This window comes from Chanos chanos, chromosome 8, assembly GCF_902362185.1.
Source record: "Chanos chanos chromosome 8, fChaCha1.1, whole genome shotgun sequence".
Lineage (NCBI taxonomy): Eukaryota > Metazoa > Chordata > Actinopteri > Gonorynchiformes > Chanidae > Chanos > Chanos chanos.
Window position 1 is genome coordinate 22,602,125 of NC_044502.1, and position 72,089 is coordinate 22,674,213.

At 42.8% G+C, this 72,089-nt stretch overlaps 2 protein-coding genes and 1 pseudogene across 2 annotated transcripts; 1 reads left to right on the plus strand and 2 right to left on the minus strand.

Moving 5' to 3' along the window:
- The first annotated feature begins 5,982 nt into the window (after positions 1-5,982).
- Positions 5,983-9,394, plus strand: mylpfa (myosin light chain, phosphorylatable, fast skeletal muscle a). The gene is made up of 6 exons (XM_030781046.1): positions 5,983-6,063; positions 8,274-8,349; positions 8,447-8,551; positions 8,748-8,826; positions 9,035-9,083; positions 9,224-9,394. The coding sequence occupies exons 1-6, from the start codon at positions 6,028-6,030 to the stop codon at positions 9,323-9,325; spliced, it is 447 nt and encodes a 148-aa protein (XP_030636906.1). The 5' UTR covers positions 5,983-6,027; the 3' UTR covers positions 9,326-9,394.
- Positions 9,395-13,018: 3,624 nt separating this feature from the next.
- On the minus strand, positions 13,019-34,005 carry tbc1d10b (TBC1 domain family, member 10b). Its single transcript, XM_030781047.1, has 10 exons — positions 33,633-34,005; positions 33,029-33,473; positions 32,600-32,699; positions 23,165-23,272; positions 22,823-22,929; positions 21,451-21,565; positions 18,857-18,922; positions 18,231-18,420; positions 17,677-17,831; positions 13,019-15,176 (listed from the first exon to the last, which is right to left on the minus strand). The coding sequence occupies exons 1-10, from the start codon at positions 34,003-34,005 to the stop codon at positions 14,289-14,291; spliced, it is 2,547 nt and encodes an 848-aa protein (XP_030636907.1). The 3' UTR covers positions 13,019-14,288.
- Positions 34,006-34,834: 829 nt separating this feature from the next.
- LOC115819472 (uncharacterized) lies at positions 34,835-35,676 on the minus strand (annotated as a pseudogene).
- Positions 35,677-72,089: the final 36,413 nt, after the last annotated feature.

Below are 72,089 nucleotides of genomic sequence, written 5' to 3' on the forward strand. Positions count from 1 at the left end.
GTTAAGAGTTTCTTGACCTGGTATGTTCCTTTACTGTATGTTTTTCCTTTTGGTTTCCCATTTCCCCTCTCAACAGTCAGTGGGTATATTTTTACACTGGTTCCTTTTTTGTGGTCTGTATGAAACTGATCCCTGCCTATCTGTGTACAGAGGCACAGATTGTAAGGCCTGAGTCTTTAACCTAGATCTGTTTCAGTACAGCTGAATTTCTCTGACCCTTTGTGAAATTGTGTAATGCCCTTAGATTAACTAGTTTTGACTGTGTCTCTTTCATGTCCCGGAATCATTATTACTGATGATCCTTTTATATACACGGACTGGGAATGGATTGGTTAAATTTTTTAAATTAAACATGTGTCCTTTGCCCTTAGTCTGCAGCTCCCACACAGAATGTCCTACTGGGTTCAGTTGTCTTTAGCCTGTGGCTGTGGACTCTGGATTAAATACAGGTGTATTCATGAGATGCAGTGCACTGTGTCCCTGAGCTCAATGTTATGTAAACTCAATAGCTTGTCAGATAAACCACAACACACTTTCATGTTCATTATGGATGTTAGTAGAAATGGTTGAAATACCTTAAAAACTTCATCATTTATATATGTAAAATTATTTGCAGCTATACACAATTCAAAGCAGCATCTAGAGAGATGAAATATGGACAGTCCAGTTAGATACAACTGAATCTAAACTCTGAAGTAAACTGAGTAATGTTGCACTTTTATGCTTGTTGAGAGTACAGAATGTAGAGAAGCACTTACCACTTAAAACATGTAAAGCATTTAAAAACATGTGAAGTATCTTAAACTGAAGAGTCCCCCTAGCATTTGTAATCACATTAGCAAAACAATGTTAAAAAAGTAACTTGAGGGAACATCCAGTTGTTCCTTCATATGTTATACCTCTGAATCACTCATAGTTCCTTCAAGTTTATTTAGAGCCCAATATCACTGTTTAAAGTCTCAAAGGGCTTTACATGCCACAACAATCAAAATCAAAATAGGACGGCAGCCCCTGACTTAATCCTCATGGCGGGCAAGAAAAAAACTCCCCAAAAACCCAAAAGGGAAATGGGAAAATGGGAGAAATCTTGAGAAGGACCACAGAGAGAGGAGGCCCCTTCTTGGCCAGGCAGGTGTGCAATAGGTGCCGACCCAGCGAGTAATCAAGTAAATTCAGAGCATAAACAAAGGGGATGGTGATGCTGACAGGAGGCTGATAGGGGGATGAAAGATGATAACAGCAGGATGGATCGGTCCAGAGGGCAGGAGGAGTGAGGATCACTGGTATCTCAGGAGTAGTAGTTCCTTCATATGTTATATCTCTGAATCACACATAGTTCCGTCATATGTTATATTTCTGAATCACGCATAGTTCCATCATATGTTACATTTCTGAATCACGCATAGTTCCGTCATATGTTATATTTCTGAATCACGCATAGTTCTGTCATATGTTATATTTCTGAATCACGCATAGTTCTGTCATATGTTATATTTCTGAATCACACATAGTTCCTTCATATGTTATATTTCTGAAGCACACATAGTTCCTTCACATTTTATATTTCTGAATCACGCATAGTTCAAGGAATGTAAGAGTTTGGTTTTCGTTCACAGAGCAGAAATTGGACACCAGATGGCGCCAGATGGGATCTATGCTATGCCTTTAAATATTTGATTCTGTTTTTACCCTGCGTGGACACCATTCCCAGACAATGCCCCAACTGTTTCAGAAAGGGCAAGAACAATGATAAGAGACAGCAGTCATGTAAACCTGCAGTGCTGCAATGATTTGTAAACCAATTTCATCACACTTTCAGTTAAGACCACATTAATTCAGTAAAAAATAAAAAATCTGAACGCAGTTCTCTGAGACTGATATGGGCTGAGAAAAGGTAGATTTAGATTTATTGATATTCACTACAAACAAATAATAAAAATGTTGGGATATTAGGATGCCAATAATTATATATTGTTTGGGGGAATTGTGTGAATGTTGGATGTTGTAGGGAAAAAAAGGAAATCACAGTTTAAGTGATAACCAGGCTTTGTCACCAGGTTATTGAGATTTATGGCTTTGCTGAAACAAGATAGCAAGGCTCTGACAAGGCCAGCAGCAACTTAAAAATGCCTCAAATATCAAACGCAACACTAAGCCACTCATCTCCAGCTTAACCTTTTCACTGCACTGCGCTGAGGTGCATGGCTGCCATGAAGATGGATTCTCCTCTTCCTCATCCGCATTCCAGTCATCTCTGCTGTGATAAATGGGTGCTACAGGCCCATGCACACCCGGTCAGTTTACAGACTGCATGCCCTGTATGTACACGTGTCCTGCCCTGAACATACATCCTCACTGCCCCTGACATCAACATCAACAAAACAAAGAGCAGCATTAGTGCACTGTCACTGCATTCTAATGCGCTCTACACATCTGTGTCACACACAGCCAACCCAGTCAGCACTCCACTGCCACTCTACACCCATTGAAATCCATATATGGCCTAAGCAAGACTCTGCTCTTATCTGTGTTATCTGAGACTTAGCCTAATTTATTAGTCTAATTTTAGCAAGAAAATAACAGACTTTAATAACCTGAAAGAGGACATTTATGGGGTGGGGACAGTCTAGTATGGGGATCCATATATTCACATTGACATAAATCATTTAGGTGTGTTTTAGATTAAGAAATGACTCTCACAGATTTCATAATACAAAATCACATTCGATCAGCAAACATATTCCCAATATTCATAGTATTATCAATTATATATAAAATAATCATCTCTTGTTATATGCACATTTCTGAATGAAGTATTGGAATAGTTTGGAATGATTATGTGCGGTGTTGATAGTGTAAGAGGTAAGAACAGTGTGAGTAAGACCACATAAATAAACCTAAATAAACTTAAATAAAACCTCAGCATAGCAAGCCATAAGTCTGAAGGGAACAAACTTTAAAATGCAACTGCAGACATGCGTCTGTGTGCGAAACATACGGCTGCAGACATGAGCATTATGTGTCTGGTATGAGAATATAGCACTACATGATCTAAGATAATGAATCACACTGCTCAAACACAATAAGAAAAGACTATACAGATGCTTGAATTTATCAGTATGAATAACTGCACAGAAATCTGATTGATTTAAATATTTATCAGTATATGACAGTACTATACATCTGTCAAAATGAAGGAAGATTCAGAGGAGAGTGACAATTTGGTAATTTAAAATAAATATAAAATATATGACAAACTGATGATACTTCCCATGAGGACAGCATTGTGTAGATTACATACAGAGGAATTGTGTTTGCACATGTTGATAGAATGAAAACTCGCCTGACTGTTTGAGAATGAAATCCTTTTTTTCACAAGTGTCTCATTGATGTTTGATACTGATTTGAGGAAGGAGGAGACTGCTAGCCCAAACCTCGCCAATGTGTTCAGGAAATGGATTCAGCCTTTTTTTTGTGGTGCAGCAGGAAGCATAAACCACAGATTAAATTTTGCAGGAGTTCTTGTGCTGTAATAACCTTCTGAAGGCAGGTTTTTAAAGCATTGAGATGAATCTGTAGTTTTAAGATTTACTTTAAGACCAGAACACTCATTTCAGAAATGCAGCATTTTGGTACCACAGCCACTTCCGGTAGTTGACAGTTCAGAAATTCAGAATTCCAGACTGAATGAATATAACAAAGCCAGCGATCAACAGATGATATGAGCCTGAAAGAGAAGGAGAAACCTATGTAATTTAAACAGAGATCCTCCACCACATTGGCTGGAAATTATTGGCTGGGAAGCCATGAGTGACCTCTTACCTCTGTACATTCCAAAAACTTTCCCTATTTCAGAGAGGCTTCGCTATGGATAAGTAGGAGGAAAAAAAGAAAAGAAAAGAATATGAGGAGAGCAGAAACTATCAGGTGAACTCAGAGGACACAAAAAACACAAGGCGTCCTTGAAAGAGAGACTCAGACAACTGATAGATGAAGCAAATGATGATGAAGACAAGACAAAGAGAAGTGAAATGAGCAGACTTTTTTTTCTATTTTGGAGCACTCAGCTGTCCTGTGAATGTATTGTATGCTAACTACCATATCTCCCTTCATCTCGTTGACCTGTGTCCTGCAGATCTTAAGCCCTGTCTGGAGGAGGTCTTCAGCATGCAAGACAACTTGAGACAAGACAGGGAAGAAGGGAGGGAAAGAGAGAGAGAGAGAGAGAGAGAGAGAGAGAGAGAGAGAGCTGACACTGTTCATATCTAATATATCTAATATGGACATATGGTTGGTGAGGTAGTGGCGGGGGGTGGGGGTGGGTATGCATCTGTGGCCATCAGTATACTTGGCTTGGAAGGACATTAAAACCTATTTTTGATTAGGTCTGAGATGGAGGGACTTGTAACATCCTCTCTACAAGGGAACTACTAGGGGTGTGTTCACTTAGCGATAGTGCTGTTTGGGGGGAGGTGGGGGGGTGTCACCTGCACTGTCAAAATGTGTTGTAAAACTGGTTTCAGTGGGAGTGTTTGAAGGACAGGTAATCTGAAAAGTGGCCATCCTGAAGGGTACTAAAGGTGTCCTTCAGCATCACTGTGCTGAAATAGAGAGAAACCTAGCAGTAGAGTCCACACATCTATACATGCCTTCATCTTACATACCTTCACACATACCTATACATGCCTTCATTAGTGGCTGAGGAAACAGTGTAGAGTCACTAAATACACATGCCAAACATATGAGTGGAGGATAGCTCTGATGCACCAGTCTGCACACGGATGCAGATCTGTGAGGAGGGCAGGGCCATTTTGAGTGGCAGCCTAACAGTGTAGGCTACATGTCCATATTAGTCCGTGAGGGACAGGCTAGCCCACCACCACATCCCCGGGGTATCAGCTTCACTCCATTCCAAGATTCATGCAGCTATTTCTGATCCACTGTAAGGTGATAGTGCATCCATCTTTCCACCCCTTCGTCATTTTCCCCATGTCTCATCACTCTCGGTCCGTCTCTCATCCAACTCTCTCTCCCCCTGTTTTGTTTTGTTTTTGTTTTTTTGTTTTTCTCAGGCTGAACTTGAGACATGGTCTATAATTAGTAGGGTTGTAGAGAGGTATATAAGCCCCCAGAGCGTGAGTCAACATGCGGCTTCACACAGTCTTCTCTTCTTGAGCTTCCCCAGCCTCACACATACTGTCTCAATATGGTGAGTAGCCGTTAGCCTTACCTGAGTCTTACCTGCAATGTCTGCTCAGGTACGTCAGTGAGAGAACGCTGGCTTCCTGAAGGGAGTAAGATTACAGTGGGATTGATTTCTGAGGTCTGACACTGTGTAAAGGGCAAAAAAGATCGGATTCAAGTTTATTTTTGATAATCTCATCTTTTTTTTTTTTCTAAAGGGCACATCTGACAGTTAGATTGTTTTTTCAACCCTGGACATAGAATTCCCTTACTGTGTGACAGTGTCCTTTTTCTTTGATAAGAATAGTTGATGTGATCATAGCAATTTTTATTCCTATCCTCATTATAGCAGTTTTATAGCAGCATTATAGTTTTTTGGAAAATATTTTTGGAATTAACCGTTTCTTTAAATATTGCCCAACATTTTAAAACAGCATTGCAAGCTTATTTGTATTGGCTGATAAAGCAACCTGACAGAATGTAGCAAAATTTGAGTAAAATATTCTATATGTAAGTGGTGCTGTACATGTCTTATATTTTATCATGTTAATATCTTAGTCCAATCCTTGTCAAACATCAGTTCAAGTGGTCAGTAACCAGATGAATAATTTTTACATGTCCTTGCCATTTGAAAGCAAGGGCTGAGTTAATGATGTAGTGTGAAAGCCTATGTGTACATTTCATATGTGGTGTGAGTGTGGGGCAGGGGTGGGTACTATTAAGTGGGTTAAAATTAAAAACAAAAATTTGAAACATTTATTAAATGTTATCTGTGTACCCCAGGCACCCAAGAAGGCCAAGAGGAGGGCAGCAGGAGGTGAGGGCTCCTCCAATGTCTTCTCCATGTTTGAGCAGAGCCAGATTCAGGAGTACAAAGAGGTATGACACTATACCCACACCCAACCATGCTTAAACACAAATCTGGGCAAGGTTTTCTTTAGGGATTTGAATCTTTTGAATCTATTCATCTAAAAGACCTGTTCATTGAGATTCGTTCATCAGCTTCTTCAGTGACAACCTCCACTTTGTCCCCAAAAAACATGCAACCAAATCATACTGCTGACGTTTTTGATAATATTTTATCATAAGCATTCTGGCTCTTGCAGGCTATAGACAGAAAACTGCTTGAGTGATGTTAAATGGTTAATAATAATTACTGTTATGTGTTATGTCATAATGTGCTTTTATGAAAAGAACTGACTTTTCAGCCCAAATCATTGATAAGAGCAGCTGACATGTCCAAAAGCACTGAAATCCTTGGTTGAATTTTCTTTATGAAATTATTCACAGCCCTCTTCTGCTGACTTTCTTTAACATTGTTATATTACATTTTGTAATGACTCTAGGGGGAAAAAAACTCTTCTTGTTGAGGCTATGTGCTTGTCTGAACTACACTGGTTCAGTGAGTGTTTGAATCAGTGAATCAGATACCTTTGTTCATAAACCAGATGTTTTAGAGAGAATTTAATGAACTGACGGAATGAAAGATCATTTGCTTCTTTAAAATGATACGTTCAAATAGACTGAATAACTCATGTACGACATAACTTTATAGTCAGTCCAACAAAGACATGTAAACAGAGAGGTGTTTGGCTAACGTAATGCTCTTCAGGAAAAAGTCTTACTTTAACTAAAGTACATCTCAGAGCTTTTTAAGGATGTATTCGCATAGTAACTAAGTCAGTTGCATCTTGAAATTAATTTCCAGTTATTTATTGTCCTTAAATGTGTCAGATACTCTGAGATTTTGACATTGGTTCAGATATTACTGTAATTTACCATTAAAATTGAAAGTTGATTACCTGGTTAGCCCATGACTTAACAAGCACTCTGATGCATGCTAGTGTTCTCTTTCAAGACCAAACTCTATTTGAGCCATTTGCTGAATCAACACACACAGCTTAATCCTTCCAGTTAATGACCAGAACAATGTCATTAGCAGAAAGTTATTCCATTTCTCACACCTTCCCAAACAGTCTATGTGTCCCTTAACCTTCACCTCCTGTCTGTCATTGCCTCCTCTTGTTTCTCCCTGTCTAATCCGGAGGAGCAGCTGAGGAGACGCAGTGCATGCCTGAGAGGCTGAGTAAGCCTGACAGACGGACAGGGATTGAATAACAGACAGGGAGAAAGGATGGACAGAGAATGGGTCACAGACGGGGAGAAAGGATGGACAGCATGCCAGAGAGAAAGATGGAAATAGAGAGAATGGGTGTGGACAGAATGTGAAAGGGGAAAAGAAGTGTGACAGGTGAACAGAGGCACAGGGGCTGTGGGAGAAGCCAGTTTAGACAGTGTGAGAAAGTGAAGCAGCAGTTCTGTGTATTTAATTGTGTAAGAGAACATGGTTAATATCTGCATTAGCAGTAACATATTTGGAAAGTCTGAGTGCTCCACTGTCCTGTACATAATTATTTTACCACCTTATGTATACTACTCTGATCTATACCTTAAACCTCAGTAGTGCAGGAGGAGAGCCACACATAGAATGTATGCATGTTAGTAAGTGTTTATTCTAGATGAGGTGAGATGAGGTGAATGGAATTTGAAGGGAGGAATTAAATGTGCTTACGATGGTGTATGTACCCATTCTGGGATTGGAGAGTTGCGGGTGCGAGTGGGGTTAGGGTCACTCAGATAGCGTCTGGCATTATGGTTAGGATTGATTTAATACATTGCACAGATGGCAAGACAGGACCAGGCGGATATGTGTGTGCAGATGCCATTCCTTTAGAGATGACAAGGGCACAGCTGGGAAACTGCTTAAAAGCAAGAGGGGGTCATCTCAGGTTTCAGGACACTGAAAGAGAACTTTCATTCTGAAAATAGGGAGAACGACAGACAGACAGATTCTGGGTCTTTGCACGCTAGCATGAGCACACAAAGACAACTGATCTGAGATTCACAAAATATTCAGTAGTGCTCAAAAGTACACTTTATAAACACACAAATACAAAACACAGTCTGAGATGGATCCACTTGACATCCCAAGGAGTGAATGAACAGTGAATCAACTCATACAATCATCAGCTCACCCAGCAGTGAATTACACTTTCATAGAGCTGATAACTGCATTCTCTCTCTCACAGGCTTTCACAATCATCGACCAGAACAGAGATGGTATCATCAGTAAGGATGACCTGAGAGATGTGTTAGCCTCAATGGGTAAGTCAGCCCTCCTGCTGAATTTGAGATGACAGAAACTGCTTGAGCCAATTCGCTAACGTTACCAACTGTCGACTGTCCCTGTCAAACTGTGTAGGTCAGTTGAATGTGAAGAATGAAGAGCTGGAAGCCATGATCAAGGAGGCCCCAGGCCCAATCAATTTCACTGTCTTCTTAACCATGTTTGGCGAGAAGCTGAAGGGTATGTGTCCCTGTTTCCTCCTAAGATGTGACATGTCAAATTTTATGATGCAGTCGGGCTGGTATCAGATACCACTATAGTCATAGTCTGAAATGAAAAGACCACCCTGGAGCTCCACTGAACCTAAAGTTTTGTGGGTATGTGTCTGATGGAGTGTATTGTGAGGTCTGTATCTGGGTTTTTGGGTCTGTCTCAGGTGCTGACCCCGAGGACGTCATTGTCGCGGCGTTTAAAGTCCTGGACCCTGAGGGCACAGGCACCATCAAGAAGCAATTGTGAGTGCGATCTCTCTCTCCTCTTTTTTTATTGTTCATCAAACTGTCACTTGGAGACTCTGTCACGCTCTCCACCCTGTCTAACCTCTGTCCCTCTCTCTTCAACCTGTCTAACCCGTCTCCCTCTCTCTCCACTCTCCACCCTTTCTAACCCCTGTCTCTCTTTCTCTCTCTCCACCCTATCTAACCCGTCTCTCCCTCTCCACAGCCTTGAGGAGCTTCTGACTACTCAGTGCGACAGGTTCTCTGCAGAGGAGGTATGTTCAGATAACACAGATGTCTTGATTAGACTGGACAGGAGCACATTCTGTGTGGCATAATCGTAATTTGTTCCCCTTCCCTCCTCTTCTCCTTTACTCCATCTCTTACTCTCCATCTCATTATCTTCCTGTTTCAGATGAAGAACCTGTGGGCCGCCTTCCCCCCAGATGTAGCTGGTAATGTCGACTACAAGAACATCTGCTACGTCATCACACACGGAGAGGAGAAGGAGGAGTGAAAAGCCACAGAATAAAGAGCATGAGGAATAGACAAAACAGCACCCCTTGCTGCTCTGCACTCTGTGTCTGTTCTGCTTCTTCCAGTTTTCTCTTTTCTTCTTGATTCTCTCCTTCCTTCTCTTTTGTTTTCCCTCAGGGGACTTTTTCTCTCTCTCTCTCAAGTATTCATGAATTCACCCAAAGGGAAAGACTCATGGAAAATCTAAAATAGGAGAGTGGAAAAAGCTTCTGAACGTCTCTAAGTGTTTGTCAGTGGGGAAAAGGGATTATTCTCAATAAAAAGATTTTCAACATCATCTCCATCCTTCTCTTTCTCTCTCTCCCCTTCTCTTTTCTTCCTATTTCTCCATCATTAACATGTAAGCCACTATTAGTTTGTGTTTGCATGTCTTCCATCCACTGCTCTGTCTGCTATGGTTAACAGCTGTGCACCCCAGTGTTTCCATTTACTCTGATACTGGCTCACGCTTCTTTCCAGCTTTGGCGGAAACAGCCAAGCTTTTAAGAACTGGGAGAGTGTCATGATCCTGCCTGTTCACACAGGGAAACAGAGAATGGAGCTGTCTTCCTACAATAGAAAACCACAGCTGTTTTCTTCTCCTTCTGCTGTGTGATACAAGCTTCAAAATGAGAAGAAGTGTAGGACATAGACTCCTTGGCCTCCTCAAAGTGATGGCTTGCTTTTTGGCTAGAAAAGGGAGTGAGAGAGAGAGACAGTCAAAAATTGAGGAGGAGAGCAGGGACCGAAAAAAAAAATCCCTTTATTACCTCCTTTTCCTTCCTGTGCCTTTAAAAATCCATTTGCTTTTTATGTTTTGCTCTGTTAAAAACTATTCTGTACGAAATAAAACAGATAAACTGTGAATAAAACATCTAACTTTCGTACTTCTGCATGTCTATCTGTGGTGCTGTACAGGGTGGGAGATCTTGTGTCTCACTCCATACAGAATGATCCAAATGTTTACTGGGTCACTTACAAGGCCAGAGGGGCAGTCCTTTAAGCTGTTTGTTAGTCCATACTCATAGATGGACACAGGGCAAGAGTCTGTACAAAGCTGGTAACGCATCTCCCTGTATAAATTCTGTCACACACCAGCTGTAGAACTAGGCCCCACCCTGTGCTCTGTGTTCTTTATCTAATCTAGACATGTCTGGAATGCCACAGATAATCTGATAACAACTCCACTGTCTGCTCTTGTCTCAATACTAAGTCCTCCATATGAGATAAAACTACTCAGCCATTGATACCCTGATGGGGGGACAGCGGAGAAGGGTGAAGGGAGGGGCTGCAGATGGGAGACAGGACAGATACCCTTCCGCCCAATCACGATTAAAAGCTGCTGGAGACACGAATTATTAAAATTGAGGAATGGAAGTGTTTGTGTTCAACTCCAGTTAGTGTTGTACGCCCTAGAGACTTCAAACAGGATCTCCAACACAAAATACATGGTGAGCTCACAGAGCCAGCATTCCAATCAAATCACTACTACTACTACATACACATACACACACACACACACACACACACACAGCATGCCAGTAGAGAGGTGTGGTGGGACCATAAACAGTGCTGTTTTTTTGTTTTTATTCCTGACTCCATTTGAAACACAGCAGACATCCTGTTAAAAAACACAGTGTCAGAGAGTGTTTCACCATGTTGATGTTTATTCTTCATCACTGTCATCATCATTACCTGATTAATTAAATAGACAAACTCTAGATTATCTCCTTTTAAGGAATGATTTTCATCACATATGATTTTTCTTGTTTTTTGACAATACAAGTTCATGAAAACTTAAAAAACAAAACAAAACAAACAGGAGACAATGGGTGGAACAAATGACTATGAAAAAAAAACAGTAAAACAAAAAGGCATTCCGATAAACCTGCTTTAGAAAAACAGGCACACACACACACACACAGAGTTACACAGACAGGGGATCAGGGCAGAACTGCATGATACAAACAGATTGGCCTGAAACTGCTGTGTGTTGGTCCGCGTCAATGCTTACTGGGTTATCAGGGTATGCTACCACCCTTGGTGCCTGTCATGTGAAGTATCCTCTCACATACTGGAGTTAGTGAGACTACTAGGTTAACATGTCTTAGAGGCTAAAGAGCTGATCTGGGATCAGCTTTACTTCCAAGAGACAATATGTATGTATGTTAACACTGCGATAGAGGAGACCGACTGTAGATCACCTCACAAGGACGCTGGAGTCAGGCTTGCTGCTTTGGACAAATGTTCCCATAGCAACAGCTTCAGTTAATGCTATCAAAATCTACCCAGACAACATAGGTACAACAGAGGACAGGAAATGGAAACGGAATCTACACAAACTCCGCAGGACACATAATGTGGAGAGGATGCAGATCTTTGCATAGACCAATGTGGGCAATAACTAAACCCACAAAAATGGGACCCTCTTACACACCATGGTTCAGTTTATTGGTCATCTGATAGAGAGGTGCCACCTAATGGCCAAGAAAGGGTATGAAATACAGCTGAGATTTGCCAAGGAACACTCCATGGATGAGGACAACTGCCATACTACAAGTCCATAAATGGAACCTGTTTATTCCTTCTGCCTGCACTTCCAGGACCAGGGTCTCCTTCTTTGCCAGAGTTTAGCATTAGATTGCTGTTTCTATGGCTAACTCACCCAGAGAAAATAAACACAAGAATCCAAACAACACAGTGCTTTTAATGACAGTTGACATGACAACACTGAGGATGAGTGGATTTGGGTGACAATAGTTCCAATCACTGCTTTATTTCATCATTACCATCACTGTGGATACAGCAGGCTGACCATGCCCATTCACAAAAACACTGTCCCTCCTTCAGCACAAACATATGCCTTTGTTAAACATCACAGTTCAGGTTTGGACCACACTTCTGTAACTGGCTTATAAAACACAAAAAAGTGACCACTTAACCTGGAATACTCTTCAGGTTAGGGACCTGGTACAAGGAAGAAAAACCCCCTTTCGGTTCCTGGTTAGTAATACTGTGACAACTGAAATAAATAAATTTGTAGTTCTGTGAAAATCAACGTTAAAACAGTAAGAAATTATGAGATAAATGTCTGAAATAAGAGTATAAAACATCTGAAATGTACTTCCTTGGCATTGTTCTCTAGGACTGAGGGTGTGCAAAAAAGAACTCTTAGCATTTTCAAAAATAAAATAAAAACATGATTATGATTACTATTATAAATCTGAAAAACATGTCAAAGCAGCCCTTACAAAGGATCCTCTCGCTCAGCCCATCATTATTCCAGTCTTCCAGACGCTTATGTCCGCACATAAAAAAATACATTTAAAATAAGATTAAAAACAGAAGTAATACATAATGCACACGGTTCTGTTCGATTACATTAACAAACTTTATACATTAATAAATTACAGCCCAAAGGCAAAAACATAAAAGGTCTATGTTAATGCTACAGTGGAGCACCAAACTTGAGTTAGTGGGCTCCCTTGACAGGCCTAAACAAACAAACAAAAAAGTTCTGTCAAAGACTACTGACATTGAGTTGACGGTCTTGATGTACAATGATGCTTTGCCATAAAGTGGTTTTAAGTAGTTAAGAGAACTTTACGTCAAGAGGATTCAGTGCAAAAACGTTCAATAAAAATAAAACGAATTTAACAAAACAAAAAAATAAAGAGGTAAATTCACACACAAGTTTACCACATGAATTTCAGACTGTTTAGTAATTCATGACAACTTTGGAAAAGTAAGAAATAGATTATTCTATTTCACTGATTCCAGTTAGAACAGATGCTGTGTGAGTAGTGACTGCAGTCTACCCCAGCTCACCCAACACTAGCAACTGACACACCCCCTGCTTCTGTCACAGAACCACAGCACACTCCACTCCAACATGTCCCTACTCATTCAAAGTCTCAGACCTCCTCCTTAAACTTCACTGTAAACCAGAATAAATTAACAGCAGTACAGTGGCTAAGAAGACTGTAGCTCAAAAGACAACAACTTTAGACAATGCTGCCTAAGGGTGTTTGCAGGGACAATTTACATGTTCATTTTACAGTTCTACAGGATCAAGTCATGCATCCAGCGTGAGCTCTGTAAGGTCCTCTCCATTTCAGTCTCTCACTTCTCTTTTCATTGACTCTGTAAAGACACCACCTATCAGCCTTTCAACATTTTTATTACAAACTAACACCCTTCAGAGGAAGAGAGAGAGAAAGAAAAGAGAGAGAGAAAGAATTGGAGAGGAGCACAGAGATCATTTAGTGGCCTAAGACTGACATATGTCTACACTAGCAGGACACACACACATTTAATAGGAGACACACACAGTCACACACACACACAAACTTCACTTAACAATAAATACTCCCTTCACAACTCCCATTGTTAATGAAACTAAGAGGATTAGTACAGTTGGTATCTTCATGACAAGTATGAGCCATTGATTAAAATTGGATTCCTTTTAGACAGGCATTTTAATTTGACAGCCATATAATCACAATAGGGTCCTTCAGTAAGAGATTTACATCCTGGCCATCCCCGCTACTTGTTTTACGGCTTTTTTGAGGCTCTAAACAATAAACAAACCAAAAGTAAGTTAAAAGAGGCAGTGAAACAACTGTTCCCAGTCAGTCTGTCTGTGATTGGTTGAAACCTGCTCTTGTATGATGTGGCTACAGTCTGTGATTAGCTGAAACCTGCTCTTGTATGAGGTGGCTACAGTGAGGAGTATGTAAGCATAAGGCTTGAAAAAAAAACATGGCCCGTCATGATCCAGTTACCTTTGTCAAGTCTTTGAAATGAAACGGACTTAGGAGACGGGTCCTCTCCTGTTTCATTCCTACCATCTCTCCAATCACTCTTTTATTTTCTGTCTATCATTCCCCTAATACCAGTCTTTCCACTCTTGTCCTCTTTTCTCCTTCCATTTCCTTTTCTCTCCGAGAAAAACAGAAGAGGAACTAGGCCAAATCTTTCACTGCCCCGGCCCCATTCTTCTCATCTGTCTCCCCACCTCCTCTTTTGTCCTTCCTCTTCCCTCCTTTTTTTTCCTTCTTCTCTTTTTCAGCCCACTCCTTCTCCTTTTTCAGCCTTTCCTTCTCTGCCTTTTCTCTCTCTTTTTTGTCACGCAGTTTCTGCTTTTCCTCCTCCTTCTCTTTCTTCTTGTCTTCCTTGCTCCTCTTTTTCTTCTTTCCTTCCTCCTCTGCAGCCTTTTCCCCCCTCCCTGCATGCTGGCATGGAGATAAGGCTGCGTTGTTGGCAGTGGGGGAGGGAAGGGTGGGTGTGATCTGCTCTGACACAGTTTTCGGTGGAGGCTGCAGGCTCTGGGGGGCATATGTAGCGGACGATGTTGATGCAGTTGTACGAGTGGAGGTCTGAACGGAAGCGGATGACTCTGTGAGGGGACTTGGCCCATGTGGAGCATGACTTTTTTCTCCCCCTCCTGAGAGTGCGGCTGCCTGCGTCAGGCTTTGGCTTGCTCCAGGCAGCGGCTTTTCTCCTCTGAAGCCCTGCACCGGCCTGGGCTCCAGGCTGGAGGCACCAGAGAAGGAGCCTTTCTTGTTCTGAGAGAGGAAAGGTGCTTTGGGCTTGGCCCTGAAGCCCGGCAGGGAGAGGAGGCTGGAGGAGGCGCGGAGGGGGCCTGGGGGGGGCACGGAGCCGGCCAGGAACGACAAACTGCCCCCAGAGCTGATGGAAGCAGCACGCTGCTTGTGCTCATAGATGGCGCGAGTGCCGTGCAGCCTGCGGCCCGGCTGGTGTGTCAGCTCACCACGCGACTCTCTCCATTTCCTCACCTGCACTGCACACTCCTTCTCTATCAGCACCTCCGTCACCGGCAGAGAGACCACCTACAACATACACAAATAGAGATAGAAAGAGAGAGAGAGGAAGAGAGTGATAGAAAGAGAGAGAGAATGAGAGAGAGAGGTCACCTAGGGCTGGATGGTATGGCCTAAAATTTATATCACGGCATAAGTTGAAACACGGACGGTAACAGTATATATCACTACATACTCATTTTTCTTAAAATTTCAATATAAATGCTTCTGAAGGGAAAAAGGCCACTGCATGGCAGCTATTACTGTGGCTAACTCACCCACTGTGGCTAACTCACCCATGAAATCCTTCAAATAGTCGATAGATTAATCGATAGAAAAATAGTCATCAGTCACAGCCCTAGCAGCAATTACGTAGTGATATTGAAGAAAAACATTTGTTATAATGAATTGAAGCGTTTTAGAAGTCAAAAAGGTGAATTCATAAAAATAATACAATGCTGTGTTGGTTTAACATATTGATGTTGACACATTTTTCGAAGTCATCAATTACGCCGACTTATCGCAGCAGCCCAACTGTCTAGGCTTCCACACAGCGAAACACCTCTCAAATTTCACCCTACCACTTTTCACTGAGGGGGCGTGGTCATGTAGACAGCAAGCAAGCTGTCTGGCTATCCTATTAGCAGCATTTAAGTTCGAGTGCTTACATGAAGGTTTAAAGTGGTCTATTTGGCCCGACCAGAGCCGTTGAGAGTGTTTTTCTACCGCTCTGGCCCCAACTATGTTCACATAACATGTAAACAACAACCTGTGTTGATGCAGACACAAATGATTTCCCAGACATCTTTTGATCACATACATGTTTTCATGCTACATGTAGCCTTTAGCCTCCAACATCTTGGTCAGACTTTTTTTGTTACTTCCGCCTCTCTTGAGACAGTCACGTACAAAACAAATTTGTTTGAAAAATAATAAATAAATATTTTTCAAATCTGACCAAAAGAGACAATCATATTGTTAATCGCAATTATTTCTGAGACAATCAATTGTACAGAAACATTTGAAATTGTTATAGTTGTATCGGTCATGTGTTAAGGCAAGTGGTTTTGGTGTGCACTGGTCCTGTACACAGGGGGGCTTGGACCATAAAAAGGGTCAAAGGAACGGGGGGGGCGTGGAGGACAGAGAGAGTGAGACAAACGGGGTACATGGGGAGAGTCTGCACAATGTTTAACCTCAGAATCACTGGAATGTTTACTAGCCCACACATTGCAATGTAAAAAGTCTCTCCTTCAATTGCTAAGTGACAGTATGTATGAGGTGAGCAGATGGGCAAATCAGTACTCACTCACCTCACTCACACACTCAACCCGATCGCACACCCACATACTCGACCCAATCACACTCAACCCAATCACACACCCACACTCAACCCAGTCACACACCCGCATACTCAACCACACACTCAATCCAATCACACACCCACCCACTCAACCCAAGCACACGCCCACCCACTCAACCCAGTCACATACCTGCACGCTCAACCACACACTCAATCCAATCACACATCCACACACTCAACCCAATCACTCACTCACACACTCACCTCACTCCCACACTCAACCCAATCACACAATCAATTTACTCACACAGCAACACACCCCAATCACGAACCCACACACTCACCTCACTCACACAGCAACACACCCCAATCACGCACCCACACACTCACCACACTCACACACTCTACCCGATCACACATTCAATTCACTCACACAGCAACACACCCCAATCACGCACCCACACACTCACCTCACTCACACACACTCAACCCAATCACACACCAACACGCTCAACCACACACACTCAACCCAATCACACACCCACACACCCACCTCACTCACACACTCAACCCACACCCCCAATCATACACCCATTCACTCACTCACAACACACTCACTCAACTCACACACCCACGCACACAGTCAACCCAATCACACAGTTTATTCTTTGTGCTGGCCAGTCTATTATATACGCTGGCTAGAGGAGGATAGGCTCCCCCTGTTGAATCTTGGCTCCTTCCAAAATTTCTTCCTCCCATTAATTTCATTGGGAGTTTTTCTTTGCCACTCTTGCCTTGGGCTTGCTCACTGGGGGTTTAGGTGCTGATTGCTGTAAAGCTGTTTGAGACAATTTTTGATTGTAAAAAGTGCTATACAAATAAACATGAGCTTGAACACACTCAACCCAATCACACACCAACACACTCAACCCAATCACACACCTACACACTCAACCCAATCACACACCTACACACTCAACCCAACCACATACTCAGTCCAATCACACCCACACACTCACCTCACATGCCACAACTCACTCAACCCAGTCACACACCCACACACTCACCTCATTCAACAACTCACTCAACCTAATCACACACCCACACTCTCAACCACCAACCATACCTCACAACTCACCTGAATTCTAACCATTTGCACACCCACACACACCTCTGTGTCCTAATGCTCGCCCTTACACTAGTGGCATACATAGTTTTCATACGCACCTCCTGGAGAAGTATGTCCTCTCTAACGGCATCAGGGGGAATATTCCGGAGTCGTTCCATGGTTTCATACATGCCCTGTAGCTCCCGCAGCTTATCCACTGAACCCAGCATCTGCTTCAGCAACACCAGGCCCACACGGAAGATAATCTTCACCCCTGAACGTGTGCACAAGCACACACACACACACACACACACACACAGACGTACACACACACACACACACACATATACACACAAGCGCGCAGGCACACACACACGCATGCACATTCATACACAGAAACATGCACACACACACAAACACACAAATATAAATACATACAAATAAAGACAAACAAACAGAAATATATACACACATACACAAAGAAACACATTCTGCTTTACAATGCTCAGCCACTGGAATCACTGAACCTGTATATGAATGTCTTGCGTATATGAATGCCATATGACACATATTCTGTGTGTAACCCTTCATAAACAGGCTGGGTGTGCACTGTGTGTGACTGTGCACTGTGTGTGTGTGTGTGTGTGTGTGTATGTGTGTGTGATAGACTCACCCTCGCAGAAGAACATGTCCCATACTCGAAGAACACAGGCCCACGGCAGCGTGCGCGAGAATATGCACATGAACCATTCTGTCATGTAGAGGATGGGGTCGATCTTGAATTTCTTCAGATGACGGTAGGCCATGGGACACACACGCCTTAGCAAAGAGAAAAAAATCTCTCCATCCAGCTGTATGGCTTCCTAGGGAGATGAAAAGCAGGAGATGGGTGAGAGGAGGAACAGCATAATTTTGTCCCCTGACACTGTCAAGAGGATGACACAGGCCTGTCCCACAGGGACACAGTAATAGACACTTAGGAGAATGACACAGGCCTATCCCACACGGACACAGTCATAGACAGTCAGGAGAATGACACAGGCCTGTCCCACAGGGACACAGTTATAGACAGTCAGGAGAATGACACAGGCCTGTCCCACAGGGACACAGTTATAGACAGTCAAGAGGATGACACAGACCTGTCCCACAGGGACACAGTCATACAAACTCAGGAGAATGACACAGGCCTAAAACTACTGGTGATTAGCGAAACTACTCATGGCTAGTCTCACAAGTCAAACATTTACATTTAAGAGAGTTTTGCCTCCTCTAGATACAGAATATTTGATCGTTTCTCACCAGCCCAGCACTGTAATACCCAGGAAGGTACTTCTCACAGATCTGGACCAGACACCAGAAGGCTTGCTGAAAGACATGACCACACAAAGCAATCCTTAACAGCCGTGCAGAAAACACAAAAAGAGATGTATTTCTAAGATCTATATTACAGCCCGACGGATATAGGAATTTAAAGACCGATACAGATTTTGATATTTGAGAATTTAAAAAATTCGATAATGACATATAATGATATATTGGCTGATATTCTTTTTTTTCTTTCCCATAAACACATAACATAAACATTTTCCCTAAAATTTGTTATGTGTAGTTATTTAAGAGTCCTCACCAAGATAAAATGACATAATGTAGTCTAAAAATAAACTTGTTTTATTCATAAATAGTACTTTGAACAAAAGTACAACAAAACATATTACAGTTTTGATAAATTATGTAGTAAACTGATACATTGACTTAGAGTAAATGCTGCTGTTGAATGCTTCTTAGAGTAAATGACTGTCTGCAATTTTGTTTGGCTATCAAGCCATGTTGAGATGTCTCCTCTGGTTTAATAATTTTCAATGCACCAACTGTAACTACAGACATGGGAGTAACAGATATATTTACTATTGTTACATTTAGGCAGAATAAGTTAAACAGTATAGTTTAACTGCTCATTAGCGTTAGCGGTCTTCCACTGATAAAAATGGCATTAGCTTGCTTTGTTTGAAACCTAATTTAGCAATGGACAGCGTTATAAGCTGTGGTAAGCGATGTTGCTAGAGAATTTTTAGAAGTGATGAGGGAGAAATGATAGGACAGTTGTTTGTTTAATCGCTACAACTGCCACACTGTTTCATAAATAAACCTACAGTCAAGTTTGTCAACAGCTCCACTCAACAACACCACTCAACTACTGTAATGTTACAGTACCAGCTTTCACATTACTGCACACAAAAACAGGCATGGCTGACATGAATGTCATAACATGGTTGAAAGATCCATCTGTAATATTCACATAGAATATATTGGTAAGGTTTGTTTAACGGCAATATTTTAAATATGAGATGATAACAAATATCCCTATTGGATGCTTGATTGTTATTGGTCCATAGCACACGCAGACAGAGATTGTCAGCGCAGTCTCAGGGCATGTGAAATAGCCTTCCTGCAAGACAGTCATGTCATGTTTAACCCCAGAACACCAAATAAATACTTTGTGTTGTAGCAAGTCGTTGTCTGGAATAAATCTGGGTACATATTGTACGAAACAAGACGCCATCTGCAGTCTCTCTGTTTCTTTTTTAATTTATTGGCCATTAGGCGCTTTCACACTGGAGGAACTTTTCCATAGTTCTTAGAACTAACGGGGAAAGTACCCCCTTTTTCGCGTGTTCGCACCGCAGGAACTTAGAACGATCATAGTTCTTATAACTCCGTTTTGAGGGGCTTTTTTAGCTCCTACTTCAGGGTAGGTACTTTCGCAGCGCAGTAGGAACCTTGTGACGTAGGTGTACAGCCATTGGTCCAGACACAGGTATACGATGATTGCAACCGCCATTTTTAAAGATCCGTGCAAAATATAAAGTCTTAGAACGTATTACATTTCGTTTTTGATATTCATGTCTAAAAATGTCTGTAACTGAAGGAGGGGACACATGGTTTTTATGTTTTATTTTACCGGTATTTTATAGCCCCCAACAATGGCCATTTCTGCAACGTCCAATGTATATTTGAACATTGAAGAGGTAGCGTACACTCCGCTTTGGTAGGTGCTTGTGTGTCCGCTTGTGTGGCTGTGATCCGCATTTTAACCTAAAATAAGAATGTGTTTATCCAGCTTACGATTTGAGGGCTGCGGCGGGGAAAAAGGGAAAAAAACAAAACAAAACACGATGCGGCGAGTAAGCGTCAGGCACAAGCGCTATGCTAGCACCCGAAAAGTACTATGCCCATCGAGTCATTCACTGCTACTGCGGTGGTAAATGCATAAATGCAGGGGGACATTTTTTTCCATTGGACTGGGTCTATCGCCATACAGTTTTATTTTCGTTAATGAGAAGGCTGTTATATGCTATCTAATGTGCCCTCAATATTTCTGTCATTCAAATTCAATAAAACTCATTAATTCTGTATACTGTAGTCTAGTTTGTCGATTTCTTTTTCCTTTTGGAGGTATTTAAAAGGTCATAAGTCATTAAATTTGTACTTTAAAAAGTGTAGCTATCCTGGTTAGTCGTAAACAACAGCTCTTAGCTGCTATACCATCGGCTGGCTTACGTCACTTCAACGTTCCTACTGGGGGTGCGAATGCAAACAGAAAAAAGCCCTAGAACGTATTTAGTTCTAGGGGAAGCTGCCCAGGGGGTAGTTCCTATCAAATGAGACCCTAGAACTGTTCGGTCCGAAAGCACCTATTATAAATGATGATACCGATTTATCTGCAATTAGGTCATGTCAGCCAATGACATTGGCATGCTGATTTATCGGTTGGGCTCTAATCTATGTATTTCTGTTTTGTCCCTGAGTTCTTTAATAATACATACAGTGAGGTCCCAAGCCCAAAGGAAAACACAGGGGGAGTCAAACTGAACATCTGTGCCCAGCAGTCTTACCTCAGCGGGCATGTGCATGAGGAGGACTGCAGCCACTGGAGCCTGAGCCTGACAGTAACCCTCATCTGGTCTGTACACTGTGTACGCCTTCAGGATACGGAACAGGTCCTGCTGTCTGATAGAGCACTCACACACACGCACGCACACACACACGCGCGCGCGCGCGCACAGACACAGCCAGAGGCGCAAAGACACACACACACAAATACAGACACATGCACAGACACACACAGAGACACACAGGGACATACAGAGACACACAGGAACATACAGAGACACACACACACAGGCACAGAGGCAGAGACACAGAGGGAGAGACACACAAGGACACACACAAACAAATACAGACACACAAAGAGACAAAGACATACAGAGGCACACACAGAGAGAGACACACACACACACAGAGACACACACAAACACACACAGAGAGACACACACACACACACAGAAACACACACACACACAGAGAGGCACACACAGACAGACAGAGCAGTGAGTTATGAGAAAAATAGAGGGTTGGCACAGTGTACAGAGAATGTGTGTGGAGATGTAGAGAGAAAGAAAGAAAAATGTTGATGTAAACGAGAGAGTACTGTGAGGAAGTAAAGGGAGAAGGGCCGATATTCATTTGCAGTGAAAAATTTCAGCATCAAAATTTACCGTAACACCTTCAGTACAAAGCTTCCTCTAAATAAACGTGTGTTTGGTGAAACGCTTTGAAACACTTGCCCGCAGTGGTGAGAACAAGGAACGATCACAAATGTGTGACCTGTGTGTAAGAGCGGGTGAGTGAATTTACAATGAAATTATCTAAGTTTGCTCACTTTGACAACTACTGAGTGAGAAGTGCAATTTTGCTCTACAGAAATTTCACTTGGTGAAGAGGCGAAATTCTGCTTTCCACATCTCTCTTATACAGAGAAGACTGTTTATTGCCTATTCACTTATCATTGTCCAGGTTTTAACCAATCTGACAAGGCAAGGGCAGGAGATTGAGCTAGACTACAAAATTGTACCTTTATAAAGAGTGGCCCTGCATCAGAGGAGTGTGTGGAACAGATAAAAAGGGGCATTTTCTATCAGCAATCAGTCAAAATGACGATTCCCACAATCAGAAAAATGACAAACGTCCCTTTCTAGGACATGACGATGATCTGTCGATCCCTGGCTGTCTAAATCTTTTCACACTTTTCAAAAGCATTTAAAAAGCCACAGGGCTGAGTGAGGACTACTGTGATACCAACATAGCCACACATTAACATGAAAAAAATTGAACAAATGTTAGTGTATGCTGTAAACTTGTGTGTGAGTGTGTGTGTAAGCACATTCAACTCCGTTATCAGGGGAGATACAAGTGTGAAATATTTACCCATGTCCTCCCCGAGCAGCGAACATCTCGTGGAAGGGGAACTGTCGATGCAGATCCTTCTCTATGATGTCCAGCCATTTAGGATCCCCCTGCTCTCTCTCCAACTCCTGCAGGAGGAGGAGTGGGATGAACAAATGCACTGAGAGAGATGTTTCTTTTAAGAACCATATACCCACACAACTACACAACACTTGGACTTTACACTGTCTGTGAATATTGGAAGGACATGTAAATCTGGTTCAGCTTCAACTGAAGCTGAAGCAATGTTACCTCCAGCAACACTAAACTACTGGCAGAGTGTGTTTGTGTGTGTGTGTGTGTGCTCGCGTGTGCTGATTCTACCTCAAACTTTCCACGGTTTGCAGTGAGGAGCTCCTCACTGTTGGAGAGTAGCTGCCAGGCTTTTGCCCTGAGAGAAGATGGGATTCCCTTCCTACAACGCATCTTCACCTGTCTCACACACACACAAACACAAACACACACACATGCATTAGGTAGAATCACACCCATTCTCATTCATAAACAGACACTAAATGAAACAGACATGCAAAAACATTTAGAAAGAGAGAGTGAGAGTGTGAGAGAGAGAGAGAGAGAGAGAGAGAGAGAGAGAGAGAGAGAGAGAGCGAGCGAGCTAGAGAGAGGGAGAGAGAGAGAGAGCGAGAAAGAGAGAGACTTTTGACTTTTACATTGCCTTTAATACATCAGTTAATTCATCTTGATTCCGTTCATATTAACTGATGCACCACCCCACCCCCACCCTTACCCCTACAGAGAAATCCCCACTCCACATGTCCTGTCAAAAACACAAGATGCACATTCCATTCTTCATAAAGATATAGAGCACTTTGTTAACAACAGAGTACAACACATTTTCAACACATCATACATTAAGAAAAGTCCTAAAATCAATAATAAGTTTAAAATAAGCAAATTCCACTCTAAGGTGAGCTGAGGCCAAACATGTATACACTGTAACTGGGTCTGTGAGGCCCTCTCCCTTTATTCTATTTCTTCTGGTGAGCTGAATGGCCAGTTTAGCCTGACCAAAGACAAAATTCAACAGACAGTAGGAGTCAAAAAACAGGATTCAGCAATGAGCATTCTGTAAACACATGCTGTATAGTTTCTGGCCTAGAACAGAGGAGGCAACCCACCCCCATGCCTGGGTCAAAATGAGATATATGCTTGGTTGTCGCTATGGCCCCATGTATTGCCCTCCACTGCAAGTGTCCTGTCTTTTTAGGCACTGGTGGTTTATACAACACCCACCACCGAAACCCTGCTGTGCTCCATTCTCCCAGTATCCCTGCCACTGGTGCTCTCTCACCTCCTCTAAGGCCCTCATGTTCTTCACCTTCACACAAACACTGTACAGTGCCAGTGTTTCCCATACATTGATTTATTTGTGGCGGCCCGCCACAATATCAACATTGACTGCCACACATTAATTTTCATTTTTAAATTTATTATTATTATTTTTTTTATTTTTTACTATTTAATATGGGTACATTTTTATTTCATTGTAGAGCTGCACGCAGCACATTGATTCGGTCAGCCCTTTCTTGCCCCGCTCTCTCTCAGAAACACATTGACAATGGACCCGTCTGTGAATAGCCCCTCCTCTCCATGCCCACTCAAAACATGATCACGTACAGGAGGAAAGATTGTTGCTGGCACAGAGAGGATGGCTGGCCGAATCACTAATGGTTAATATCATGAACACCTCTACATGTATTTGTCCAAAACTGATGCATTCAAGTTAACTCTGATAAGTTCGTCTATGTTCTTAACACAACGCTGTCAATCATGGAGACCCAAGTTAGTAAGCATGTAAGGAGCCTAACTAATAAGGATAGCTAAGCTAATGTTAGAATACAGCTGGGTTGTCAGGGTTAGTGCACTGTACATAGTACTGTACTGTTAATCAATATCGACTGCTCGTGCAAGTGGATAATGTTAATGCTAATTCTTTAACTCTGACACTGAATGTTCGCTCCCTCAGTCCAGACGAGTACTGAAAAATATTTTGCAAGACTCAGAGGAGCTCATCCTGAGGAGGCACAAAGAGAGGCATTAGCAAAACAGTTAGAAACCTAAGAAAACACATGGGAAAGCTGAACAGTCCGACCAGTGTGATTGGCTATCCAATTAATTTGTTTCGAATATTTCTCATATGATAAGGAAAATAAGATGTTCAAACAAAGGGTGCAAAATTTGCAACAAGTGGCCATGGAGCAGTCAAATTAAGTGCTAACTTAAAGTACTTAAAGACACTTTTTTTCAGTTGTTTCACACAAACTCACCAAGGCTCAGAGAGGGGAGAGTCAGTAGGGTGCCTCTATCCTCTCGCCAATCTCCAGTGGTCGCAGACACACACAAAGTGGGAAACTGTGCAGCGCCATTGCCAGGTGGCTTTTTAAGAAAATCCTGCACCGGCTGAGACTTCCTCAGTGAACACTCCCAGCAGCCTCAGTGAGGTCATACCTATTTAACTTCCTCAGTGAACTTTCCCAGCAGCCAAAGGGAGGTGATACCTGTTTGCTGAGACAGGGACTGGGCTGTTTTCCATCCCTCTGCTCCAGGCATCGATAAATGGCCTAACTTGCATATTGTTTAGAAATTGTCTGTGCAATGTGTCTGAGGGTTCTGACTCCAGAGGTATCAGTGGGTTGTGGAGAAGAAGCTCCTCCCACACCCATGGCCCTGGTGCCACACCACCCTCACATGTAGCACTGAACAGCTTCCAGGCCCGTAAGACTGAGGCATAGAAATCTGTGAGACCAGTCAAGTCCAAACCCTCACTTTTCATGAGGAATAGCTGTTGGTCCAGCCCCACCAGAACTAGGGCTGGATACCGAACTTCAATACTTTATGGCACTGACCGAATTGCTTAGATAGTATCGTGTAGCATTCTGTATCACAAAATGCCTTGTCATTCGATATTTGAAGCAACAGCCATGTCAATCTTGATAGTGTGGCCTTCACTGATTGTAGTGCACCTTCCAAACTCTTCCTCTCTATTATCTCTGAACCCAGGTAGACACGCAATACAAAGACATGGACATTAAACACTTTCTCCAGCCACAACTTAGTCAAAACTGTATCAGACTGCATTGTATCGTATCGCATCGAAGCACACCAAATCATTCCGTATTAAAAATGTATCGTCCCTGAATCATATCATAGCCTATCTAGATAAACATCAGATCGTCTTATAAGGGTGAGATACACAACCCTAGTCGGTACACAGAAGTGCAACAGGTCACAAGTTCCTTAAATCAAGTAGGTCTCCTTTTTTTGGCAGGAGAGTACACACCGCTCTTCGGCAGCTGAGTAGCAGTTCACCAGTGGCTACACATTCACATAGCATTAAAAACAAGTTTTCCCCCATCTGATCTCAAAACATTTTATAAAATTCAACCGGAAGGCCATCTACCCACAGGGGCATGGCTTGTTGTCATTTGAAATGCAGCAGTCTTTAATTCTTGCATAGTTAAAGGGTTTTCTAAAACAGCCTTGTCTTCCTCTCCAGCATTTCCCCTATGTGTGAGGAATAGGGGCGGGAATCACAGAGTAACTCATGATACGATACTATCACAATACGTTGCCCACGATAACAATGGTATCACAATACAGCGATTCTGTAATAATCGATACATTGCAAGACAATCATCTACGATACATCACGATATCTGTGTAACTGAAGAAGAGCAAGTGCCACTAAAATGGCAAAAAGCAGGAATTATGTATTTATTCACTGCATTGTGGTGTCAGTTTCATAGAATTTGACAAGTGAGATGAAACAATGTACAACAAAGTGCATAGAGTCTTAGCTTAGTACCTCTTTAACATATACACACACACATACTGACTGCAACTTGTCCATGTCCACATGTATCACCATTCCAATGTAAAATAGCCATAAATTGGCAAAAGGCCGAACTGCAAGAAAGCACAACAGTTCTGGGGTTAAAATGTTTAAAGGAAGGATACAACTATGGCTCACTAAAATCTTTTCAATCTGTGCAAATGCCTATGTTACTGGCTTATGTATGTACTGTACTGTACTTCCTACTGTTATTTTAATGTGAACTTTCCATACATACAAATAAAAGTTTTCTAACAGTCTATGCTTCGATTAGTAGGCAACAGCACCCAATCTCATGTATCATGCGTCTCTTGAGTGCTGTAGCCCTATCTCTCTGTTTAATTTTCTTTCTAAAATATTACCGCGATAATACGGTGCTTGCACAACATCCAAATCACAGAATGTATCGTGGACATTAAGCGACACATGACTATAGTACAAAACAGCATGTTGCATGTCAAGCTCATTATCTGGAGTATTCTGGAAACTCCAGCGGTGTTGTCTCCGTGCACAGATAGAAGCAATTGCGAATGCTACTTTGCGGACCATAGTGAAACAGTAGTGTTTGAAGCAAGATCACATTATTTATAGGAAAATAAATCCCTTCTAAAACATATTTTTTTGTGGGAATGCACCTGATTTGTTCATGTGTATATTGGTCGATATATTAATAGGCCTGCCTTTCACAAAATCCGAACATACACCTCCACGATGAATAAAGCAAAGACGTCATAAATATAGTATATAAACCAAATATATATTCATAATATTTATTAGTATATGGGTCATTCCGTCTCAGCTCAGATAAGGTTAGATTGTTGCGGCTCTGTCTCAGATTTTGTTCAAACCTTGTATATATCATAAATGGATCCCAAAACCAAGGCGTGTAAAATATTTCTGTTCAAATCCTATGCTTTCATATTTTTTCAGCCCTTGATATTATTTCATTTTTATAGCCTCAAAGACGCCTTATCTGGAAAGCCATGTTTGGGCATTAATATCTTGATAAGTACTGTTCGTAGCCCAATCAAACTTTTTAGAATAGAAGACAAACATGTCTTCTGCATGCCAAAACCATTAAAAGCCTGTACTGCATGCCATTTTATAAGGCCCTTGATTTTGGAAAAAGTACAAAATTCCTAAATGAGTGATACTGAGGGTACTACAAACCCACATTTTTGCACCAATATGATATCAATCATTATTACATGGCTTTGTTGAATACTCGATTCTGATTGGTCAATCATGGCATTCTATGGTCTGTTATTTCTGAATAGAATACTGCTGCTAAGAATAACAGACCGCTGCTATGGAACTGTTTTTTAGCAGAAGCAATAAATTCACTTTTAAATCAATAAAATAATTTTTAAATCAATATTTTGCGTCAAATTATTTATTTCTTTAGTAAGGAGCCATGTAATAAGCGGGATAATGTACAGCAGATACAATCTTTTATCAATTTTGTGCCAGTATTTGAGGTCTCTACCACCAATGGACATGAAGACATTATCAATAAAACAAGGCCTGGTAGCATATTTGGTCATTTTCATATGACCAAAATGGTATGTGGGGTAGGTAGTAGGAACATAAAAATGTACATGGAAATTGCTTGATGTATGAGTATTAAGGGTACAAAGTGCCAATGTCCTTACGTTTTTCTTTCATACAAAAATGGACAGATTTGAGATATTTTATGCATGACAGAAAAAGTTCCATTTCAGGATTACTTTTTTTGCCTCAGTATCTCTATGAATATTGAATTCCTGTGTCATAGAAGTCCTGTTGTTCAAGATATATGGTTAAGGGAGAATAGTTTTCATCACATGTAATTTCTAGTACATAATTTGCTACATCTGCGATGGACTAGCGACCTGTCCTGGGTGGTTCCCTGTCTTTTGCCCAGTGAGCACTGGGATAGGCTCCAGCACCCCCTGCAACCCTAATTAGGATAAGCAGCATTAGAAAATGAATGAAGGAATGAATTTGCTACATTGCACATCATTTTCAATAAAGCTAGTTGAATTTCTTTATTTAGTATCTTATTCTTTTTTGAATATGGGATATAAAATTTAACCACTCCATTGAATATAGCATCTATCAGAGTTAATGCCGTTCTCTATGATGAGGCCCTGATGGCAAAGAATATAGCTTGCATTCATGACCTATAGCAAAATGAGCCTACAGAGAACATGTATTTCTTTACTCCATCCAATATTTCAGAGGCTGCTACATAAGTAGAGATAATAAGGGAAGACCCTGCTTCTTCATTATGGTACTGCAGCCACCTTCCTGGATTCTGTCTGATTTGACACAGAATGACCCATATACATTTTTTTAGAAAACTGATGTATCTCCTGTCAATACATTTGTAGCCCACTTCCTCAAAAGTACAAACAAGCGACGGCTAGGCAACTGCAAGAGACAGTGACACAGTGATTTGGCGTCAAAAAGTCGCTGTCGCTGCCAGTGTGAGCGCAGGGTAAGAGTCTCTGCAGCCATCTTGGTGACTCTGACTTCCTTTCCAGTTTCTGCCGTGATGCAAGAGAAGAACAAGGTCTTGCACGACCTTGTGGACTTCATGTTATCAGAGTAAACGTATGTACCAAAATAAAAGTATATTAAATAAATTTTAGAAATTAAAACATAACAAATAAATATTGATACTTTGGCACCGCTGTATCGTTATAATATCGTGCCGAAAAATATCGCGTAACTACAGTGTATTGATTTTTTCTCCCGCCTCTAGTGAGGAGAGGTGACCATATATAAAGTAATCATTTGTTTGTTCTCCTTGTAATGCTTCTCCAATCCAAAAAAGGAGCTTGGTGCATCCATCTCTCCAAAACTAGTTTGAGAAACTAGCTCTTACAAGTGCTCCTCTTTCTCTGTTCTGAAATATTGCTCCCATGTCCTGCCATAATTCTTCCAGATAAATCTGTGCACCCTGCCAATTCCGTTCAACTAGTTGTTCCTCCACCTCTACAATGCTGTTTTCAAGCATAGCCACCACTCTTTTTGCCTCCATTGAGGAGTATGCAGTGTATTGCTCACAGATAAGCCTAATTTGGGCCTTCCCAACATCCCACCATTGCCTTAATGACTGAAATTCCTTTTTCCTGTTTCAAAACTTTCCCCAAAATTCAATAAATTTAGAACAAAAGGCTGCATCTTCTAAGAGCTTTACATTGAACTTCCAATACGTTGTTCTTCTGTGACTAGACGCAGTTGATAGATGTACCATTACAGCATGATGATCTGAGAAACCAACAGGGCAAATAAAAGCTCTGACTAACTGATTAATGTGTTGACTATTCACTTAATGTGCTGACTATTTGATTAATGTGTCTAAAAACACAGAACCGATCAAGCCATGCTGCCTCACCCTGTCTTCTGACACTTTTATTCAATTGAACTGTGTTATGGAAGGATGCTTTATCCTCAACACATCCAGTAAATCATAATGTATTATGTCATTTAGAATCCCAGCTGACATTAAGTGAGGTTCTTCACCATTCCTGTCCAAAGTCCCCTGTACAGTTCCAATCACCCCCAACACTAAAAACCACATCTTGTTTATCCTGTGACAGCTCTTGTTTAATATGGTTGAGAAGAATGCCTCTTTCTTTACCTACAGTTGGTGCATACACATTTACAAAGATATACTCTTGGGCATTGATCTTAACTTGCACCACTAAAACACAGCCCTTTTCTTTTGTGAGATTATGTCCACAGGTATACTGGGAGAGAATAACACTGCTACTCCCGCATTAACATTAGGGTTGGGTATCGTTTGGGATTTTCCGATACCGGTGGTAAAATGATACTTTTAAACAGTGCCGGTGCCTACATGGTGCCTAAACCGATACCTAAAAAAGGAGCACAAAACAAAGGTTGAACGCATTAAAGAACATTTTTTTTTTATTTCTAAGGCAAATTTGAACTTCAAATTGAACAATGTATTAACTTAACATATATAAGTATAACTTAACTATATAAGTATAAATAAATACAAAACACTTAACAAATTTACATAATGAATTCTGATAATAAATGAAACTTAACCCAACCACAATAATTTAACACTACGTAACAGTTACAGTACTAATAACAGCAAAATAAATTTTGTGTTGGAAATCTTCATATTCTACAAACTCTATCTTCAAACTTCATCAATTTCTGTTGTATGAATATTATCATATTTGATAAATCCCTCTGCTTTCAAGTGTATCCTGTGCATTGCCAGATGCCTCAATAAATTTGAGGTGTTCCCCCTTTTACACACAATTATTTTAAAACATTTGCTACACGTCCCGGTGTTGGAATCCTTTCCAGTGAAATGCAGCCGCACTTTAGACCATTTAGCTTTAGGCATTTTAAACGTGTTTAACCTTTTGGTGCCTAGTTCTGTGAAACAGCAACGGTCCCCGCAGCCCATCTCTAGCACTATTAATGTTTAAGTAAGCTATACATAAGACTGCCATGTGAAGAAGAGGAAGAAAGGACAGATCAGCTGGAAACCAAAAGCAAAACCCAGCCATGAGGACGTGAATGAGAAGTTCTGTTCATTGTATGACAGACCTTCACGAACTGCTGTCATCCACTTCTTAGGCCTAAAGGCTGATTTATACTTCTGTGTAGGCTCTACGCAGAGCCTACGCCATAGCCTACGCGAGTTTGAGCTAATAAATATTGAACAACGGTTATTTGTAACTGAAATTACTGCATCACAGAAAAGAGAGAAGACATCGGAGGAGATAATGTGTACGACCATTGAAATGATTGAGGCAGAAGGAGGGTGATGCTACCAAGTGGACCAATCACAGTTGTTGTGGTCTGCTTCGATATGCATTGCCACAACGCGTAGTTACATTTCTGGGGAGGTGCATGTCAGGCTATGGTGTAGACTACGGTGTAGGGTACACGGCTACGCAGAGCCTACGCTGTACCTAAGGTGTATAAGTTGGCCATGAATCTTTTCATGGGTGACAACACATTCAAGCCTTGAGTCTTTGAACAAAAATTGAACAGATCTGAAAAACTTCAGAGTATCGAAAAAGTACGTGGCCAGTGACACCTTCTTTTTCTCTTTTGTGACTAAAAGAAATCTACTGAGCTGCGCTTGTGTGTACGTTGCCCGGTTGGCTTAGTGAAGTCTCCAACAAACCTGAACAGTCAGATACAATACTTTTCCCCTCCGACTCATCGTCACATTCCTCCATACACTCTGCTTCTTCCTCCCCTGTAGTTCCTTCGTCCAACTTTTGATGCTCATTACTCAATATCAGTTTTCTTGTACCTTGTCCACCGCTGGATATGGATGCCGGCAGTATATCCACAGCTGCATCTACCCTCCTTCTAACCTCTATCCTTTTCTCCTGTCCATCAAGACCATCTACTTTTCCAAGCTCATTTTGGGTGCCACTATTCAACCCTTGAGATCCAGCTCTACAGAACTTGTATCCCCGCTTTATCATTTGTTGACCACTCCGAACTGCACCCTTTCGGTGTCCCTAGCCCAGGCTGCACTGTGCTCTCCCTGACTGTTGCTCTGATTTTCCTAAACAACTTGAACATAAAACCTACTCTCCAGTATGCCCTGATTTTCAGCTTTATGCAGGCAAATAAACTTTTTCTCCAATGTTCCCACACTCAAAATGCAGAGTGTGCACTGAAAGGTTGCATGTTTGAGAGCATGTTTAACTGCTTCCTCCACAGACGCACCGCTCTCTGGAACACACCTGCAGCCATGGCAAAGAGACTGAGTCTCTTCCCCAGGCTGTGAGGCCTGTGAAGCCATAGTGGTGACTGCCACCAGGCTCCAACACCCTACACCCAAATTAAACCAAACTCTTAAACTCTACAATAACAACAGAGAGAGAGAGAGAGAGAGAGAGACATAAGCAGACCTTTTGGAATCGTCGTGAGATCCACTTATCCCAGCTGCTGAACATGTCCAACCATTTCATCTCTCTCTGCCTGGCCACATCCACACGGACCTCTGCTTCACTGCACAGCAACAAGACAAAGAGAACACTTCAACACCAACACGGAAAACACTGACCTCAGCGTTACTGCATTTACACTAAACACTGACCTCAACGTTACTGCATTTACACTAAACACTGACCTCAACGTTGCTGCATTAACACTTAACACTGACCACAACATTATTGTATTCACACTAAACACTGAACTCAGTATTACTGCGTTAATAGTTCTAATGTATCCCTGGTCTGAGTGCAACAGTTTATAGCATGTTGTCAAATTGAGAGGTAAATGTGTGCATGTATGAGTGCAGAAAACATGTGAGTGTGTGTACTTGTGTGTCCGCTCACCTGCCCTCGCTGTACTGGGCTCCACCGAGAAAGCCATATTTGTCTGTTCGGCGCATCACCAGGCCATTGATCTCTGAGTCGGACCCAACCGAGCTGCCATCCTCACCCAGACCAGTCAGTGACTCCAGTGTACCTGACATAAGGCTGGCTGACTCCAGGTAGCTCAGTGTGTCCGGTGCCGGTCGGGCATAGCCAGTGGGCATTGCCAACAATGAGGCTGGCTCCTGCACCACCACAGCAGGGGGGGCAGTCCGCTCTGGTGTGGAGGACAGGTGAGGCTGCTCAGATGTCTTTGTGGGGGTGTCGGTGCTGTCAGGTTTGGAGTGGGGTGTGGGCCACTGCTCTGAGGGAGCATCATGTGCTTCAGATGTGCCAACAACCCCTCTTGACAGTCGTATGGACTCTATGGGGAGGGTAGGGGACCCGGGCTTCAAAGCAGGCGGAGCTTATAAGGGGATGGGAACAGAGGTGAAGAGGGTATGAGGAAGTTCTGGTGAAAGCACGCCAGGCACTAGACTACAGTGCTGGCACATTTGTACAACAGAGTAGAGACTAGGACTGGGATTAATTTGTGAGGAAGAGAGTTTCTGTTGTGGCTGCTCACCTGCTGGTGTTTCTTGTTCAGTGGCCATGCTGGGACTTCCGTCTGCTCCTGAGTCTGATGCTGGTCTAAGAATGGCAGTTGCTGGTGAGGGCCCCCTGGTCTCTGTGGTTGGTGGAGGAATGGCCAAGCACTGTGCTGTTTGGGGTGTTGCTGCTTCTCCTGACGTAGATTCAGGGGCCTCAACCACTCCGCCCTGTGCCGGAAAAGAGCCCATCACAGCTCGATCCCCATACAGTGCTGATTTGGGGATGGGGCAGCATTTTGGAGACTCAGTAGGAGCCATGCTGGGTAGACGGTGAGTGCCAGAGGAAGGGGGTACAGGTGGTTCAGCCATACCTGGGGGGGAGGGGCTTAGGGCAGAGATTTCAGCCATGGCTCTGTCTTGATCCTAAGACTAGAGAGAGAGAGAAAGAAAGATAGAGTTGGTGCAGCACAGGTAGTGTGTCACAAGCAAAGCAGACTGGTACAGTGCATGTATTTTAGCTCTGTCTCAGCTCATCAACTATCTATCTATATCGTACAAAAAAATACACTCTGAAAGTAAAATGAAACTGTTAAAGTTCTCTGGACCATGTATCATAAACATTTTGTCCTGTCCCTACATGACCACATCCACTTCTTCTTTTATTAAAATAAGCCACATGCAGCCAAACAAGGCTAAAATTATGACTGTCTTTTTTTAAACCATGGAAAATCTGTAGGAGGCTGTTTGTAGTAACTATGGAGGAGTAAGACATTTTGAGCAACAACCACCTGAGCAAAAAACAGCTGCTCTAAACTAGACTCAAAGCCACAAATCATGCCATTCACAAAATACTACCTACAGTTGTATTTATTAAAGTAATAAAACCAACTGAAAAGTTACCTTGACCAACAATTTGTTTACAGCTTGTTAGTTTGTTGTATTATTAGGTGGGTGAGGTCACCTGATGCAGAGAAGACAGATGCTTTAAAAAGTTTTCTGATTTAACAGTGCAAGAGAGGTGGAAGGCTAACAACAAACATAACCTCAGCTCCACTTGAACACAATAATAATAATAATAATAATAATAATAATAATAATAATAATACAAGTTTATTTAGAGCCCAGTATCACTATTTATAGTCTAAAAGGGCTGTACATGTCCATAACAAAGTCAAATCAAAATTATATTATCAATAAGTTCAAGAAAATAGATAAGTCTGGTTTTAAAGGTCGGGTTTTAAAGGTCAGGTTTTAAAGGTATGGAGATTTCTATAGATAAACCATTCCAGAGGAAGGGAGAGCAGTAGGAAAAGGCTCGGTTGCCAGCGGACTTCTTTTTAACTGTTGGAACGACTAATAGTCCCGAATCTTGAGAGTGAAGGGTGCGAGGGGGGTTATAGGGTGTAATTAAGTTGGATAGGTAGGCTGGCACAAGCCCATGTAGAACTTTATATGTCAACAAGAGGTCCTTAAAATCTGCCCTTGCATGAACTGGGAGCCAATGAAGGGAAGCCAGGACAGGTGTAATGTGGTTAAACTTCCTTGTCCTGGTCAGAATTCTGGAAGCAGCATTCTGGACCAGCTGAAGATTTTTGGTAACAGAGGCAGGCAGGCCAGAGTAAAGAACATGGCAGTAATTGAGGCGAGACATGACAAATGGGTGAACAATGTTTCTGCATCAGGCATACTCAGAAAGGGCCTAATTTTAGCAATATTATGGAGGTGATAGAAGGCAGTTTTAGTTGTGTTTTTGATACGAGTGACTAGCAAGAGACTAGAGTCAAAAATCACACCAAGATTTTTAGTTGTAGAGTTTTGAGAGATGATGCAGTTGTTAAAATACAGGGTAAGACCACTAAAAAGATGCTTATCCGTAGGGGGACAAATGACCGGCATTTCAGTCTTCCCTGAGTTACGCATCAGGACATTTGAAGACATCCAACGCTTAATAGGACAGAGACACGCCTCAAGGTTAGCCAATTCAATGTGCTGGATAGGTAAGAAAATCTGAGTATCGTCAGCATAACAATGGAAGTTAATGTTGTAACTACAAATAATATCACCCAAAGGGAGCATGTAAATAGAGAACAGAACACCATAGTTAAGCTCACGGTAATCGGAGGTCACATTATTATATGGAACACACTGCTTTCTCTCTGAGGCCCTGTTTACACCTTGCATTAAAATCTGATTTTGGTGAGCTGATCACAAGTGGACAGCTAAGTACGTCCGTTTACACCTGGCTTTAGGATCCGTTTCATGAGTGACCACTTGAGATCGGATCTCACCTCCCCGCTCTACATGCAAATAATCACGTAAATCATTTCCAACATGTCACCCCTTTCACTGAATTTCAATTTTTTTTTTTTTTGATTGGATTTTGAATTTTCGATAGGAGGAGGCGTTTCTGACAAGAGATGTCCCCCAAGAGAAATTTGTGATCATTCCTCGCAGTTTTGGAACATTAAGCCACGTTAAGCTTTTTCATGTTAAACGTTGTTGTTTTTAATCAGCGGGAGGCATCAATGCGCGTCCCCTGCAGTCTGCTGGAAATTAAAAGAAGAAGAAGAAGTCAAAACAGTATCCATTTTGCCCATTGTTGTTGTTGCCTGTTGTGGCACTTTAATATTATGCTGTTGGCGAGTGAATGTGTACATGAGCGAATGAGTTCATACTTCCGCGTAAGCAGAGGACGTCAATTGAGTAGGTGGTCGTTCAATGTGGTTGAGTTCGCATTCGCATTTACACTGCTATAAGAATGTGGTCATATGTGGTCCAGACCACCTCTGAATGTGGTCTGAGTGATTGGATCTCCATGTGACCTCAATGTGGATTGGATGCGTTTACACCTGTACTTTTGAGCTGTCCACTTGTGATCGGATCACCAAAATCGGATCTTAATGCAAGGTGTAAACAGGGGCTGAGAGATGAGATTTAAACCAAGAGAGGGCCAGGCAACAAATGGCAATTTGATTTTCCAGACGCTTTAACAATACAGTGTGATCGACGGTGTCAAATGGTTCGCTCAAATCAAGTAGGATAAGAATAGAAGCAGCACCAGCGTCCATGGCTAATAAAAGATCATTAGTTACTCCAGTAAGTGCGGTTTCAGTAGAGTGAAAACACCTGAAGCCTGACTGAAATATTTCAAACAAACTGTTTGGGGACATATGGGCTATCAGCTGAGCAGCTACAATTTTTTAAAGTATGTTTGAAAGAAACAGAAGATTAGAGATCGGCCTATAATTATTTAGGGCTTCAGGGTCAAGGTTAGTTTTTTTAAGTTTTTTAGGTTTTAAGTGAACATGAGCTCTGAACACTGCCAACTACAACTCACACATCCATCACCTGTAGCTTCCATCATCCATACCCTCCAATATTCATCACCCGTACCCCCATCATCCCTTCCCTACCTCACCCATACCCTCCATCATCCAACAAACCTCCAAACATGTTGGATGGATAATTTCAGACCAAAGCACCAATACGTTCAGTTCTCCACCACTGCAGCACACCACAGCCCTGTTTATGACAGTATTCTCCTCACTGCCACTGTTTTACATTACGCATTACCTGTGAACAGGCCAGAGTGAGTGCCCTGACAGAGTCAACCACTGGCGACAGACATGCTAGGCAGCACTAGGGGATGATTTGACTCATCCTGGGTGGGATGTTGGGTCAGCTTAAGGAGCAGCTGATTCTGTGCATAGCTAATTATGTAACTTTTACAATGTGAGAGACTGGATGAGCAAGTAAACCACAACAGAAACCTGTCCTGGATTTGAACATGTTCTGAAAAGCAGGTAAGAGTTAAAGATCAAATTCACAAATATAGACAACCTCCTGATACAACTATATCAAAACAACAACATATTATGCACCGCTTAGCCTCTAACCCACGTTTCATGAAGAGAGGTAAACTGAGTATGCAAACTGTGACAGCAATGTTTTCACACATTACGCCGAAAGGTCTGATCTTGTCTAAAGTTTTATACTGTTAAAATATAAGTCTCTTACCAGCAGTGAAATATCAACACCGGATTTATCCACGTTTACAGTTTCATTTATTACAAACGTATTTGCTGAAGAGGTCTGTGAGCCGGGAATACGAAATGACTCCATGCATGCGTGGGGCGGGGTGTAATATACATTCGACAAGTTTTGTCGAAACAGATGCACAATGTTTACGACATAACGATCTTGTCAGCGTCGGTGAATCAGTCGCGGCGGTTTTCTGTACTTAAAAACAAACAAACAAACGTTGTCACAGTAGCGGCTCTTAGTACCCAAGCACTCTTACCGGAAACTCGTGGGGATAATACTCTCTCATTTGGCTCCACCCAAACAATAACTAGCGGTACGTCTCATCATCGGGTCAGCAACGTCCATATTAGAAAAAAAAATCAGAAGCACGTTGTATTTTAAAATTAGTAACTCTACTAGCAATTCTACTTGATCACGCTAAGTGACAAGAAATGACAGGACAACGACGTGGATGTGACCTCCAGAATCAGACCACACAAATTTCCTCTGGAATTCTTCCTTTACAATGCTTATGGTTTCTCACAAAACAAAGACATGACGTAAAAAGTTGCAATGGACCGCCGTAGTCACTTAGCTGCAGAACATGTTAACTCAGTCAGAAACGTGACGATAATGCTTATGTAGCTAGTGGCGATGCTATCAAATTAAGCTCCTTATCCAGAAAAAGTATCAGTTTATGGCACACAGAGGAGCCGGCCGATGATACTCACAATCCATAAAGAACGCCCCATTTACAACACACATTCAATTGAAAATCAACAAAACATCGCAACTTTTAACAAGCAAACGTCAACAGTGACATTCCTCTTGGCATCAGGTTACAAATTGTATTAAATATTTGCATATGCTTTTGAGGCCTATAAACTGTCACACCACTTCCCGATTCATAGCACTCAAGATATCATTAGCTTGCTCGCCGGCGGTTTGGCTCACTGCGTCCATTCTCAGGGCCCTAACTCTAATCCCCGGCACTATCTGGCCTCATCAGTCCCAAACCAACTCACCTTTGGTCCGCTAGACTGTGTTATCCGTCCGCCTGGGCGACCCGGACGATTTTGTTCGGCGCCCCCACAGCTTTGACTGCCGAGACAGGTTACTTCGTTGAATGAAAACTGATGAATTTCGGGGATGTCAACAGCGTACGATGGGTAGCGAAGCTAACCAAACAAATTCCAAAGAAAAAAATCACCCAAAGCCAGCTGGCTAATCTTGCAAGTTTGGCCCGCTGTGTCTAGCTGAGTAAGCCTCGGAAGCTCTTGACTGGGTTCCGCTCTGGCATCGCAGAAGCTCGTGGGTAGACTCTGTCAGTTTGATATTTGATCGAACTGACCCAGTTCACTCGAGTCCTCCATTTATTCTTGTCATGATTATTCTTCAAAGATCTATTCAGCTGTTTGAGTTAGATTTCATGTGTTTTGCTCTTAACATCTCATGGCTGCGTCTACATTTCCTACAAACTGACAGCGACGTGCGCGTTCTCGACCATTGGGCCCTGCACTCTTCGTCTGCAGTGCAGTGAGGGTAGAAGCGCGTTCACATAAGACAATTTTGTGTTCTCAGTCAACTAACTTTGGAGTCACATTTTAAGATGACGAAGAACACTGGAGATTATTGATTGTTCCACTCACAGGAATTACGCGAATTGCATAAATGTAGATCCTTCAGCCTGTCAATATTCCCTTCAACTGCCCGATAACATATTAAGGGAAAATCCTGCTAATTAATAAACCAGTGTTCTCCGCGGGATAAAGTTTATCATTCAGTTTGGAGCGCGTTTACTTTGAGGCGATTCAACTTGCTGCATTTTTTAAAAAACAAGAATAAAACTTGTATTTTTAGAAAGCATTCAAATTTGTCTACAGTCTGTCCCCTTTATCTTAGCGTGTGTTGCGTGTGAAGTAGCCTTCGTTTCCAGTCGCGCCGATAATGCCCTTGATGTAACTGCCTCTCAACACGCTGTTCGTGCTCATTCTTTTGTAGAGACAACGCAAGACGTAGGGTACTTTCACACACAGTTAGGGATGGGACGCTCGATACTGACGTTTCGACGCTGTGCCGAGCTTTCGAAGCGCAGACGTTTCGAAACACTGCTCCGAAATGAGGTTAAAAACGCCCATGTCACGTGACAAGGGCTAAGTGAGGGTTTGGTACGTTTCACCTCCGTTTCGAAACTGTTTCGACAGGTGGCGCACCTGCAGCTCTTACGTTTGATTGACAGTGTCAGGAACAAACCTGATCATACATCTGTCTGAACCGCGAACTCCCACAATGCTTAAAAAGTCAAGCAAACATATCCCAGCCTCGAGGGTTTTTGTGAGAGGAGAGAGATTTTGAGAGAAAGCGACATAGGCTATAGCAACTGACAGTGCGATTTAGTGAATTATACATATTGATTGATAGGCTAGTGAGAGACAGACATTGACCAATAGTTAGGATAGATGTAGTGACATTAATGTATGGAGAGTGATAGCGACAGATAGTATAGCAGATAGTTTGATAGGCTAGATTAAAATGGAAAATCAACGTAAGATCTCTGGTGTGGGATCATTTCGATTTGGAAACTCCAAATTCTAGTGCTAAACATCCAAGAAAGGTTAAGACAAGGGCAGCTGTCCAGTTGCCCTTGACTTAACCTTTCTTGAACAACTATGCCCTGGATGACTGAGAATCTTCACGGACCTCTAATGCTAAACTTTATTGTGCATTGCCCTCAACGCTGATGCATTGCAGATAAACAGATAAAAGATCCTGCTTTTTCTAATCTAAAAATTTATTCTCAGAAATTGAGATCGATGTCAATAACTGTAGCCTATTCATTTTTTAAATTTGTATTTCGTAATACAAGAAAGCTACAATGTAAAACACACTGAGGGACTACTTTTCCATTACGTATTCAGATAATTGCCATCCTTGTTAAACAATTACACGCCGTAGCTTTCGCTACAGCACACGTTTCAGACAATCCACGGCGTTTCGCGAGCATTTAAACGGCAGAATCTTGCAAATCAGACGAGCGCATTTGATACTAATATTCCCTGACCTCGGGAGGAGAGCGAAAAGTTCAATTATCCACAAATTAAAAGAACGTGTGGGTATAACAAATGCTACACAGTGTAGAAATAATACTATCACGAAATGACAACGGTAATCATTTACTCGATTTCCACAATTGGTATTGCTTATTCTGTGAATCGTTAGTTTTATTGTTAATCAAAGCGGATAAACGGGAACAGGTGGAAATTAATTATAGATTTAAAGGTGAGGTTTGGGCTTCCTCTATTTCCAGCTCTCCAGCCGCTACTTCTGATGTTCCCCAAAGAAAGCACATTTAAGAGGCCTATAGGCCTACTTCCTAGGCTACAAAGTAAATTCAAACCCACAGAACCCATGAGGTTAAATATCCCAATAACATAGCAGCCTTTTGTCAGTAGATTATCTTCCTAAATGTCATGTCTTACACATGAAATTGAAATACCAAGTAATTGAAATAGCCTCACATATGTTAATAAACACAACACAATAGAAAAAAAGGACTTTTTATTGAAACGCACTGTTCATTACAGTCACAATTTCCTGTCTCTGATTATCTTAAAGCTCTTGTTTCTTTCTTTGTTGCATGGTGATTTCTCCGAAATATGTATTAATCATATGTACTGAATGCCTGGCATAACCCAACAGAACAATAAGTAGATTAGAATTTGTCAACGCTTGTCCGAATTGCCGTTTCGCAGAGCAGCATTATCAAGATGTGACGATTGCAAAAGTCACCGTGGAGACGGGTGTCGGATTGTTTCGAAAGTGTTTCTAATTTTCCGCCAGTTGCTTCGAACGCTTCAGTGTTTCATGATGCTTCGCTTTGCCCACCACTATATCACGGGATAATCTGAAGTACGGAAGGTAACATTAGACATCACGGTATATTCGTGTTTCTTAAAATTTCAATATAAATGCTTCTGAGAGGGTAAAGCACTGATCTGGCAACTGCACGGCAGCTATTACTGTACTCCTAAGTGTACTCTTTTTGTCTTCCCTCAAGTAATGTTTCAGCTACCGCGTTCATGCTCTCCTTGACAACCCCTCCATCAGTAAATGTTTTTTTTGGGTTTTTTTTATGTTGACCCAAAATCGGAGCAGCTTTCAGGGAACGTTCGTTAGCACGTTGTTGGGCAGTGAATCGATCATACTGGGTTCTTACACTCACTGATGAAATAGGCGGGTACAAGTTCGTTCGGAATGCTTGGTCTTACAAACTTGTTTAAAGGGGCTGAAAGGCAAACAAACATGTATACCGATATCTGCAGACTGACCACAAGTACGGTATAGGCCTAAGTTGACTCATGAAATCTTTTAAATGTGAAGATAAGAAAGTTATTGATTAAGGAAAGAGATGAACAATTATAATGGCAAGTTTGGTAACAAAATGAACTAACGAAATAAACTAATTATAAGCCATTTGTGTGGTGTGACTTTTGCGGTGATGCTAAGTGCTAAGTGAAATTTCAACATTTCAGCCCACAGCGGCTATGATCAAACTCTCCTCCGTTGTGCTGGGAACTAAATTACATGTTTGGTGGGAACAAAAGTTTACAGATTGTGTTCTCTAGAATTCTCTAGTGGGGGTACTTCTAAATTCCGACTGGTTGCCGCCAAACCGCATCATAGCTCATTACCATAAAGTTAACTAAACTTCAACTTTATTCTGACGCGGTTTGGCGGCAACCAATAGGAATTTGGAGGTGCTCCGCTTTAGAGAATTTTAGAGAACACAACAGTATAAACTATTGTTCCCACAAAACTTTTAGTCCTAAGCAAAATGGAGGAGAAACTAATTATACTGTGGCAGGTTTCCCCATGTTGTACTGTAATGTAGGTTATGCACAAACATTAGTGTTAATTAAAGACCAAGGCTAGTAAACGTGTCCCTATGAACTCCATGCTGGAATTTGACCTAGCCTAGCATTAACACAAAAGACACACAACAAAAAAAGCTTTTAAGTAGTATTTTCCGTTAGTTTATTTTGTTACGAAATATGTAATTAGCATTATTAATTTATTTCTGTCATCGATCGATTTCTCACCTTCACATTTAGAATATCTCATAAGGTTAACTTATAGCCTACTGGTGGTCAGTCAGCACAAAGATACCTCTCGACCTGTTTGTTTGCTTCGTGGCCCCTTTAAAAAACATTTGCATAACCAAGCTTTCCGAAGGAACTTGTACCCGCCTATTTCATCATTTCGTACCCGCCTATTTCGTTGTTAGCAGGGAGGTTTGAGCGACTTTTGACGCTCTCGCCGCTCAGTGTGAACGTACAGTTACACACACTATGTGAAATTACTTTTCTCTGACTCACTTATTTCTCTTATCACTTTCTTTCGTCTCGTTTCTCCCCTGTGTGTGTGTATTTCACACACTGACTCGAGTTGCAATGCTTATCGGAATGCGCAGATTTTATTGGCTCCGTAGCATCATGTGAAATGACGTACAACGCATGCAATTAATTGGTGAGTTTCCTGGGCCGCTAAACCAGTGCCATAAAGTCTAGAAAAGCTGCGCCAGTTAGAATAGAAATGCTCCATCAAAATTTAATAATTCCCAATAGTTTATCAGTTATATATCCGGATCCGCATAGGACGGCGTCTGAATCCGGATCTGGACCACGGTCCTACTATTAATGACCTCAGGTTTAGTACACTGCTGGTGTAATTACGTCATTGCCACTTGAGGCCTGTGATGGCTCTACGGGTCAGCACGGTGTAGTCAAAATCCATACTGTAGGGCAAATTCATACCGGTGTACTGTCTATACTGTTTATACTGTCCAACCCTATACTGCCCACCGTCGGAGAGGGGCACTTACCAGGGTCTTTCTATTTGTGGGGATGCACAATAACCAAGTGAGTTTTGTGTTAATCAATTATAATGGATTTATGCTAACTATTGTCTTTTCCCTATGGTGGTCTATGAGGGCAAGATGAAATTTGCTATTTGCTTATGTTAACTCTGAAAATGCAGAGCTGACTTCAACTAACATGTACTATACACAATGTACTGTGTATAGTACATAACTATGTTCTATACACAGTTCGTTCTGATGGCAAAGTATTTCTATTTAAATTTTATGTTTGTAGGATGCCAAGTCCTAGTGTGAATGCAGTGCTGGAAATTTACGATGACAGTGTGTGTGTGTGTGTGTGTGTGTGGTATTTCAGATGGTGAATGTTGACTCTGGTTTATCCACTTGGTTTCAGCAGCAGCACCAATTATAGTCTCAAGCAATGGCACAGGAAGATCTGAGAGGAGTATGAGGAACCATTACCAGGTTTGTAGGTGTAGGTGCTAGGACCCAACTGTTTTTCTATCCCCACAGGATCAGAAAATTTAAGATGTGACTTTGGTACAAAAATAAGTTCTCACAACGCACTCATTTTGCACACAAGTAGGTTTTTGCGCCTGCGTCTGTATTACTTTGGAATCCAATCACTGTTTCTGTCATCACAGATGCTGTGAGTACAACTTCAGGCAACTTTGAGTAATAGTCAGTAAAAGTGACTGTATATCTGCATGCTTCCTGATCTACTGCTGAATGGTCCAACAATACAAATAATAAAATAAGAAACAATACCAAATTTACCCCAAGGCACATGAGAATACAGCATATACTGCAATGGTGCAGCAGACGTTATCTTGGTTCTGTCTGATTTTTTGACACAGAGCACATGCAGAGATCTGGGAATGCACAAGGGCATCCATGCTTGCACTCTTAAAAAAAATGCTGGGTTGAGGCTGTTGATCTTTTTGTTGGGTTATTGTAACCCATTCTGGGTTGTTTTCTGCAACCCAGCAGCTGCGTTAGTGGTTGTAGACAGTGCCCCTCCCCTCCTCCTCCACATTTGACATAAAATGACCCAGCCGCTGGGTTGCTGGGATCAAACAACTCAGCCTTTGGGTCATACTACAGTTAAAAGCACCGCTTTTTCAACGGACCATTTTTACACCCGGGAAGACGACCACTGGCAGGGGGCCAGGCTACCATTACAAAGACTGAGGTTTGTAATATTATGTTGTGCTTATATAAACTCACCCTACTATAAAGGCAGCAGAATGACATGCTAATAATTCATTCCCAGTTGGTTGCCATCTTTCACTTGACTAATCACAAACATAGGCTGTCAGCTACTGGGCAGTCGAACAATTCAGCTAGCTAGCATTACAGGTTAACGTTTTCTTTGCATTAGCTAACTTTGTTCCATACAAGTTTACCTTTCTCATTGAGACAGATATATTGATTGATTTTGTATTTGATAGACTTGTGTTTTTCCTGCGGCCCTTGTATGTACAAACATGGACAGCTTTGTCAAAGATGAACTTACGGAATGGCAACTTTCAGAGCTCATAGTTAGTTTTGCAGGTAAGCATTTTATTGTTGAAACTTTCGGCAATGGAATTTTACAATACTTATTAACAATACTTATACTTATTGTAATACTCATAATATAATGTGTAATGTGTGTCTATGTATAAGGACTGGGGTGGGAGTGTGTTAGCTGTATGATTTGTGCCATTATGAGAACTAAAACATACAACTTTTGTTTTCTGTTTGTTTTCTGTGTTTCAGATGAGGCAATAGATGAGGACAGTTTTCTTCTTTTAGAATCTAAACTCTTTGTGATGAGATGATGTATGACTTATGATGTATGACTTATGATTGTCTTACTTTTATCTGTTTTTAGAATCTCTTTATTTTAGAATCTAAACTCTTGGTTGTAAGGAAATAATGTGGTATGTCTTATGAATGTACTTCTTATGAATTGTTATAAGATAAAAAAGCTTTAATATATGGTATGTTTTCTTTGGTTTAAATGTATGTGGTATGTTTTCTTTGGTTTAAATGTATTTTGGCCGATGCCATCTGGCCCTATTTCACTGTGATTTACTCATAAAGTATATATAATGTAATTTTTAAAAATATTTGTGTGAAAACCTGAAAATAGTATCATAATTGGTAAGTCAAATAAACCCAACAAAGAGGTCAATATAAATCAGTATTGGGTTGATAGGTAAGACCAAATTTCTGGGTCATTTTAACCCAGCATCCTTGTCAGAATCAACCAGTATTTGGTTTGGTTAAGCAACCCAGCTTGCTGGGTTAAATTAGCAACCCATCTTGCGGGGTTACTTTAACCCAACATGTGTTCTGTCCCATATTTAACTAGCACCTGGGTTAAAAACAACGCAAATTGGGTTGTTTTTAACCCAGTATTTTCTAGACTGTGGGAACCAGTGTCGCTTCCACTTGTGCTGTTCTGTTCGCATAGTGCCCTGATGACTTTCATATATGTGTGTTTTTAACAATGAAGCCAGCACCACTGTGGACATTTACCTGTACACCAGGTTGTCTTTCACACTTTGTTCATGTCCCATTTTAAAGTATGGTAGCACGGTACGCACAACGTGAGTTCAGCACAAGAGGAGGAGGCAAACTCATTCAGTGACATTATAGTCTGACATTGCAGGTTGTCAACAGCAGTGGCACCAACCAGCTCTGTGCAGGGGGCTGTAGATATGCTCACGGGCAGAGGCAGTCCATTTGCAGTGTAAATCTCATAGGTAAAATTCATCCGTTTTCAACCGCCAACATACCAAGCGCCAAGTGCCTCTTTCTCTACCGCTGAGTATTTCCTCTCTGCAGCGGTCTCAAAGCAGTCACCATCATGCACTCTGTGTGCTCAGGATACTGCTGTGTGAACACAACACTAAGCTCATGATCACACGTGCCTGCTGATATTATGATATGCAAGCTGGGAATAAATAAGGGCCGGAGAGGTGCTCACTTGAAAATCTCTTTGTAAATGGAGCAGGGTGAGATAGATAAAAAATCTACTGTTAGTTTCACAGCTGACACAGTATTTAATATCTGAATCTCCACTGTGATGTGTATTTCATCTAGGTTGTTTAATCCCCGAACCCAAAGTTACAGGTATTCAGATATGTCAGCTTCATCTGTTTGTGCAGAATCTCACACACACACACACACACATACTGTCAGTATCAACGATTGTGGTGCCCTCATAATCCATAATTCAGGTATTTCTACTTGAATGAAAAAACAAAACATTTAAAGTTTTTGTATGCATTTGCTTTGCATTAACCATCATCTTGTTTGTAACACATCCAACAGAGAGCCCAGACACACCGTAAGCACCAGAATGGCAAATCTCCACATTACAGCGACCAGAACTGCTTGCTGACATGTTGCTTTGCAAGCTACCTTTTGCAGCCAGTACTATGAGTACAAGGGAAGATCAAATAATTTTCTTTAGAGTCTGAGTGACTACGACACTCCATCTTACAGGTGAGAGATCTCTCAAGTTTCTATAAACATTAGTTTCTCACTCAGGCTTGGTGCTTAAGAGATAGGAGAAAGAGGAAAAGGGAAGGGCTGATATTCTGAGGAAAGGAAAATAACAAGACAAATATGTAAACAAACAGCAATCCCTGTAGTGAAAACACCACTGGCTTGTGGATCGTACGCACAACCACCAAAGGACAACAGACGTATATTAATATGGACGCTTATTGTACACCACAACTATTTATGCTTCATATAAATGGAGGTTAGCATATTAGCAGGTGAACTGTTTAAGTCACAGAGAACCAATGGTTCATTTTGGATAGCTGTGGCTGGATGGACTGTAAGGTGTAGTATGAGGGAAGTAGGTGTCTCCCTGGGGTGTCGCTCAGGACACACAGTAGTCCGTCTAATGCAACTATAACTTTACTCCCCTTTTGTCCAAAGACAGCAGGATACAAAGGTATGTGTCAGTGTGGTCTGTAACAATAAACAGCAAGACCACATTTACATCAATGTGACAGAGACAGGTGATAACAAACAATAATTTACATTATTTACATTAATAGTAGTCACATAAACATCGTTGGAGCAGGGAACATGCATTGCTGTTACAGAACGTTAAGTAATGTATACGGTCCAACAGTGCCATCTAGCGGCGCTTTCTGAATTAACCACAAGGCGGACGTGAAGCTCTAGGAGATAAAACAAACATGGCTACCAGGCTAGTTTCACTTTGCGACAACGAGCGAACACTTTATACACAAAATAAAGGCGGTAACTGTGGCATGACAAGTATATACAAGTGTACATTTGTGCAACGAATAAGGAATTAACTGGAAATGTAACGATATAAACGTGACGGCATCAGTTACTTAATCCGTAAACAAGCAGTGAACTCTATTTACAATGGCGCAGACTAATGCGAGGTAAACAAGCTTCATTCTACGTTCCGAGAAACCCCACGAACTATAACAATGCTAGAATATATATAGGGAAAAGGCTAAACTAACAATGAATATATTACTGAACAGGGTAGAACTCACTTTTACAGCAATCACGCACACTTAACACACAGGGCTTCTCTGAGTACTTCGCTTTGGTATTCTTAGGGTCTCACTAGAAAGTTCTGCGTGACGCATGCGCAGAGGAGCGGCCTTTCCAACAATGCTGCCCCCAAATTTGTGTCCAAATTTGTCCCATGGAAAGGCCGGTCTAAGGTTCATTGCTGCCGTCAGCGTTGTCCTCTTGGTCTGGAATCTCTGGTAGCACGATCAAGCAGGTGATAGGTCTGGTGTACACTCTGTCCTTTATCTACACCTCGGCTGTCCTCACCCGGTCGTCAGCGCCTGGAAAGACCTTGGTTACTCTCCCTATTTGCCACAATGAACGAGGTAGCTGGGGGTCAACCAGCATCACCACCATCCCGACTTTGATGTCTGATGAGGGATTCTGCCACTTTCCTCGGGTCTGCAGCCCAAGCAGGTAATGTTTGACAAAGGCTGTCCAGAATCTGTCGGTCAACACCTGTGAGTGTCTCCATCTCTTCCTGGTTAGGAGCTCAGAGTCTGGATAAACAACTTGGGGTAGGGAGCCATCGGGCCGCCCCATCAGAAAGCAATTGGGCGTCACAGGATCTGGATCTGCTAGGTCTGCTGAAACATATCCTAGGGGCTTGGAGTTTAGAATGGCCTCAATTTCGATGAGGACAGTCCTGAGGACCTCTTCTGTGACTGTGGCCGAGCCAAACGTGGCATAGAGCGCTGACTTAACAGAGCGGATTTCTCGCTCCCATATTCCACCGAAATGAGGTGCAGCAGGAGGGTTGTAGCGGAAGTTGATCTGTTGTTTGGCCAGAAGCTGCTGCAAATCAGAGCTAAGCTGATTGAAGGTGTCTTTCAGTTCCGTTTCTCCTCCACGGAAATTGGTGCCTTGGTCAGAATATAGCTCGGCAGGCTTACCACGGCGGGCAATGAATCTTCGAAGAGCCATAAGGAATGCATCCTTGTCAATGGAAGTCAGGACCTCTAGCTGTACAGCTCTGGTTGTGAGGCATTTAAATAGGAGGCCCCACCTTTTCTCATTACGGCGTCCCACCTTAATCAGGAAGGGGCCAAAGCAATCCATACCTGCTGAATAAAATGGTGGTTTGAACAGCCTCAGTCAAGGGGGTGGAAGATCAACCATTTTCTGGCAGGCTGGCTCGGACCTCCATTTACGACATTCGAGACAGGTCCGCTGGTGCTTGCGTACAGCTTCTCGGCCTCTAAGTATCCACACTTTCCGGCGGAGCTCTGCAAACACTCGCTCTGGTCCTTGATGGCGCAGCCGGGCATCGTAGTCCTTTATGAGCAGCTGGGTGTTCTGGTGGCTGGGATCCAGGACAATGGGGTGTACTGTGCTAGGGTCGAGGTCCTCACTGCGTCTTAATTGGCCCCCAACCCGGATAAGCTTGTTGGACTCATCAAACTCTGGGGAGAGGAAAAGTAATCGGCTGGTTTGTTGCAACGCTTTGCCCATCTCCAGAAGCCGATAGTCTTCAGGAAAACTATCCATCTGGACTGTCCTCAGAGCTAGAAGCACTGCTTCTCGGAAGGTGTTTGCAGGAGGATGGCCAGTCAGACCTGCCGCCCCATGAAGCTCCTCAGCTACTGCTTCTACCAGTTCTTGCCAGCTATTGTACTTAGAGCCATCTGTTACAGGTGATAGTGAGGTGGTTATCCCACAGAAGGCGGCTTTCCGTAGTTCTGCACCATCTTCGGAACCTGTTTCAGAGGGCTTTGATGGCCATTCACTGGGAGGCTGTAGGAGAAACTGCGGTCCCTGGATCCACCGGTTAGGTCCCAGTAAGTCTGTCAGGCTCTTTCCTCTGGTAAGGTCATCTGCAGGGTTTCTGGCAGAGTCTACATATCTCCATGCCTTCAAGTTGGTCAACTCTTGGATCTCTGCGATTCTAGTACCCACGAATACTTTGAAGTGGCAGGACTCAGAGTGTAACCAGTGTAGGACGGTGGTAGAATCTGTCCAATAGGTGATCTCCTGTATAGGTACAGTGAGCTCGTTCGAGAGAAATCTGGCTAGCTGTGCTCCGGTTAGAGCCGTGCAGAGTTCCAACCGTGGTATTGAGTGTTGTTTCCGCGGAGCCACCCGAGATCTTGCTAGAAGGAAGGCTAGGTGTGCGCTGCCATGGGGGTCTATGGAGCGGAGGTATGCTACAGACCCATAAGCCTTTTCAGAGGCATCAGAGAAGACGTGGATGTCATGGGTCACCAGAAGGTGCTCCATAGCAGATGGAGTATAGCACCGAGGTAGCACTACTTGCGGCAAGAATTGGAGTTCGGCTTCCCACACCTTCCATGCCTGCAGGAGGTGTTCGGGGAGCATGGGGTCATCCCAATCCCTGTGCTTATCCCATAGCTGTTGTACAATCACCTTTGCCCGTGTTGTGAAAGGAAGGATGACACCGAGGGGATCATACTGAGTTGCCAACACCCGGTAAATATTCCTCATTGTGGGAACACTGTAGGTCACAGGTCTGTGCTTGAAACCTAGGTGATCAGTGTCGCAGCACCAGCTGAGGCCCAGGGTGGATTCCATTGCCTCTGCTTTGTTATGGGTGAGCCATAGCTCCAATCTGTTAGATCGAGCCTCTGGTGGTAGGTGGCTGATGACGTCCGGCTTGTTGCTGGCCCACTGCCGGATGTTGAACCCACCAGATGCCAGAAGGGCCCTTAGTTTGTTGAGCATATGGCATGCTTCTTCAGCTGAGGTGAAGCTCTGTAGACAGTTGTCTACATAAAAGCACCTTTCCACTGAGAATCTCACATCCTCCTCTGGTGTGCTGTGTAATGAGACATGCCTCTGAAGGGAGGATGCACAACAAGGACTACAAGTAGTCCCAAAGGGGAGTACCTGCCACTCGTAGACACTGTGCTCCCTAAAGCGGAGAAGCACACCCAGGAGAGACGGGCTCAAGGCTGGGCCAGGCAGCAAACATTCATTTAGATTAAGTCCTTTATACTGGAAGGAACAGTTGAACACTATACGGTCTTTGCTGTTGTGGTGGACCATATGGTGCGGAATGTACCAACTTTCTCCAGTTGAGGTAGCCTCAGGGGCGAGTTTGGCCACAGCACCAGCGATTACCAGCTTGTCTACTTCTGCATTATATGCAGCTGCCCTGTCAGGGTCCTTTATGAGCCGTCTTTCCATGCTCCTGAGGCTAGGCAGTACGGCCTCCTTGGGGGCTTGGAAGCAGGCCGAATCTTTCCTGCGCAGTAGTGGTGTGGCGTAGCGGAGAATACCGTTTACCTCCACTCTGGTTGTCTTGGCTTCCAAAAGGTTGATGGCTTCTTGATCCTCCCTTGATCTTGTTACCTGCTTCTCACAACGATAAGGTAAAACATCGAGTTGCCATAATCTTTCGACGTTTCTCTTGAGTTCCAGCTCTGCAGGGGTGAGGGAAAGGAAGTGGCACTGTTGCGGCTGCAGCTGAGTCTGGAGGAGCCGAGCAGGTCCTTGCAACACCCATCCAAGCCGAGTCTTAATGGCAGCTGGTCCGCCTGGAGGTCCCAGACGAACTGGTGCAGTTGGTGTTATCAAATGGGTGTGATCGGCACCGATGAGCAGTAGAGGACGCACCTGCTCAAAGGGCTGCAGGGGAAGGTCTTTGAGATGCCTGTACTTCTTCAGGATGGAGGCAGGATAGGAATGGTCAGCCAATCCAAGGCATTTGGCAGTGAAGGCTGCGGTAATCTGAAAGGTCCTCTGAGGCTGGGCTGCTGGGGATATCTGGAAGGAGACTGAGGAGCCACTGATGGTTTGGACGTCTTGGCGGATTGTTCTCAGTGCTAAACTCTCATCTGTGCCTTGTATGCCAAGCTTGAGGGCAGCGGCGGAGAGGAGGATGGTACGCTCCGATCCATCATCCAGGATGGCATAGGTGTCAAGGGTCTTCCCTTGGTAGTGAAGCAGTACTCTGATGACCTTGAGCAGCACTCGTCTGCAATCCAGGGGTTTATCCAGGTACAAAGTTTCTGTTGCAGAACTTAGCAGGCACGAGTCCTCTCTGGCATTCTTAGAATTTACCTCATGTAAGATCTGGAGGTGTCTGCCCTTGCAAATGCTACACGGCTTCTTCAGCGTACACTGAGCAGCCTGGTGTGTACGTCCACAACGCCAACAGCGATGAGTGGTCTGGATCCAGTCAGTAATTTGATCTTTACTGAATGCCTTAAAGATGGTACACTGACTGAGGTAGTGGTCATCTTTGTTGCAATAAGGACAGAAGGCCTTCGATGTGGCTTTCTTCTTGATCAACTGGGTTGGCTTGGAAGGGGCTGACTCAGCGGTCTGATTCTCTGTGGCCTCATCAGCTCTATGCAGTATTGTGGTCGAACGTGTTGATTGTTTGACATCTCACTTGCGATCTTTTCTCTGCCCTTGTTTCTGTCCCTTGCTACTGATCTGTGATTCAGAGCATTGGCACCATACCTCATAGTGGAGCCATTCAGATAGGTCAAGGAGAGTGTATGCCATCCCAGGCCGGCGGCCCATCTGCCGGCGGAACTCTGACCTCATCTCTGAAGGTAACTTACTAAGAAGTCGCTCCACATGTGATCCGCATCTCAACTCTGCTTCGCCGGCTGAGCCCAGAGTATTAAGCATGCCAACAAGAGACCTGATTTGTAAAGCGAATCTCTCAAATGCCTCTGCATCTCCCCGCCGGATGTCTGGTGAATCCATCACACTGGCGATCTTCTTGAGGGCCAACTTGTGGGGCTGGCCGTACCTCTCATTCAGAGCAGCCATTGTGTCAGAATAGGGGAATGGGGAGTTGAGGAAGGAGTCTGCTACCAGGCGAGCTTCTTCAAGCTTCAGATGATCCATCAGGATTTTGTATCTGAATAGCTCGGTGGCATCAGGAGGCAGAAGGTTGTCGAGAGCTATCTTCAAACGGGTAAACTCACTGGGATCCTTTGTGACAAAGTCTGGTATTGTTGGCTTGGGACCCCGGTAGGTGTATTCTTGGGAAGCTGGGTATGCGTGAGGTTGCACAGGAGCTCCATAGTAAGGCCTCTGAAGAGGAGGGTGAGGTTGTTGTTGAGGCACCTGTGGTGGGTGAGCATACACAGGTCTAGATGGCTCTACCTGTGGCTGCTGATGCCAGGCATGGATGTGTGTACCTGTATAAGAGGCAGGAGGTGGCGAGGCGGAAGGCTGATGATGATAGGAATAGGGCCTATCAGGGCGCTTCACAAAGGAGGAATCATAGTAGGGCACATAGTTTGCCTGCTGGGATGTAGCTGGCTGGGGTTTACTGGGAGTCATGGATGCGACTTGGTCTTTCACGACCTGCAGTTCGCTCAGCATTTTTCCCAAGAAATCATACAATAACTGGTCCCTGTCTGGATCCTTTGACCTCCCAGGAGATGGGTTGGGTGGATAAGGATGAGGCTGAGGCTGATGACCAGTCACTTGACCTGAGTCTGGGGGGCAGTTATAGCTGGGCTGTGGCGGATACTGACGCAATGCCACCGATGTGCTGGTGGTGTGGATCAGCTGAGGCGGTTGACTGTGCATATCCAGGGAGGAAGATTGAGGCAAGGTCGGTAATGGATGACTAGATACCGGAGGGTCTGGATAGTGCTCCTGTTTGACTGGTACCTGTAGTAACTGCTGGGGCTTTACCTCCCATGGCCGATGGTAGAGAGAAGACTGCGATGAGTGTCTAGGCTGTGGGCGTGGACTAGGAAGGCCAGAAACACGGCGTTGTGACTCCATGTTATGCTGACTTCAAACGGGCAGTCCCTCCTCAAGGAATGCGGTCACTAGGTCTGAGGAGTCCCATCGGCTTTGACTTATAGGGCTGGAGGCTCCTGAGGATGGTGGAGTCACCGTCTCGGCTCTTTGCACTGACCTGTGCTGTTGCCTCTCTTCGGTACCCTGTGCTTGCTGTGTTGCACGAGGAAATACAGGCTGGCTGGCATGTCTTTGTCCTCCACTCAGGTCATAGTCTTGAAGATAGGTAGGAGGGTGAATTTGGCGACGTGGCCTGACAGCCTCTGACTGGGAGTAATGCGGTTGCATGTTGGAAGACCACCTCTCAGTCCAGGGAAACACCAAATCCGGCTCGAAGGACCAATTTTGGATAGCTGTGGCTGGATGGACTGTAAGGTGTAGTATGAGGGAAGTAGGTGTCTCCCTGGGGTGTCGCTCAGGACACACAGTAGTCCGTCTAATGCAACTATAACTTTACTCCCCTTTTGTCCAAAGACAGCAGGATACAAAGGTATGTGTCAGTGTGGTCTGTAACAATAAACAGCAAGACCACATTTACATCAATGTGACAGAGACAGGTGATAACAAACAATAATTTACATTATTTACATTAATAGTAGTCACATAAACATCGTTGGAGCAAGGAACATGCATTGCTGTTACAGAACGTTAAGTAATGTATACGGTCCAACAGTGCCATCTAGCGGCGCTTTCTGAATTAACCACAAGGCGGACGTGAAGCTCTAGGAGATAAAACAAACATGGCTACCAGGCTAGTTTCACTATGCGACAACGAGCGAACACTTTATACACAAAATAAAGGCGGTAACTGTGGCATGACAAGTATATACAAGTGTACATTTGTGCAACGAATAAGGAATTAACTGGAAATGTAACGATATAAACGTGACGGCATCAGTTACTTAATCCGTAAACAAGCAGTGAACTCTATTTACAATGGCGCAGACTAATGCGAGGTAAACAAGCTTCATTCTACGTTCCGAGAAACCCCACGAACTATAACAATGCTAGAATATATATAGGGAAAAGGCTAAACTAACAATGAATATATTACTGAACAGGGTAGAACTCACTTTTACAGCAATCACGCACACTTAACACACAGGGCTTCTCTGAGTACTTCGCTTTGGTATTCTTAGGGTCTCACTAGAAAGTTCTGCGTGACGCATGCGCAGAGGAGCGGCCTTTCCAACAGTTCAGATGTTGAAAATATTACTGCCATGGCTCATGACCTGCACAAACACTATTATTAAGCAGAGGTGGGAAGAGCGAGGTACAAATACTTCATTACTGTACTTAAACTGAAGATTTCAGGTATCTGTGCTTTGAGTATTTATTTTTCTGACAACTTTTTACTTTTACCCCCTACATTTTAACACACATATCTGTACTTTCTACTCCTTACACTTTCAAAACAGGCTCGTAACTGTTGTTTTAAAGCATTTGAGGGGTATTATCGATTATTTTTATTTTGCATCATTGTGCACCTTCCCAACATCAAGACCAATTTCAGCCTAAATAGATGGGACTATACAAAATACATACAGAAGACGATCCCTTGGCGTATCTATTGGTGCATATCATACATGACAGACTAACAAGATGAAAACGATGTAAATGACTAACAAGACGAATCGGACAAGAAAGAGAGACTTGACCATGGAGAAAAGGTGTATATTGAATGTGATGTCCATGCTAGGGAGAATTAGTAGCGACATAGATGAAAGCGAACCAGACAACATTGCCGACAGAGCAGATTCAGAGCAGGAAGACATTCCTCATCCATGGCCTTACTGAAGAGAAATGTTTGTTCGTAGTCCTGTAGAGATGAGGGGATTTCTATCAAAAGAGTTTAAGGCTTAATTACACCTGAAGTGTGTTCTCGTGTTGATCATAATGTTTCGAGTTCTGCTGCTGACAGACTAAAAATGATTTGCACATTTGAGTGAAGTTAATGTTCATTATTTTCAGTATATATATATTTTTATTTATTTTATTTGAAGTTAGAAGGGTTTAATAGTCTTCAAATTATATTAATATGATGTGAGGTTTAGGCAACCACGCACTGTCGTCCGGAATGATCATTAGCAAATGTTATCATAATCATTCCTAACTTTAACAAATGGCCATTATTATTACTACCAGTTCTAGTACAGCCTTTCCCCGACATACGTTCCGAGTTCCATTCTGACCGACCGGTTGTATCTCGAAATGGATTTAAGTCGGATGTATGTTAACATGGCATGCGGAAGGCGTATACGAACGGCAACTGAGAGAGATGCTGTGATGTACACAGTGCTGGGATATCGTCTGATGGTCATTATTGTACTTAGCAGTGGCTGCCCTTAGCAGTGGCTGTTATAGTTTCATATGACTGGAAGACTTGACAAATATAATTAGAGATGCATTTCCGCAAGAAAATGCAAATGTGATTGCACCGCAGCATCATCGAACCTTAACTGTAAAAATACTTGATCAATCTCCAGCGGAAGTGCAGTCTCGGAGCAAAAGACTATTGAATCCAACTACTGACTGCCGCTGTTTGCAATCCCTCATTGTAGCACGGGGGACCTCAAGCTTTCCCAATTGCTTATTTTCTCATGGGAAAATAAGCAATTAAAAACGGCAATTAAAGAAACGAGTGGAGTGATCAATTAGCTGTATACAAGCACATTAGGACGGACTTGTTACCGCTGCAATGGAATCAATGTCATGAAAACTGCGGGAGTAGAAAAAAAATAATGACTGGAATGAAAATAATAATAATATGTCCTATCACTAGGGATGGAACAACAATATACGATTGCTGCACAATCACATAATGAATATCCAGAGACTTGACTTTAACTGCGTGTGCTCAACATTTATTGAAGACACAGGTATACCGCATTACATAACTCTCAACTAAACCAAACTAAGCACACATTGTGTTACTCTGCCTCCACATCAGTAACTTCATTACATCTGTATCAGTGCGCAACACTATATACTACACTGGCGGATATACAGCCAAGCATACTTTTTACATTTACATATATTTTTTCTTAATTTTTTAAAATTTATACAGTATTTTTTTGGTCGTATGTACGGATGGTCATAAGTCGCATAGGTTGTAAGTCGGGGAGAGGCTGTATTACCGTGTACAGCAGTTCTGCATGTGATTTGCCCAAGTGGTGTTGCCGTACCCCAGCAGAAGCCGTTGGTCGACGGCTGGTGGGTAGTTGCATGGAGTGGAAACAAACGTTTTTGGTGAAAACAGACCGATTTGCGAGTGCTAATCAATCAGCCATTTCTAACATTAGCTATCATAGCTAAGCTACCTGGGTAGTTAATTAGCACATACACATTCAACCAGCGACCAACAATGGTGATCACGGGCATATTCAACTAACGTTAATGTCTTTATTACTTTATATTTGTCAGAAAGCCCACGTGAGGTCTCAGTAAAGTGTCAATCATTTATATTACTCTGTATGTGTAATTTATGTAGACTGTAGTAGCTGTCATTTATTGCATATTCGTGTAGTATACTGTATAGCTGTACTTGCTCATGATAAACAGTATTGTTAGTGTTTGTTTTATTAAAGTGCAAGCAGTTTTATTACAGTCATCTTTCATTCACAGTGAGTGTCATCGTGAGCAAGAGGGAGGGTGGCAGTGACATTCATCAGTTTTTTGGGCAGCCTCAGAAAAGAAGAAAAGTAAGTTGAAAGCAGTGAGAAAATGAGTACCAGTCAGATGATAGAAGTATACAGTAGTATAAGAGATGAGTCAATGTTTCTTGATATAATAATCATTGCTACTCAGATCAGAAATAGTTAGTAATGAACATCATGGCAAGAAACACTGCTTGTTTAATGATAATATTTTTTTCATGTTCACTCTGGTGCATTCAGAGTAAAGAGAGAGAGGGAGAGAGAAAGCATGAGGATTCCGACAGGGCAGAGAGAGCAGAGGGGTATTCCATAAAGTGGGTTTAGTGAAAACTCAGAGTTAGTTAACTCAAAACAAGTAGTAAACCTCCTAATAGAAGAGCATCATGGCTTTGTTTTGCTAGGAGAATGAAGCCATAGGACTCCTCTATTAGGAGGTGTACTACTTGTTCTGAGTTAACTAACTCTGAGTTTTCACTAAACCCGCTTTCTGGAACACCCCCCAGGTAACATGGAGGCTATTGAGAAAAGGAGCAAATATTGATGGTTAAGACTGAAGAATGACATCACAACAGTCTAATGCTAATGCACAGACTCCTGTTGGCCTCCATGTGTGTATCAACATTCTAGTCTCTCTAGTCACTAGTTTACTGATAATATTTCTGTTGGAGCCAAAATGTGTTGTTGTTATTCATGGTGAGAATTTTGGATGTTTCATTTGTCTTGCATTTATGATTGTATGGGGCATTGTTGAAAACATTTATTTTGATTTTGTTGAGTAGTTAGTTTACCTGACCAATATGGAGGTGCACAAAGACACGCCCATTCCTTCAGACAGGTGACTGCAGCACCTGCTCTGTTAAGCTTTAATTTAGAATGAAACTTGTGTCTCGAGAGGAATGCAGCCATACGGTTTTTGACCGCAGCAAGCCTCAAACAACACACGCACCTCCATCTTGTATGGTAGGAATGTTTCATTACTAAACACGAATACACTCGGCTGTTCATCAATTCAAAATACACGCTTGAGCGCGTCAACCAAGGCTTAATTTAGAATGCTCTTTAAATTTCTTTCATGTTCATTCTGGTGCATTCAGAGTAAAGAGAGAGGGAGAAAGAGAGAGAACATGATGATGCCAGCAGGGCAGGGAGAGCAGGTGACATGGAAGTGAGTGAGAAAAGGATGGTTGATGGTTAAAGTGATACTGCAATCAAAGACTGACTTTTCCAGTTAAAAATCAATGTTACGAGTTTGAATATGGTCATGGAGCACTATTTCAGTCTGAAAGTATTTTTTGTTACGTCACACACAGGGTGATGGAGGGAAAGTAGGGTGGGATTGGGCGTGGCCATGGCAAGGTGTCATAGCTTAGTCTGGGGTACTGTGTAGTTGTTTGTTTTGAATTGAATGATTATGGTTATGGTTGTACTTTATTAATCCCTAATCTCTGCCATTGCATACAATGAAACAAGAAAAGGTAAAAAAAGAGAAAAGAACAAAACAGAGCAATGTAATACAATACACTATTAGACACTGTAAAAAAAAAAAAAAAAATAGAAAATAAATGAAAAGTTCATCCCATGCATTAGTGAATTTTTAAATGTTTTAGAATGGCAGGAAATGAGTTTTCAAAATTTGAATTTTTTCAGGGGGCAGACCCCCCAGCAGATTTGGTTCCTCCCAATGTTGACTCCATGGCTACAACCTTGTGTCAAAGGGCTACTTTGTACTTTTATACTCTGAGTACATTTCAGAGCATGTACTTTTTCGCTTTTACTTCAGTAAAGAAGTTGAATCAATACTTCTTCGTTTACCAGAGCCTTTTCACACAAGTATCTGTACTTCTACTTGAGTAAAGAATGTGTGTACTTTTTCCACCACCGGAGATCTTGGTGGTTTGGCAGTCCATGAGTCCACCAGTCTTTCTATACAGCCCTTTGTCAGTCTATTCTGTCAAGACAGTCATTTGGCAGGCTATTCTGGTACAGTGTGTAGCATTAACAGTTAGCAGTAACTGTTTACTACTAACTTGCTGTACCATTTCCCCTGCAACAGTTACAATTTGCCACAATAATCTGCCCAGGGGCCCCCAATCTAGTATGTGACCCCATTTCTCTGCTGTTCCTCTGACCTGACTGGTACAGTAGTGGGGGCAGCACTGAACACCATTACTTGTCAGTCTTGTTACATACACACCCCATCTTAAAAGTCACTGTCACAATGCCAAAAGATTACGCAATCTATTTCACTGCCAAGGCCTGAAAATTGCTTGGAAAGCATTTGCTCTGTCAGAGAGTCCAATGTTTTAAGACTTGGGTAACTGATTGGGGCAAGATAAAAGGGTTAGAGTTCTGGCTGAAGAGTGGGTAGACTCTGAATAAACAGCCTGAGGGCAACTGCCTGAGTGGTGCTCCACTCTGCATTGGTCAAATTGGTTTGTAAACATATAAATGATTGTAAACGTGTAGATGTTTGGAGATGCGTAGGCCAGCCTGGCTAGTGTGGAAGGGCCCAGTGATCTGCCGGGAGGTGGGCTCTCTCCCACGACCAGACCTGCCCTGGTTTCAGCAGCAGGCATTACTTCAGGGGAAAAATATGTAGGTGTACCACATGTTGGGTGGCAATTGGGGGAGCGACTTTTTACATTGCAATGCGTGGGCTAATAAATGTTTTAGTGATTCTGAGGTTAAACATTGTGCAGATTCTCTCCATGTCTCCCTGTTTCTCTCTCTCTCTCTCTCTCTCTCTCTCTCTCTCTCTGACCATCTCTCCCTCCCCCTCTGTTCCTTTGACCCTTTTTATGGCCCAAGCCTTTCTGTGTTCAGGACCAATGCACACCAATGCAAAAACCACTCGCCTTATCACCTAACAGACACCAGGCTCGACGTTTAAGCACAGCAACCCCCATACCATTTGTTCTCAAATTGATAATCAATCCAAATGAAGACCACGTCACCTCAGATGTTTTCCTTGGGAATAGAATTCGGACCACGCCAAAAGCCTAATCTGCATTGTTCCACTAGTTTTGTTCGCCAACAATATAGAACAAAAGACAAAAATTATGTAGAACAGCTTCAGTTGAGCTCCGGTTCAGTCAGCCATCATGTAGTCCATTCTGCTCTTCTCTGCAAACAATCGCCCAGTCTCACCACTTCAGAAGATCTGCGACACTAAAAGACTCTCCTGGCACTGACAAGTCTTGCTCACGTTCTCCTTCTGCCAACCTCAGTGACTTTGATTTCTCATACCTCAACGTGGCTGGCCCTGCTCTTCTTCTTCTCCTTCCCACTCCCTCCCTCACTACCATTAGTGTAGGTAACTCCACTAGAACATTGCTCAGATAGTTTCTTTTGGTTAAGCATGCCTCCTCATGAGTAATAATTTATACGCTCATAGCTGCCTCACTCAGATGTACTAAATGAAGGGAGGATATTGTCTTCTTGTGTGTAGTTTAAAAGTTGTTGTATGTGTGTATGTATCACAAATATGCCTTAATTCCACCCAAACTCTAGTTCATCCAACATTAAATTCATTCTGTACCCTTTGAATGTGATTGTTGTGATTGTTTGGTTTGACCATTTGTGTTTCTATTCTTTCAGTATGTGACAAATCATTTCCTTTTGCCTTTATTGAGTGTGGTGATCCAGGAGCTTAGTTAGCTAGAGGTGTTGAATTCGAAGAGTATTATTGTATTTGCTACATTAGTGCTGTTATTGGGCATATTACGATAGTTATTTTGATAAATTTCTAGGTTTATTGTTCAGAGTTCGGTGCTATAAAATAGAGTTTTTCTATTTTGTGAATGACTGTAATTTCACTGGGTTCAGGTTCTCGAATAAGGTTATGGTTACAACTAAGTGATATCAGTATTAAGTCTAATTGTACGTCATTGGCATGACACACATTTCACTTCCTGTGCTACACTTCTTTTAAATTTGTCAACTGTTGTCTCACCATTCAGACTTAACTATTTTGTAGATTCCCAAAAGTCTTTGTTGTTACCATGGAAGTGACTTGTGGTGGAGAGAGTAGCAGGTGAGAATGTAGGGCTACAGAAGTCTATACAATTCAGCTTATAAGGATTTGTGTAAGAGCTGATGGCAAAGACATACAGTCTTCACATTACACCACACTTACACTTCCACAAAAGCTCCATTGTGGTTCCAAGTGTTAAGAAGGCCTCTGCTGCTCGCAAGGCCAACATGCAGAGGGCACTGTTCTTGCAAAACAAAATGCTGATGGGGAAAACATTCTGGGTTTGTTGAATCACACATACACGCTTTTTTACAGATAAAAAAAGAGGATTTAGAGGATTGAAACGGCCTGAAAGAGCAAAATGTGTTTCCATTTCTTTCATTTTTGTTGGTGCCACAAAATGGCAACACAAACAAACTAAATCATGCCCTTTCTTTTTTTCTGTTCTGGCAATTAGGCCTATACCCTCACCAGTTAATTCAGAACCCCATTGCCTTTGACAAGAAAACAAATATGTTACCTGCAAAACGTTGTGTCAATCCATGTAAACAGTCATAAATCAGCAAATGCCACTAGAGCCTGATTTTCGGAGGAAATGAAATATCAGATAGTTTTGTCAGGTTGTTTTAATTTTGTCAAGCTATATTAAGTCACAACTTATCTTCAGGCTGTATTAGATGGTGTTCTACTTTATATACCAAGGGACTGCTGGAGGACAGGGGTGTAACAATGCACAAAGATCATGGTTTGGTAGATGTAGACTATATACCCCCTACATCCCCTCCTGTGCACTCCTAAACTCCTAGATAGATATTGCAATGGCTTTAACTGAGAGTCAATGTGACAGAGACATTTAGCAAGTGAGGCAGTGAAACCATCTTGGGGCAAGACTGGGGATAGGACCTAACACAAACTCATTCTTTTAACTTGAAATTAATGTGGTTTTGTTGTAGCTCCTCTGAATCATACTTTCCAAGACTATAAATTTTCTCTTTGTTAAAAAAAGAACAGAGAACATGTCTGCGAAAGGATGAAATCTGTTTCCCCCTCTCCTGGTGAGCATTTCTGAAGGTTGGAAGGAGATAAGTCTGTCTGATTGAATGTGGAGGGGTTTGAGTCTTTAGGTGAACTCTCATGAGGAGGTCTGTTGACTGACTGGTCAGCAGGGATAGACCATTTGAGTATAACATTGCCCTGTTCTATCTTAGCACCAACTCTATGTTCATAGTTCTGTTGTTGTTCGTGGTCCTCTGATGGACTTCTGTTAACTTGGCTGTGCAGTTGCTAGGCATGAATATCAAGTCTTATATTCTTTAAAATCATTTTCACCACGCGTCTCAGTCAGCCTGGATTTCTGTTAAAATGGGCTCTAAAGGACAGGCAAAGTCAAGCTCATCCTTGTGGTCTTCAAGGAGATACGCACACAGGTCACGGGATGAACCTGACAGTATGGATCCTCACCAGGCTTTCCATACTATGAGATAGTTCATCTCACTTTCACCTTTCTACATCTTCTCCCTACTTCTAGTTGAAGCTGCTCAACCTCCATGACAAGTCTAACCCCAGTGTTTTTCCTCTATTTGTAACCATCTTGATGGCTTTCATCCTACTTACATGATCAAAGTAAACCTGTTTATTTTTTAACAGTAAAACTGACAGACAGTGGTGGCAGCTTTCATCTGAGTTCAAAGCAAAAGCTTTGAACGGTGTTTCAAAACGGTTGTGACTTCTACTAGCTTCTGTAATTAATTCACTGATGGATTTGTCTTTCTCCTCCATTAGCTGATATATCTTCATCATGAATGTATTCAGAGCCAGAGCGGTCGATAAAATTCTCTCAATGGTGCTGGTCGGTGCAAATAGACCACTGTAGACCTTCATTTAAGCATTCAACAGGTTTGCTGTTTTCGTGAATTTTGCCCCCAAAGTGAAAAGTTGTAGAGCGAAATTTGCGAGGTGTTTTGCTGTGAGAAAGCCTAGCATAAAAGTAAATTTATGAAAAGCAAGTAACGCAGATGCCTTCTGTCTGCCATGATTTTTTCCCCACAGAAACGACACAAACTTTCGCTACGTAGTGTTCGTTTCCAAAACCTGTGGAAATGCGGGCCAGTTCTCAAAAGGCACTAAGGCAGCACTGGCTCCGCACCAGCACCAGCACCAGCACCAGCACCGTCATAGTGGAAAAGAGCTATCAGAGCTCCAGAGGTACAGAGCCCAGAGAGAGATGTCTCTTCACAGGCTTTAGAATACCACTGAAACCCAGGAAGCCAGTCCCAACTGAACACCTGCATCTGCCACAGATGGATGACAGATGGATGGACTAATGGATGAATATGATTCATTTCTGTTCATGAATCGTGAATGTAGCTTGTGCATGGCTTTGAACTGAAAAAAGTGTGTTGGAGTACTGAGGTAACAGACATGAATCCTATACCTACTTCCCACAAAGTTGGACGATGGAGGCTGAATGCTAAGAGAGTGAATGCTAAGAGCTCTGTGGTTATGGCACAAAGCAGGGTCCTCCTGGAGAGGGAACTAATTAACACTAGCCGCTTTGCACCAGAGGAACTGTTGGAGAAAGTACTCCCTTTTTAACATGTTGGCACCGCAGGAACTTAGAATGATCATAGTTCTTAGAACGCCGTTTTGAGGGGCTTTTTTAGCTGCTACTTCAGGGTAGTTACTTTTGCAGCGCAATAGTAACCTTGGGTGACATAGGTGTATGCCGATTGGTCCAGACATAGGTGTACGGTGACTGCAACTGCCATTTTTAAAAATCTGTGTAAAATATAAAGTCTTTGTCTTAAATTTAGTTTTTGATGTTCAGGTCTAAAATGACTTAAAATGATTGGAATTGTAGGAGGGGAAGCATGTTCAGTTTTTAGGTTTTATTTTACTGGTATTTTATATCCCACAACAATGACCATTTCCGCAACATCCAATACCTATTTGTTTGTATATTAAAGAGGTGGCATACACTCTGCTTCGGTAGGTCCTTGTGTGTCTGCTTGTGTGGCTGTGATGTGCATTTTAACCTAGAATAAGAACGTGTTTACCTAGCTTACGATTTGAGGGCTGCGGCAGGGAAAAAGGAAAAAAACAAAAACACGACACTGCGAGCAAGCGTCAGGCACAAGCGCTATGCTAGCACCCACAAAGCACTAAGCCCATTGAGTCGTTCACTGCTACTGCGGTGGTAAATGCAGGGGGATTTTTTTTTTTTCCATTGGACTGGGTCTATTACCATACAGTGTTATTTTCGTGAATGAGAAGATGGTGGTGTGGTGGGTAGCGCTGTCGCAGGTCTCGGGTTTGATTCCCGGCTGGGCGGCCAGGGTCCTTTCTGTGTGGAGTTTGCATGTTCTCCCTGTGTCTGCGTGGGTTTCCTCCCACAGTCCAAAGACATGCAGGTTAGGTGAATTGGAGATGCTAAATTGCCCCCTGTTATGAATGTGAGTGAAACACACCTGTTCAGGGTGTTTCCTTTCGCCCTGTGAGTGCTGGGATGGGCTCCAGCACCCACTGCGACTTAGATAATGAGTGAGAGAGAAGGCAGTTATGTTATCTAATGTGCACTGAATATTTACATCCATCCATCCATCCATTTTCTGCTGCTTATCCGGGACCAGGTTGCGGTGGCAGCAGGCTGAGGAGGGTAGCCCAGACATCCCTTTCCCCGGCTATATCCACCAGCTCCTCCAAGGGGATCCTAGGTGGTATCGCTCCACCTCCCGCACAAGTTCCGGCTCCTTCCCCCCCAGAGAGGTGACGTTCCACGCACCAAAAGCCAGTTTCTGTACCGTAAGTCCAGTCCACTGGGGCCCTCGCCCCAACCCGCCACCCGTGTAGCATCACACCTGGCCCCTATTTCTCCCCTGTGTGTGAAGCCAAATTATTCCCCAAAGGAAATTCTAAAAGGGCCCACTGAATTACTCAGAGTACCAGGCCACTGATAGAGTGGATCTCTGCTCAAACTCATGCATAGCTGAAACATTACTGATTTGATTACTAACCTGCTATAAAGTAGACGTGTTCTGTTGAACAGGGGAATTTGTTTTTCTACAAATCCCTGCATGCCTTTAATTGGCTGAGGAACGTACAAACCTGTTTCACAGACAGAAATGAGTAGGGCTGTCCCCGACCAAGGATTTTCCTAGATGACAAGTAGTTGTTAATTCAAGCCAGTAGTCGACTAGCCGTCACAAGTTTATATTAATTTAACTACTTAAATATATATTTTGGGGGGCATCAGAAAACGGTTTGAGTTCCAGGGGCTTAGAAAGAATGTTATAAGCTGCGCCGGCTTTGACCAATTTGGTGCCATAGCCAAGATGTTAGATTGTGCCCTTGCATCATAGCCAATTCCACCATCAATCATTGTGTTCATACACTCACACAGAAACTGCTAAGCCACATTATAACCTGTAGCATTCTAAATACAAACAGCAAGAGTAATTATGTGATTGCGTTTTTCTTAAGTCTTATTATTATGTGATTGTGTGTATTGCTCTTCTTGACTCTTATTAGGGTTCCAGCAGTGAAGCTGCTGGAACCCTATTGTAATTGTTAGAATTTTTCTCTATTATTAGGGGCCAAGCAGCGAAGCTGCCAAACATCTTGTGCATCATCACAGTATCAAGCCCTAACTGGAATACTATGACCCCTGGCCGTCAGCCATTTTGTTTGTCGGCCATCTTGGAATGAGTCATTTTCAATGGCACACCCTGGAAGCCCTTCATAGTTCATGATGAAATTTGGCACCCTCATAGATGGCAGTAAAAGGTATCCAGCCACCAAATTTGGTGTCATTCCATCATTGCCTGTAGCACCACCAACAGGCCAAACTCCAGATAACCATTAATTTTAGTGTTCAATATTTTATAATTAAACAACTAAGATTAATGGGATAAGCTAGCTGTAGAGAGAGAGAGAGAGCACGTGCGTGTATGTGGGCGTGTGCCCAGCTGCGCACTGAAGAGAGAGGGAGGAGTTCTTTGGAGAGAGGCAGTGCGCAGGCGCACAGAAAAGAGATGGAAGAGCGAGGGAGAGAGGCTGTGCGCAGGCGCACAGTAAAGAGGAGGAAGAGCGAGGGAGAGAGGCTGTGCGCAGGCGCACAGTAAAGAGGAGGAGGAGCGAGGGAGAGAGGCTGTGCGCAGGCGCACAGAAAAGAAGAGGAGGAGCGAGGGAGGGAGAGAGGCTGTGCGCAGGCGCACAGGCAAGAGGTATGCGTGGTATGAGGATGTAGTGCACAAGCATGTGTGCTAGGCACCAACTAGAGTGGGGATGGGCAACGAGAAGCACATGTATGTGAGAGACCAAAGAATGTCTAACTGGAGAGCTAGTCTCAAGCAAGTAGGCCCTAAACTCAACAACTCTGCCCAACCCTTAAGTCGCGTTGCAATCCCAATGTTGGAGGTGTGCAATCAGGAAAAGGGAGTTAGAGAGAGAGAGAACGCATGCCAGATCTATCCTTCATAAGTTGTAACCATAAGAAAGTAACAAACGGCTAAAAACAGCATTGTACATGAAATACAGTGTGTACATTTAAATCATAAAAGAATTCAAATAACAACACTTCCTTCACGTTAACTGCATATAATCTTAATACTAAAGTGTGCCCAGATGCCAGCCTTACTTTGAATAGCTCATTGCGTGGCGACCGAAGGTGCGTCTTTGGTGGCCTGATGAGCGGTGCGATTTGCTGGTCCAGGGAGAAGTTCTTTTCCTTGTCACTTGAAGATCTTCGAGGCTCGTTTTTTTTTTTGCAGAATTAAAGAGCTGGAAAAAGAGAGTTTGGAATTTTCCGCGATTTTATGGCGAAAATTGCGTCATCACTGTGTCTGGTATCTGGCTCCATTTCTGTATCCAATACTGTTACAGTGAAATCTGAGAAGATGGGTACAGATTACCCATGCGGTCAAGCAGGGAATTATGGGTAATATGGTCTACGGGCCTGACAACCCCTACACAATCAACACCAAATTTGGTATGTATCATCTAGAGAGGGAACTGAGCAAAAGTTCTATAAAGAATCTTGCTAGGCCAATCAGTATTGTCGCTGTCGTCCAATGAATTTTGATGGTGACAGCTCCAAAGAGGAAGTGAGCATATCTGAGCAATGCTTGGTTGGATTGATGCCAAACTTGATACAGTTCATTGACTTGGGGAGTCCTGAGTCCTCACCAAGTTTCAGGAAATTTGGCCACATGGTGGTGCTATACCAGAAAAAAAGTAAAAATATAGTAAAATACCAATTACTTCAGAGAAAAGCAGATATTTCATGGAAAATTTTTGTGAGTTATCACAGTAAAGCACCCCAGTTGAGAAATTATGAACCCTCTGTGTTGTCCATTTTGTTCTATAGCCATCTTGATATTATCCTTTTTTTCCCTGGTTTTCTATGACAGGCCATTGGGAGTGCTATGTGGATTTACTTGGCATCTGCTAAAGCTGTAAGAGTGGGGGTCTGCCCATATTGTATTGGAGTGGTGTCTTGTTCCAGGGTGGTTAAGATTGCTTGTCTACATGGTGCCTCTGAGCTGCTTGAACCTGGCATTGCTGCTTGCAGCTATATTTAGGGGCCAAGTAGTGAAGCTGCTGGAACCCTATTGTAATTGTTAGTAAGTTCCACTATTATTATAATTCTTCACATGCGGGTCTATGGCAGCCCCTAGAACCCCTTGGTAGATTTTTGTGAAATTTGGCACATTGATAGAGGACAGTCCAAGGTATCCAGGCACCAAATTTGGGGTCAATCCATCCATCTCTTTAGCGCCACCAACAGGCCAAACATCAAGGTACTTTTGTGGTACTTTGTCCTAGAGTTGTGATCTTTCTTTTACCTGAATCCTTGGATCATGACGAGTTGAATGCACCCATTGGTGTCAATTTCCGCCTACCTAGATTTTCCGCTATTTAGAATTTTTCGAAAAACCTACTTTTGCGAACTAGTCCTAGACCATTGATCCAATCACCACCAAATTTGGTACACATCATTTACAGACCATCTTGACCAAAAGTTGTATAAAGAATTTTGCCAGGCCAAAGGGTGTGGTTGTCCGATGAATTTTGAAGGCGAAGGCTCCAAACAGGAAGTGAGCATATCTCAGCAATGCTTGCATGGATGGATACCAAACTTGGTGGCACTATACTAGGAAAACATCACAAAATGTATTCAGATGCTCATAACACCAGGACAGAAGCAGATATTTCGGCCAAACATCTTGTGCATCATCACAGTATCAAGCCCTAACTGGAATACTATGACCCCTGGCCGTCAGCCATTTTGTTTGTCGGCCATCTTGGAATGAGTCATTTTCAATGGCACACCCTGGAAGCCCTTCATAGTTCATGATGAAATTTGGCACCCTCATAGATGGCAGTAAAAGGTATCCAGCCACCAAATTTGGTGTCATTCCATCATTGCCTGTAGCACCACCAACAGGCCAAACTCCAGATAACCATTAATTTTAGTGTTCAATATTTTATAATTAAACAACTAAGATTAATGGGATAAGCTAGCTGTAGAGAGAGAGAGAGAGCACGTGCGTGTATGTGGGCGTGTGCCCAGCTGCGCACTGAAGAGAGAGGGAGGAGTTCTTTGGAGAGAGGCAGTGCGCAGGCGCACAGAAAAGAGATGGAAGAGCGAGGGAGAGAGGCTGTGCGCAGGCGCACAGTAAAGAGGAGGAAGAGCGAGGGAGAGAGGCTGTGCGCAGGCGCACAGTAAAGAGGAGGAGGAGCGAGGGAGAGAGGCTGTGCGCAGGCGCACAGAAAAGAAGAGGAGGAGCGAGGGAGGGAGAGAGGCTGTGCGCAGGCGCACAGGCAAGAGGTATGCGTGGTATGAGGATGTAGTGCACAAGCATGTGTGCTAGGCACCAACTAGAGTGGGGATGGGCAACGAGAAGCACATGTATGTGAGAGACCAAAGAATGTCTAACTGGAGAGCTAGTCTCAAGCAAGTAGGCCCTAAACTCAACAACTCTGCCCAACCCTTAAGTCGCGTTGCAATCCCAATGTTGGAGGTGTGCAATCAGGAAAAGGGAGTTAGAGAGAGAGAGAACGCATGCCAGATCTATCCTTCATAAGTTGTAACCATAAGAAAGTAACAAACGGCTAAAAACAGCATTGTACATGAAATACAGTGTGTACATTTAAATCATAAAAGAATTCAAATAACAACACTTCCTTCACGTTAACTGCATATAATCTTAATACTAAAGTGTGCCCAGATGCCAGCCTTACTTTGAATAGCTCATTGCGTGGCGACCGAAGGTGCGTCTTTGGTGGCCTGATGAGCGGTGCGATTTGCTGGTCCAGGGAGAAGTTCTTTTCCTTGTCACTTGAAGATCTTCGAGGCTCGTTTTTTTTTTTGCAGAATTAAAGAGCTGGAAAAAGAGAGTTTGGAATTTTCCGCGATTTTATGGCGAAAATTGCGTCATCACTGTGTCTGGTATCTGGCTCCATTTCTGTATCCAATACTGTTACAGTGAAATCTGAGAAGATGGGTACAGATTACCCATGCGGTCAAGCAGGGAATTATGGGTAATATGGTCTACGGGCCTGACAACCCCTACACAATCAACACCAAATTTGGTATGTATCATCTAGAGAGGGAACTGAGCAAAAGTTCTATAAAGAATCTTGCTAGGCCAATCAGTATTGTCGCTGTCGTCCAATGAATTTTGATGGTGACAGCTCCAAAGAGGAAGTGAGCATATCTGAGCAATGCTTGGTTGGATTGATGCCAAACTTGATACAGTTCATTGACTTGGGGAGTCCTGAGTCCTCACCAAGTTTCAGGAAATTTGGCCACATGGTGGTGCTATACCAGAAAAAAAGTAAAAATATAGTAAAATACCAATTACTTCAGAGAAAAGCAGATATTTCATGGAAAATTTTTGTGAGTTATCACAGTAAAGCACCCCAGTTGAGAAATTATGAACCCTCTGTGTTGTCCATTTTGTTCTATAGCCATCTTGATATTATCCTTTTTTTCCCTGGTTTTCTATGACAGGCCATTGGGAGTGCTATGTGGATTTACTTGGCATCTGCTAAAGCTGTAAGAGTGGGGGTCTGCCCATATTGTATTGGAGTGGTGTCTTGTTCCAGGGTGGTTAAGATTGCTTGTCTACATGGTGCCTCTGAGCTGCTTGAACCTGGCATTGCTGCTTGCAGCTATATTTAGGGGCCAAGTAGTGAAGCTGCTGGAACCCTATTGTAATTGTTAGTAAGTTCCACTATTATTATAATTCTTCACATGCGGGTCTATGGCAGCCCCTAGAACCCCTTGGTAGATTTTTGTGAAATTTGGCACATTGATAGAGGACAGTCCAAGGTATCCAGGCACCAAATTTGGGGTCAATCCATCCATCTCTTTAGCGCCACCAACAGGCCAAACATCAAGGTACTTTTGTGGTACTTTGTCCTAGAGTTGTGATCTTTCTTTTACCTGAATCCTTGGATCATGACGAGTTGAATGCACCCATTGGTGTCAATTTCCGCCTACCTAGATTTTCCGCTATTTAGAATTTTTCGAAAAACCTACTTTTGCGAACTAGTCCTAGACCATTGATCCAATCACCACCAAATTTGGTACACATCATTTACAGACCATCTTGACCAAAAGTTGTATAAAGAATTTTGCCAGGCCAAAGGGTGTGGTTGTCCGATGAATTTTGAAGGCGAAGGCTCCAAACAGGAAGTGAGCATATCTCAGCAATGCTTGCATGGATGGATACCAAACTTGGTGGCACTATACTAGGAAAACATCACAAAATGTATTCAGATGCTCATAACACCAGGACAGAAGCAGATATTTCGGCCAAACATCTTGTGCATCATCACAGTATCAAGCCCTAACTGGAATACTATGACCCCTGGCCGTCAGCCATTTTGTTTGTCGGCCATCTTGGAATGAGTCATTTTCAATGGCACACCCTGGAAGCCCTTCATAGTTCATGATGAAATTTGGCACCCTCATAGATGGCAGTAAAAGGTATCCAGCCACCAAATTTGGTGTCATTCCATCATTGCCTGTAGCACCACCAACAGGCCAAACTCCAGATAACCATTAATTTTAGTGTTCAATATTTTATAATTAAACAACTAAGATTAATGGGATAAGCTAGCTGTAGAGAGAGAGAGAGAGCACGTGCGTGTATGTGGGCGTGTGCCCAGCTGCGCACTGAAGAGAGAGGGAGGAGTTCTTTGGAGAGAGGCAGTGCGCAGGCGCACAGAAAAGAGATGGAAGAGCGAGGGAGAGAGGCTGTGCGCAGGCGCACAGTAAAGAGGAGGAAGAGCGAGGGAGAGAGGCTGTGCGCAGGCGCACAGTAAAGAGGAGGAGGAGCGAGGGAGAGAGGCTGTGCGCAGGCGCACAGAAAAGAAGAGGAGGAGCGAGGGAGGGAGAGAGGCTGTGCGCAGGCGCACAGGCAAGAGGTATGCGTGGTATGAGGATGTAGTGCACAAGCATGTGTGCTAGGCACCAACTAGAGTGGGGATGGGCAACGAGAAGCACATGTATGTGAGAGACCAAAGAATGTCTAACTGGAGAGCTAGTCTCAAGCAAGTAGGCCCTAAACTCAACAACTCTGCCCAACCCTTAAGTCGCGTTGCAATCCCAATGTTGGAGGTGTGCAATCAGGAAAAGGGAGTTAGAGAGAGAGAGAAC

Excerpts from the sequence above, each read along its gene's own strand:
- mylpfa (XM_030781046.1), top strand. The coding sequence starts at position 6,028 with ATGTTTGAGCAGAGCCAGATTCAGGAGTACAAAGAG. Across the intron at positions 8,350-8,446 it reads AGATGTGTTAGCCTCAATGG|GTCAGTTGAATGTGAAGAAT; the intron begins GTAAGTCAGCCC and ends CAAACTGTGTAG. Across the intron at positions 8,827-9,034 it reads GGCACCATCAAGAAGCAATT|CCTTGAGGAGCTTCTGACTA; the intron begins GTGAGTGCGATC and ends CCCTCTCCACAG.
- tbc1d10b (XM_030781047.1), bottom strand. The coding sequence starts at position 34,005 with ATGGCTGAAATCTCTGCCCTAAGCCCCTCCCCCCCAGGTATGGCTGAA. Across the intron at positions 23,273-32,599 it reads TCTCACGACGATTCCAAAAG|GTGAAGATGCGTTGTAGGAA; the intron begins GTCTGCTTATGT and ends TGTGTGAGACAG. Across the intron at positions 18,923-21,450 it reads TCATGCACATGCCCGCTGAG|CAAGCCTTCTGGTGTCTGGT; the intron begins GTAAGACTGCTG and ends CATGTCTTTCAG.